Source organism: Manis pentadactyla, chromosome 3 (assembly GCF_030020395.1).
Source record: "Manis pentadactyla isolate mManPen7 chromosome 3, mManPen7.hap1, whole genome shotgun sequence".
Lineage (NCBI taxonomy): Eukaryota > Metazoa > Chordata > Mammalia > Pholidota > Manidae > Manis > Manis pentadactyla.
In genome coordinates, this window is record NC_080021.1 from 181,022,859 (window position 1) to 181,094,947 (window position 72,089).

A 72,089-nucleotide genomic window follows, 5' to 3' on the forward strand; every position below is an offset into this window, starting at 1 on the left:
ACGCCATCCAATGCTGATGACCTGTGTCCTGCGTGAACTCCAGAGGGCTGCTTTCTATTTGCCTGGTGACAGCAGATCAGCTTGGCTGGGGCAAGTCAGCAAATACCCCTGGCTCTCTGAGATGCTGAGCTATATATACCTTCTGCAACAAGGTTGAATACCAGCCTTGGGCAAGGGGCCTTTTCAAATCTGTCCTTCCTTTGGTACTCTCCCTAAGCCCTTGGGGACAAGATGGAGTTTCTGTATCTTACAGACACTTTTTTAAATCAGAGTTTAATTATTATTTATATTAAACTCCTTCCATAAACAAACCCAGTCACTCTGTCAAAAATTAAATTTTATATATGTGTGGCATCTCAGTCCTGGTAAAGGTTCCATAATTTAGGAACTTTTATCCCAATCCAATATACAATCAAACTGAGTTTCATTAAATTAAGTATGTGCATGGTCATTCACATAACTAGGTGATGAAGCCATGTTTTAATGAAGGTCATCTTTACTCTAAATCCATGCTTTTTCCCCCTCTAGTTAAGCCATGGATAACTCTTCTGGTAAAGATGAACATTTCTGACTAACACAAACATGGTATAAACTTTTAACTCTCTAATTACTAATCACACTAGCTCTAGAGAAGTTATATTTACAAATTCTCCCCAGGAAGTCAGTCCAACTCTCCTTCTTCAGTGTTGCAATATTGCAACAACATATCTATAATAATAATCATTTGAAAGATTTATGATAACGCACTATGTTTTAACTTCATTAAAGTGAATGACCTGCCATGAAATGCATTATTTGGTACTCATACTTTTTGTCAGGATGTCCAAATATTCCTATCTGCCACATTTTTATTTTTAGTCTTGTTCCTGCAAAATGATGATGAGACAAGTATTTTAACGTTTCTAACATATGAGTGCTATTCAATATAAAGAAAGAAATACTTCAAAAATCACAAAAATTTCTAAACCATTATCAATTAATATGATTACTGGAGCATCAAGGTTTTTAATGCAATTACATACCAGTACCTACATTATGTGGGAAAGGAATATAAAAGCTGAAGAGGCCAAGGTATAAATTCAAAAGCTATTGAGTGGGTTAATTTAGCAGCAAAACCAACAGTAAGAAAGAAAGATTACTGAAACTATATTTAATAGATTTGCTCAAGATCAGTTCATTTAAGAGGAAAATAGGTATTTTTATAAAAGGGCACCTTAGGCAGCAATATTAACACTAAGATAAGAGATAGAAATCAAAAGTATATGCATAATTTGTCATAGAGTGAATTATACTATTAAACTCCCTGGAAAATTACATTTTAATTTTTTAGATTTTGATGGTTATATTTGTATGTATCAATAGAATATCTGCAGGTTGATTACTGAAAAATGGATTATGATTTTTAGAAAAAAACATGATCTTATGGCAGCCATAAATTCTAGTATACAATTTGTGGCTGTTAGGAAAAAAATAAAATAAAATAAACTACCAATTTATTACATGTAGTTAGATATACTTAATTCAAATTATCTAACATATTTTTCTAATGCAAATACACTACAAAGAAAGGACTTAATCACTAAAACTATTCTTCAAATGAATTTAGAGTCATCATATAGTTCCACTTAGGGTAACTATCTTAATTTCTCTGAGTCTGAAGTCCTTTAACTCTAAAAGTGGGAATTTTTGTTTAAAAAAAAAACCATGCAACTACATACCGTGTTACATGCTAATGGAAAAACAACAACAAAAATTAAACTGAAATAGAAAGATACCATAGCTTCTGCATTAAGCACTTTTCGGTTAAGTTACTAGATAGGTCATTAAGAACATTCTATACCAATATTGTTCATATTATATGAAACAAAAAAGAAAAGTCTCACTCCTACAGATAGTCCTCAAAAACTATTACCAAAGAACAGAAAATAATGACAACCTACAGCAGTTTTAAGGCCTTATCAATATGCATTCCAATAAAAAGCTCAAATAATATTGGTGTTGATAAAGAAAATACTGCAAATCGTACATATATTGAGAGACTACATAATGTCTAAAATTCTTTTTCAGTAAGATTGTAAAATTGTATAATAAAACCCTGAAAAGAAAAACTTTGCATAGCATAATCATACAGGCTTAAAATTGATAGAGATATATGAAGCACAAACTTGAGAAGTTATGATAGACTTACAGAAAAACATTACAGGGTTTATGTATTTGTTAGTATAATGAAGACTGATGACAACTCATTCTCCTTGTCCTGGAAATACCTTAATTTTATAGTAAAACTTGAAAAATTTATCCAATTTGTCTGTTAGATTTTCTTTCTCTATGTATTTTTATCTGTAAGATAGTTTCTCTTCAATGCCCACACTCAAAATGAACCCTTTACTGGAAGCTATAATCTTCTTCATTGAATGATCTAACACTATGTAGTAAGTCCTCATAGATACTCATTTTCTTCTTTTAGCAGGTGAAATATGATGGAGCATGATTTACTTAAGTGAATTCATTGACTTTGTTTCATTCTATACTGTAAATCATGGGGCAGCTAGATAAATTCAAAATTAACTACTGAGAAGACACAAAATTTCAATAAAACAGAGGGAAAGTAAAAATATAACCACTCTAAGGGAGAGTTCCTCCATACAGGAGATGGGCCAACGAAGCCTCTATCCAGTCTTCATGGGATACTCTACATGGTAACAGATTATCTTCGTTCACCATCTGTGAGAGATTGGCTGCCTGTCTGTATTCCTGGGTCAGTGCCAGGATGTTGATTCCAAATGTTAGGTGTTTTTATTTCTCCACTACCCCCTCATTTGGAACCTTCTTCTTACATAACATTCAAAAGGTAATTTGCTAGAGATTTTATGAAGAGTAACAAGAGTTAACGCATTCATTTAGTATGACTTTAAACAGAATATGAAATAAACCAATATATAATTAACATAAATACAGATATGCTAGAACTCTCTGTGAATTTGTAGAACTGTATAGTGGTATTAGCAATTAACTTCTTGTTCTTAGCACACAAAGTATGTCATCACATGGAAACATAGAAAATGAGCACAGTTGAGTGTGTGATATCAAAGAAGTGTAAAAACATCCAACCAATAATACAGCAAGTCCATGCAGAACCAGGTGCATCTAAACTATAGCTTGCAAATATGAGACACCTTTGCTACTGTAGCCCTTTCCCTGCATCTGCTATGGACATTGTTAATAAGTCTTTATCTCTGAGCCTAGAGGGAGTTTAGAAGACTTCTTAGGGCAATAAACAATGTGGCTGCTACCAATCAATTATAACATATACTATGAAATCTATTTTCCCTTCCTATTAAAAAAAAATCACCTGAGATGAAACATAAGAAATTAGATAAAGTACAGTGCAATGAAGATTACTGGGATGAGATGGGAAGACCAGGTCAGCTATCCAGTGCTATGTATATTTATGTGTATATGTATCCTAAGCAGGTAAAGTAGATGTAGAAAATATCCTGATCCTGATATCAATTTCAAGAATGATCTCATCTAAAGGCTTAAGCTAAAAATATTTCTAAACTTAAACCGATATTAAAAAGGGATTTTTGCCACACTAGATTCCAATTAAAATTGAAATTGGTAAATGGGTGAATTTCATGGGAAACAAAGATGAGGCTAAATTTTGGCAAAAAGTAACTAGAAAGATGATATTAAACTAGCATGGCCAAGGAAAATGCCACAATCTGGTTGGACAAACCAGCCTTAATGACATGATTTAAAATATCAAAGGTTCCTTCACTGGTGATTCACCTTTGTAGTGGATGTCTATCCCTGAAAAATACCTTCATCTTTAGTCACTTGATGAACATCTATGTAAGCATCAAACTCAAGCTCCAGAGTCACGTCTCCCATTAAGCCTTTCCAATTTTTCACTTGATGTCAGGTGGCACTCTCTTCTGTTAAGACACATTGTACTGAATTATTTGTTTATTTAAACACATACATTAATCACATAAACTAGTCATGGGGATGAAAGTACAGCATAGAGAATATACTCAATAATTCTGTACCATAATCCTATATTGACAGTAATTACTACACTAATTGGGGTGAGCATTTAATCATGTAGTTAACTGTCAAAACATAATGCTGTATACCTGAAACCAATATAATGTTATATAAAGAAACACATGCATTAGATTTTAAACACATTGAGACAATGGACTTTGTCCTTTTTATTTATGTTTTCCATGCCTGAGAGCTGTTATACAAGTTAGGTGTTTATTTGTGTGTATAAATGAATGAGCAACAGAATACATAATTAGGTATGTGTTTAACAGATTACTTCTACAAAATGATTATGAATATTAGTTTATGAGTTATATCTGGTATTAATTTTAGGTAACTTTAGAAAATCTATCTATAATGGCCAACTATTGCCTGTGGTCCAAATCTGCCTTGCTGCCTGTTTTGGTAAATGAAGTTTTATTGGCCACACCCATTCACTTACAAATTGTTTATTGTTGCTTTTATGCTACAACAGCAGAGCTGAGTCATTGCAACAAAGACCTAGAGCCCACAAAGCTGAAAATATTTACTATCTGGCCCCCTAGAGAAAAAAGAATTGCTGACCCCTCTTCAATATAAACATGTCATAAGGCATAAAAGTATTTGGATATGAGTGGAATAAGGCATTTGTCAAGAAGATATGTTTGCAGAGTAAACTCACTGCTTTTTTTCCATCTTAGATTCTTTTTTATTTGGGATGTCTTGTGGGGTGTTTTACAGTTTTCTTGGCCTTTGTCCCAAGCTACCTCTTTATGATCCACTGCCTCAAAATTCTACAATTTGCAGTTACAAAGACCCCTGTATTTCTAGGTTCTAGATCTCTCTGTGAGCCATGCCATCAGAGTGATCATTAGTAATCCAATTACCTTTGGATCTCATTTGCCTCACCTACAAAGTGAGAGGTTTAGATGGTGTAAGTGTACCCTGTTCCAAGCAAGGGTTACTTGGTGGGTGTGTGACATGTGCAGTCACACAGTTTCACTAACATGTTCACCTATGGAATTCATTAACATTGTCTCCTATACATTTTGTTCTATATCTGGGCTCCCAGAGGCATCAGAGCATTTAAATGAAAGAAAAAGAAAAGCTAAAGTGTTTCTTTTAGACTGTCTTTCCACCACTTAACTTCTTTCCCATCGTCAATGTTTCTTCTCCAGAATATCCCTTCCCTTGGTGCCCAGTGCTTCTATATTATCTGCCATCCCTCCAGCCATGGACAAGAGGTGGCCTGATGTTCTCTACATCACAGGAATATTTGTATTAAAATAATCTTGGAATTTAAAGAAAAAATTAAGCCAAAGATATATGACATTTTATAGAGACCTAGTTTTCTCATTTTACAGATGAAAAAACTGAGGACCAGTGAAGTTCTGAGACTGATCCAAGTTAAAATCAAAGCCCATACAGGAGCATGTAATCTCTCTCTTATCTGCTTATTTCAGCACATCCTGTGAAGGGCAAACCATTTCCAAATTTTCCTATAAAATACTGCAAATATCACAGGAATATCCTCTGGTTGCTTCAATAATTCAAGTGAGGTACAAGGTTTTTCCAACTTTTTCAGCAAAGCCCTCTTAACCGCAGCCTGATGCACACAAGCAATTTACTTGAAACTTTCAATTTATGCAATGATAATCACAGTGATAGTCTTGGTAATGACTTCTTACTGTGTAACTAATATGTGCAAGCATTGTGCTGAGTACTTTCCATACATTCCCCATTTGCTCCTGTACCAGCCGAGCTGTTAAGATTGTGTAAGGAACTGAACTTCTTTGTGTCTCAGTTTTTGCATATGTGAACTGGTAAGTACAGGAGGTATATAATCAATGAGGAAACAAATGTTATATCTAAAATATGGTGGGAAGTTATGGATTTTCGTTTTGCTGCATACAAATGTTACCCCAAAATATGAAGGTATGAAATAACAACTATTGGGGTTACAATTTTGTAGGTCAAGAATTCGGGAAGGGTGCAGATCACTTGGGATCTCTCCTGTGGTGGCATTCAGAAGTCGGCTGGAGTTACAGTCATCTGGAGGCTTGTCTGGACTGGATGTTCAAGATGAGTTCCTCACAGGGCTGGGCTATTGCTTAAGAGTTTACCTGAAGTTGACAAAAGGGATAACACTTAGTTAGATTTTCAATGTTTCTCTTTCAGAGCAATCAAACTTCCTAAACAGCAGCTGTGTTTAAGAGAACCAGAGAGGTGCTGCATGAACTTGTACCTCAGAAGTGTAACTTCCACCATACTCCATTGTTCAAAGCGGTCACAAGCCCAATCAGTGTCAAGGGTGTGGGTATAGACCACACTTTCCGATAGCAGGAGTATCATAACTTAAAACCACCACATGATCCATTTGGGAAAAACATATTGATAATACAGGGACAAAAAGTTGGTGACATGCAAGCAGCAGGCTATGGCATCCTCCCCAAAGCTAGGCTATCTTCTTCACTGCGTCTTTCAATCTTTAACTTAAAAATTTTCTTTTTTTTTTTAAATTTAGAATCTTAAAAGAGTATATGATTCAATTCTCATCTTTGTAAGAACTGACATAATGTTGGAGTTCTGCAATGCTTACCAGTGTCTAACCCAACTTGTGACCTATTTAGAAACTGCCAAAATGGGCTGCAGAGTCAGAAATTCCTGTAAGTTGCTTTTTTACCAAAAGGAAAGATCATATTGAGTATTTCATATGATCCTGACTTTTAGCTTAATTATCTTAATGACAAAAAGATGCTAGTTTATGGAGGAAATATTATTTTACAAATTTACAACAAACATGTAATCTGTAATTTGTAGTATTTTACTGTAGGAGCATAACCATCACAAAGACAACCTTTAGAAAATTTATGGCTTGATTCATGTATACAGATTTAGGCTATCTTTTGCTATTTTTTCAATATTTGCATATAAAAGTATGCTTAATATGCATATATGGCTCTTGGTGTGTTGTCCCATGGGTGTAAGTAGACACCTAAGTCATACTGAGGCAGGTCCAGAATATGTAGGCATTAAAACACAAGTACACAACAATCAATCAGTCATTTATCAATTATTAACCTGCTTTGAACAGAAAACTACTGTTCAGAGCTAACAGGGCTATGAAAAATCACAAAGGAGTCTCTTCCCTTGAGTAGCTTTTATACTACTTTTGTGGAAAGAAATATACAGGAGGTATAAAGCAAGGGACATAGACAATAATCTCTCAAGCTGATGAGTAAAGAGAAAGGATCTTGTTGGTCAAATACGTGAGAAGGGCTTATTTAAATCCCTGCAATTACATGCTGCAAATGTGCAGAAAAATTTTCATAGAACTACATAGACTCAGCCTCTTTAGTTTTGTGCAGAGAGGCCATGCATTAGCTTGTGATCCAGGGTAGGTGTTAAAATAGAGACACCTCTTCTATGATGTAGTGAAGGCTTATAAACTTCTGGTCAGTTTATGTGACCTTTGCAAGTAACATATTAAGCACAGCCCTAGCTTTTGCTTAAGCAGTTGTTGGAGATACATTGAAATCAAAGGCTAATTTGACTAGCTGAATTTTCAGTGTTCCATTTGCTCTGTGACACAAGTTTGCATCAAATCCAGCACAGAGAAATAACAATATTATAATTTCTTCAGTTTTATAAAATCCCAATCTCTACACCTAATAAACTTCAAAGATATAATAGCCAGTTTTGACAATCAGCAACCTATTTCAATGCACTATTAGCATAATATTTTCACATAATAATAACTATGGATTTCCTATTTACATAAGCCTATGACTATTTATATTGCTACCATGATCTTTGGATATATATTAGGTGCTGTACTGTTCTGAGTCCTGGAATTTTTCGGACACATTTTGCTGTTATCAGTTTTTACCTTACTCTTCTCCATTAGTCCAAATAACTTCTATATCCTCTGTCAATCATGCAGTCTCACTTTATTTTACTTCACATTAAAAAAAATTATTTCATTTTATTTTTACTTAGATAGGGTCCTAAAATGAGAAGACATGAAGACTGGCCTGGAGAAGGAACACAGCAATCAACTGGCTACATATGGCAAAAGAGAGAAATATTTGATGAAGAAATCTACTCAGATTTCTTTTATTTCTGCAGTCAAGATGACTTAATAACCTCACTGAGCTACTTGCTACATGACCTTAATTTGAACAGAGAACTGGTAAATAAAATCATGAGAGTTTGTCCTTCTTTACTGTCCTAATGGTGACAGGGGATTGGGTACACCTTTACTTCATTTTCTCAGGTACCTACATTATTATTTCCATTAGAAAGTTTTAGAATATGCTCATCAAGTCAATAAACTGACTATGACCATGTGAACTACCTTTACAGTTACAGGAAGGAACAACATGCTTTGTGTCCTTTGATGGATCTGGGACTTATATGTATTATAACTTAGCTAATATTTCAGATATTATGGTTCTCCATTCTAGAATTTCATTTTTTAAGTTTTGCATTGCTTTGTTGACATTTCCTATGTCTTATTACCAGCATATTTACCTTTATATGTAATATATAGTCATAGTAGCTGCTTTAATATCCTTATCAACTTATTCTAACATCTAGATTATTGAAGAGTTGGTCTCTGTTCATTGTCTTTTCTCTCGAGAATGGGTGATGCTTTCCTGATGTTTTTTCTCCTGAAGGTTGACTAGCTTTGTATGGTATCTTGGGCATTGTGAATGATGAATTGTAGAAAATCTGGATTCTGTTATGGTCTTACAAGAATATTTGTGTTTCAGGCAGGCTGAAATAAGACTAAAAACTCATCTCCCTTGTGATATTTTCAAATTCAATTTTCAGCTCAAATTTCAATCGAGTTGTTTTTTTCTGGGCTGCTTGATAAGAGCCTTGCTCACGCATGGCCCAGGGCTAAGCCAGACTTCTCAATGATTGTGCACAGGACTTGTTGGCTCTCACTCTCAGCCTTCACATTTCTGGCATTTCCCCTTTATTTTCCTATAGTTGTAGTTGCTCTAAACTCCATCTGCTGGTTCTTCAAGGCAGCATGACTACAGGCTGTCTATTAAGAGTTTAAGTGCCTGAAATGGTGCAAACTTGAACTTGCTTTCAGGCTAAAAGCCATAAAAAATAAAAGACTTAACCCAGTGCCATCCTCTTCCTCAACAGTTAAAGTTAATTTCTTTCTAGTTTCTTTTTTTATTCTCTATTGCCTTCACATAGGCCCCTTCCCCCAATTTTTAGTTATTTTCTCCAGAAAGGTTGTTTTGATAGGAGCTACTCAGCCAAACCAGAAGCAACTTCTCAGATAATATTTGAAATTCAGATGGAGGTTTGTTATCTACAATTAATATCCATAATTAAATTAAAAGCTTATTTTTAATTATATTGAATATATTATTACACAAATTACAATCCTCCCATACTCTATTGACAGACTTTAAGAGATTATTTTTTAACAAAATACTCTTTATAAACTAATTTCTAGAACATTAATTAAAAGATAATGTTCATAATTGTAATTTAAACAATTTACTATCTGCTTCATTTGTAATCTACTCAGTATACCAAAATTTAAAACCCTTCAAAGTATTATTTTAATTTAAATAGGAGTGGGATTTGAATTCCTTTGTGGCACCTCTTAATATGGCCCATCCTTACAAGGAATTAAATTTCTAAATCATTTTTTAAAAATATCAATGAATAGATGGGAGAGGAAGGCAAGGTGGTAACCTCCTCCCGCACACACATCAAGGAAGAAACTACAGCAAATACAACTAAAACTTGAAAACAACCTGAAGACTACAGAACAGATCACCTACACCTGGTGAAAAAAAAAACCCCACAGAGACAGTCCACAATCAGTCCAGAACCCAGCTCTTCTCTGATCCCAACCCACAAGCAGGAGGAATAGGAATAGAGTGGGGAGGGGATTGGTGCTCAGGAATTCTGCACACCTGGCCCAGGAGATCTCCTCTGGGAACATGACTCCACATTGCGCTGGGCTTTGGTGATTAACAAGGCTAGACACCAGGCGGAGTTGGAGCACTCTGGGAGGCTGAGATTCCTGATGCTTTTGGAGACAGACACGTTCCACAGGTCCTGCTGAGACCCAAAACAGAGGCAGAAGTTTGAAAGATATACCAGCAGCAAAAAGGGTTCCAGAGGAGCATGGGTGAAAGGAGCTTTCTCTGAAGGAGAAAGGACAGGTGGACAACACTACCCCACCCTCCTTCAGCCCAACAGGTGAGGCCAAATGCATCATTCCCCTTGCTGGCTGCTCAGCCCCAATGTGCTTCCCAGCACACTGCCTGGCCAACTTGGTCTAGAAGCATCAGACTCTGCTGCCTGGAAAGCAGAGGAAGACTTGTCTGCTTGGCAGGCAAAGGGAGGCTTTCCCAGTGTTCTCAGCACTATCTCAGCCCAAATGGGAGGAGCCTGCAGGAGCCAGCTCTGAGCTCTCCTTCCTCCTTGTGGGGGCCAAGCCCGGTGCTGCATGCCCCTGAGCCACATGCCATCCCCAGAACCTAGCGACCACCCCACACATCTTAGTAGCCCAGCAACTCTGCCACCCTGCAGGAGAGGCAGAGAGCAGATCTGCCCACAACTATCCCATAGGAAGCACTGCTGCTTAGCTGACAAAGGGCTTCCTAAGGTTAACTGCCGTCCAAGGTAGAATGAGATATGCACTGCTGTCAGAAAGACAGAAAGGTGGCCTAACCCATAGCCCACCCACAGCAACTGGGGCTCTACTGCAAAGGAGAACTAGGCACTGGACAATAAAGGGTCTTGAGCTTCTGGGTACCACAGGACACCTTCTTTATAAAGCCATTACTCTTTAGACCAGGTATTAAAGCAGATTCATCTAATACAAAGGAAGAAACACAGAAACCCTGACAAAAATGAGGAAGCAGATGAATGTTCCAAACAAAACTAGAGGATAAGACACCAGAAAAAGGACTAAATGAAACTGAATCAACAATCTTGTTCATAAGGATTTCAAAGTAACAGCCATAAATAAGCTCACTGAGCTGTATAAAAGTATGGATGATCTCAGGGAGGATTTCAAAAAAGAGATATAAGAGCTGAAAAACAGCTATTCAGAGTTGAAGAATACAGTAACTGAAATGAAATATACAAGGGATGGAATGAATAATAGACTGCAGCAAGTAGAGTAGACAATCAATGAGATGGAAATTCGAGAAGAGGAGAAAAATGAAGCTGAGGAACAGAGAGAAAAAAGAATCTCTTGAAACAAGAGGATGCTACAAGAGCAGTGTGACAACTCCAAATGAAACAATGTTCATATAATAGGGTTACCAGAAGCAGAAGAGAGAGACAAAAGGGTAGAAAGTCCCTTCAAAAAATAATTGCTGAAAATCACCCCAATTAGGGAAAGGAAATAGATGCTTAGTTCATGGAAGCACAGACAAGTCCTAACAAAAGGAAGACAAAACCAAGACATATAATAATTAAAATGACAAAGATTAAGGATAAGAAGAGGGTATTGAAAGAAGCCAAAGAGAGAAAAAATATTATTTACAAGGGAAACACCATCAGGCTATCAGCAGACTTTTCATCAGAAATTTCACAGGCCAGAAGAGAATGGCATGAAATATTTAATGTATTAAAACAGAAGGACCTTCAACCAAGAATCTTCTACCCAGCAAGACTATCATTCAAATTTGAAGAGAGATTAAACATTTCACAACCAAATGAAGGCTGAAGGAATTTAAAACCCCAAACTTTACAGGGCATGTTAAAAGGACTTCTGTAGATGGTAATGTTCTTAAGCCTAAATAGTTTTTACCCATGAAAGGAACCCTACAATAAAATAGCAGACCAATTGCTGACTAAGCAAGTACTAACTTAAAACAAAAGTAGCAAAAACAACTATATACATAATCAGTAAAGGGATACACAATAAATACAGATTATGACATTGAAAATACAAATATTGTGGAGGAGAAAGAATAAAAAAGAGGTCCTTGTAGATTGTGTTAGAAACAGCAATTATCAACTTAATATAGACTGTTATATAGTTAGAAAGCTACCCATGAACCTTATAATAACAACAAACTGAAAGCCCATAATAAATATACAAAAAATTGAAAATGAGAAATTAAATCACAACACTAAAGAAAACCACCAAATAACAAGAGAAGAGTATAAGAGAGGAAGACAGGAATGGAGAAGAACTACAAAAACAATGAGAAAACATTTAATAAAATGGCAATAAGTACATACCTATCAAAAATTACCTTAAATGTAAATGGACTAAATGCACCAATCAAAAGACACAGGCTGACATAATGGATGAATAAACAAGCTCCACCTATATGCTAATACAAAAGACTCATTTTAGACCTAAAGACATATACAGACTGAAAGTGAAGGGATGGAAAAAGATATTTCATGCAAATAACAGGGGAAAAAAGGAGTAGCAGTACTTATGTCAGACAAAATAGACTTCAAAACAAAGAAATAACAAGAGACAAAGAAAGTAATAAGAGACAAAGAAAGACATCACGTAATGATAAAAGGATTAGTTCAACAAGAGGATATAACCATTGCATCTTTGCACTCAACATAGGAGGTATTTATATGTGTAAAACAGATACAGAATTAAAGGATAAATAGACAGCATCTCATTTATATTGGACACATGAACACATCACTTACATCAATTTACAATACAATTTACAATTTAGAATTTAGCAACTTACAGATAATGCAATCTCTATCAAAATGCCAATGGTATTTTTCAATTAACCCTAAATAGAACAAATAACCCTAAAATGTATATGGAACCACACACAAAAAAAATCCAAAGCAATCTTGAAAAGAACAAAGCTGGGGGTATTTTGCTCCTGACTTCTAACTATACTATAAAGCTATAGTAATCAAAACAGTATGGTATTGGCACAAGATGAGACCCATAGATCAATGGAACAGAATAGGGAACCCAAATATAAGCCAGTGCATATAAAAGGTCAATTAATATATGATAAAGGGGCCATGAATATACAATGTGGAAAAGACAGTCTCTTTAATAACCGGTGTTGGGAAAACTGGATAGTTACATGCAAGGGAGTGAAACTGTATTATTGTCTAACTCCATACTCAAAAGTAAACTCAAAATGGATTAAAAATGTAAATATAAGACATGAAAACATAAAGCTCTCATAAGAACACAGGCAAAAATGCCTTGATCATAAGCATGAGCAATTTTTTCCTGGACACATCTTCCTGGGCAAGAAACAAAATAAAAAATGGACAAATGGGACTATATCAAACTAAAAAGCTTCTGAACACCAAATGACACCATCAGCCCACCAAAAAGGCAAACTACAGTATGGCAGAATATATTGGAAAATGATTCATTGGTAAGGGGTTAACATCCAAAATATATAAAGGACTCACATGCCTCAACACCAAAAAACTCAAATAAACCAGTTGAAAATTGTGTAGATGACCTGAACAGACATTTCTCTGAAGAAGAAATATAGATGGCCAGCAGGCACGTGAAAATATGCTCCAGATCATTAAAAATCAGGGAAATGCAGATCAAAACCACAGTAAGATATCACCTCACACCAGTTAGAATGGTCACTATCCAAAAGACAAGAAATAACAAGTGTTGGTGAGGATGTGGAAAAATGGGAACCCTAATACATTCTTGGTAGGAATGTAAATTGATACATCTGCTCTGGAAAGCAGTATGGGGGTTCCTCAAAAAACTAAAAATAGAAATATCATTTGGTCTAGTAATTCCACTTCTAGGATTTGCTGTAAGAAAACAAAATCTCTGATTTGTAAAGATATATGCATTCCTATTTATATTGTTGCACTATTTACAATAGCCAAGATATGGAAGCAAAAAAGTGTCTATCAATAGATAAGTGGGTAAAGAAGAGGTGGTAGATATACTCAAAGGAATATTATTCAGCCATAAAAAAAGAAACAATCCTGCCATTTGTGACAATATGGATGAACCCAGAGGGTATTATGCTATGTGAAATAAGCAAGGTGGAGAAAACAAATACCATATGATTTCACTTATTTGTGAAATCCAAATACAAAACAAAACAAACAAACCAAATTGCAGTAGACTCATAGACACCGAGAAGGGACTGGTGGTTACCATGGGGGAAATGCTGGATGGGTGGATGGGGAGGGTAAGGGGGATAAAGGGGCATAAAAATTCTCAATCATAATAGAAGTTGGTTACAGGGATGGTAGTATAGCATGAAGAATACAGCCAATGATTCTGTAACACCTTCCTATATTGATGGACAGTAAGTACACTCATGGGGGTGAGGATTTAATAATATGAGCAACTGTTGAATCACTACATTGTATACCTGAAACCAATGTCAGATTGTATATCCTTCAATTAAAAAACAACAACAAAAACTAAAAGGGTTAGTGATAAGTAAATAAAATTTAATTTGTTCAGAAAAAAATATTAATGAATAAGGCCACATGTACCAGAAGAAAGCTATTGATTAGCATATGTTATATATTTCATATATGAGTCCACTGCCATCTTTCACAAAATAAATTCTTATTTTATATTCACATATTTCTATGTTCTTCATTCTTGATTAAAGAAAGTTTAATATCACAATAAAAAAGATATTAATTTTAAACTTACATTCTGATAACAGAGTGCTGTGCTTCTCTTCTAGGCCAGTAAAGTCTTTGTATAAACCAAGGCATATTCTAGTGAGTCAATATGACAAATAAATTGAATTCATGCCCCAAACTGGATACATTTACCAACAGTGTATGTATTGTTTCATTTACCTTGATACATAATCACTATAAATACAGGCTATTTGCAATACAAAGCTTAAGTTAGCAGAAAACTATTACTTATTCACACTGATATCATTTATATGAAAAATATTCTGTATAGTTTGAATAGACCAGTTTATTCTTACATACAGAAAAACTACTAATAAATCCTATCTGCTTTTGCTTTCATGTTGAATCTTATATTTCTTGTACTCCCTAATTTAAATCAAGTTTCATTCAGAAAAATCATTTTGTGGCATATATCATTATCTTATTTACTATTGTGGTAATATGAAATAAAACATTATTATGTCCTTGAATCAGCAAACATCAATAAACCAAAGTCAAAAACAATAAAAAACAATGTCTTTCCTATTTTGAAATTTTTACTATCTCATTGAAGTATATTTATATTCATATGTAAACTTACATTAAAATTATGGTGTACATAGTTTATCTGTGTATTTCTTAAATACATAGAGGTTTGAAGTCAAACAGGAGAAAGCCATGGTTAGTTTTCCTGAAGTAAGCAAATTTTATTCCTAATATATTTTGTCTTACAGTTTTTTAAGCATTTGTACTCATATTAATGCACAGTTGTTGACCCATGTAAACTGTTACAGTATCACATATTTTTATTTTGTAAGTATTCATAAGCTAAAGACATGTTGAGAGTGAAAGGACCAAACCTAGCCATTCATTTATTTACTGTATAATAGCTAATTTTGTTAGAAATGTATCTAATATAACTACAAAGACTCACAAATTTAAATAATGACTTAAGAATTTTATAGGAGTTATCAACAAGCTAGGAGTATTTCACAACCTCAGAAATCAAAGAACATTCTTCTGATTTCTTACATGATACATGTAGTAACGAAGTGCACACGTTTCCACCTTTCAATCTAATCAGCTTTATCCCCTTGGGTTTAACAAGAATTTCAGGCTGCATTTTCAAGCAGAGATATAGTTAACGGTAATTAATTTATATATTTATACATTTTTGGAAACACATTTTTTTTAATTTGTAAGAGAAAAGACAATATGAAATACATTTTAGTCTCACATAATTACCTTTTAAAGAATTATTCTGGATACTGTAGTTTAATTGTTAAATGCTGTGGTTGCCATTTTCTACTTTTATCTTAGCTAAAAAGACTTGTGTTTGTTGTATTTGTCCAAACTAAAGAAAGGTAAGTTTCTACCACCCTCTTCCCAAATTCAGGGTGTAGGCACATGTCCCAAATTTGATAAATAATACATAACTATAAGTCTTATAATAAGGTATTTCTTGACTTTAAAATAGGAAGTCTTATAAGAAACTTCTTAGTAAGATTTTATTCTTTCAAATGATAATCACCCATAGAGAACAGATCTGCCTGGTTTCTGCTTTATTTAGATAAGCTGCTGGTAGATTCTATTATTTCTAACTAATATATTAAACATGTATGTGAAAAAAATGCTTTTTAGGTATTATTAAAGAGGTATTAATAGGACTGTGATCCCAAATATTCAGTATCAACCACAATAAAACAAAAATACAATTGGGGTGGTATGAATCCTACAGTAAGCAGAGTTTTACTGGTTAAAGGCAGTTTTCAGACCATAACAAAAGGAGGAGTAAAAAGATAAGCCAGAGGTCTCACTGAGTTGAAAATCAAGACAGAATTTGTGGAGGCCAAAATGGCTAGAACTGGTGTGTGGAATATTAGACCATGAGGGGTCCACAGCCATATATATCGCTTCCTAGCCTCCCTTGTAATTTTCATTCCATGGGAATGGCACTAAACAGCAGTATTAGAGAGTTTAAGGGCTATGTGGGTTCCATCAGCAGATACTATGAAGGGACAGGTATAGAATGTCTTCTGTTTTTAAGAAACACTCTAGAGAACAAACCTCACTGCAACTTTTCACCATCTCCTTAAGGGCTGAAACTGAATTTCCAGCAAGCTAAGAGCTAATGATGAACACTAGGGGCTTTATTTAACTGAAAACAAATAAAGGAAATGTATATTCCTCACAAATTCTTCTTTTCAAGAAAGGAATCACCTGCTCTTTATTTGGGCAATTGTGGATAGAACACAATGAAAGTTATTTGTGATAGCAGTGAACAGAGAAATTAAGGAAATTTGGGAGCATGGTAGAGAAAAATGAGTTGAGGTGTGGAGGAAATACTTGACAAAAAATTAAAAAGTAGTAAGTAGATAGATTAAAACACATGGATTAGGAAGTTAAGACTGCAAAAAAAAGCAGATAATAACTTCAAAAATTAGTGTAAGTCTGTGTTATGAGGATTAAGGAATATGCTCTATCTTGAGCAGGCAGTGGGGACCCAGTGAAGCTTTCAAATCTAGAAAGTGAACCATCATGACAACAAAATTTTAGAAAGATTTGCCTTTTGTGGGAACATGATGAGAATTATCGTGGGGAGAAATTAGAGATGAAGTGTTAGGAGATACTCTCTATCTGTGATTACCAGAGCCCAAGTTAACATGAATATATTCTGGACTAAGAACACCTGACCATGTTATTATCCATACCTTCACATCTAAGAGATATTCTGAAAAAATAATTTCCAGAATTTAGTGAATGGACAATGTGAAGGTATGAAATTGGGAGCAAAATATTTAAAACATCACATAGAATTTTTTTTTTGTGTGTGTGTGTGTGTCTGTGTGTCTGTGTGTAAAATATACCATAAATATATAAGCAAAGCAATTTTCTTTGTTCCATTAAGGCTAGAAGGTGTCTGGACATGTAATGTATATTTTGATAAAAGGAAGAACTCTAGATGATTCTAATGCATAGCAATGGTGCAAGCACTATTTCCTAAATGATCTTACTGAAATCAGAGAAAAAATATAAATAGTAATATTTGCCACTTGCCTAGAATTTTCTTCAAAATATATATTCTTTGATAATAAAGATGAATATCAGCTTCTATGTAGAAAGAATCATGAGCAGATCCCTTGCAAATTTTCAAATTGATCCCTCTCCTGAATAGAAGTGAAGCAGTCTATATGTGGCCTTACAAGCCAGTTCCAAACTGTATATAACACATTTCATTGTGATTTTACTTATTTTTATTTTTGAAAAAGTGACCCCCTGCAGGTAGGTTCAGTTTGAGACTTGAGAACAGATTTTGTGAATGTGGGTAAAATTGTTACATTTCCAGAATCTCTTGCCTGGCCTTAGTGCATCTCCATATCAACAGGTGTTTCCAAGGGGTGGAGAAAGGTAGTTCTTCTCCATATCAAGAGGTAATTAAAAGGGAGAGTGAGGGCATATCTGGACTGGAGAGGTTGGGTGGGGTCCATTTTTGCAGCCAGGTCGCGAGAGACATGGACAAGCAGCAGTGGATGACTGCTTGTAATCAATAAATGGGTTTCTCCCACTTTATTTCTTCCTTTGACTGATTTCAGTTTCAAAGGTATTTTGCCCCGGGATATTTCCCCAGGAGTTACATCTGGAAGTAGTCGGCATGACCTCTGAACCAGAAATCTGTCTTCATGGGTGCAACCTTGGGCGGGCTGCCCCTAGAGATGGTGGGGAGATGCCCAGAACCCCACCTGTGGCTGATGGGCAGGCCCCCAGTGGCTGCAGTAATGGAGGATACAGCTTCACAAGGGAGCCCACTGTCTGTGGAGCTTCCAGTTGGAAAGCCCCTAGTGGGGAATTAGGGTAAAACACCTCCTAGGTGGGTGAGCCCTTCTCCAGAACTGGGGAAGGGTGGAGACACCAGAAGCTATGGAATTAGACCTCTGTGAGATAGAAGACACCTTAGAGGCCTTGAGTAGCCATGTAGCAGCTGGGATTGTAGGATTATTGAGATAGTGGAAAGGGTTATTGAGGTGAGAGACGCGCTTTGGCATTGCGTGGAGGAGCTGGGCGAACCCTATGGGATGCCCTTAAGAAAGAGAGACAGTTATTGAGAAGACAGGTTGCACTCCTGGAAGATACATTAGCAATGAGTGAGGAGGCAGCAGGAGATTCCACGTTGCAGGAGGCTGTGGGGGAGGGGGAGGAAAGAGCCGTGCCTTTAGCCCCAGATATGGTAGAGGAGATGTTGGGAGAGTGTGAGGGGGTAGGGCTGAGGGCAGATCTGTTGCAGAGACCACTACCGGAGGCACCAGCCTCTCCTGTATTAAAAGTTGTAATTAAAATAAAAATGCAACAACTGGGGGCTCCCCATGGGGAGGAGCCACCCCCCCACCTCCCCAGGTTGTGGAGCACTCCATGCTCTGCTCCTATAACCAGGGTCATCTGGTGCACATGAGCACCTCGTTTCAGCAGAAGCCATCAGAACCTCTGCCTACACAGCTTTTGCATCTCTGGGATATGGTGGAGAAAAAAATTGTTATCCTGGATCCTGAAATGGATAAATTGGCTTCCTTGAAAACTCACCCTTCCCTCTGACAGTGGTTGCAAAGTGCCCATCACACCTGAGGGAATCAGGTGCTTCTGGATTGGCTGACAGCAGCCATCAGGGCCTTTTGGCCTAATTAGGGTGATTTACCATACTTACCCACTAGCTGGAAAACACATGCAAAGTTCTAGTAGGTGTTACTGGAGTACAGCATGAAAAATATTATCAATAATATGGACCCCCAGGGCCTCAATGAGGAGTTGTTCACAACTGGAATGAAAAATCTGGTGCTGCATACAGCTCCCCCATCTCTCTTTGGGCCTCTAGTGACTACTCTTGCTTCCAACATAGAGAAACCATAAGTGAGGCTACTGGTACTTTAGCAGATCTGGGGGAAGTTGAAACACCAAGAGCATGGAAGGAAGTATGGGCTGCAACTGAAAGGAGAGGTGCAAAGGGCTCCGTGAAGGTCTCAAGGACCCAGATGTGGGTTGATTTGATAAAGGCCCAGGCAGTGAAAGAAAAACTTGATGGGCAGCCCAATAGGACCTTCTTAGAACTGTGGTACCAATTAAAGCCACAGTAGCAGTTCCAACCACTAAGGTACAGGACACAGAAGCCAGAGTGAAAGCCCCATGTCAGGCCTGTGTCCCAGCAAGACGTCCTGGAGGACAGTACTCAGGCTCTACCTGGGCCCTCACCCCCACAGGATGATGATTGGGCATCATGGTTCAATTGGGAGGCAGTCAAAGTCCCCACCCTGGTGGACATGGTGGGGACTGGAGGCCACATGTAGAATTAGCAATTCATTGGTCCCCTGTGAAGGTACAATGTGTCCTGGTGCTGGTGGACACAGGAGCTGAATGTTCTTTGACTTATGGCAACCCTGAGCATTTTCCTGGGATACCTGCTGTGATTGATGGCTATGGGGGTAAGGCAATTAGAGTGAAGAAAGACACATCCCACTGGGGATAGGGCGTTTACCCCCAAAGGAGTTTACTGTGTACATTTGTCCTATCCCGGAATATATTTTCGGGTAGATATCCTGCAGGGCCTGTGGTTACAGACCACTGCAGGTAGATATCCTGCAGGGCCTGTGGTTACAGACCACTGCAGGTGAGTTAAGACTGAGGGTACACGTGGTAAAGGCAGTTCTGAGGGGACATGCTAAGCACCCACCTGTAGCTCTGCCTGTACCTTGGTGGGCGACAAATACTAAGCAGTACAAATTGCCTGGCAGGCACAAGGAAATTGGAGAAACTCTACAGGAGCTTTAGGAGGTGGGCATCATAAAGCCCACTCATAGTCCTTTTAATTCCCCAGTGTGTCCAGTGAAAAAGCCAAACAGTTCCTGGCGCATGACCTTGGACTACAGGGAAATGAATAAAAGTTACACCCCTACTGCATGCCGCTGTGCCCTCTATAGCACCCTTTATGGACACCCTCAGTCATGAACTAGAGATGTATCATTATGTTGTGGATCTTGTTATGCTTCTCTATTGACATAGCACAGGAAAGCCAGGAACAGTTTGCCTTCACATGGAAGGCCAGCAGTGGACATTCACTGTCCTTCCACAGGGATACCTCTGCAGTCCCATCATCTGTCACAGACTTGTAGTCCGGGACTTGGCCACATGGGAGAAACTGCAAATGGTGTGGCTGCATCACTACATTGATGATATCATGCTCACATCTGATTCTCTTGCAAATTTAGAAGGCGAGGTTCCTAGCTGCTGCAACGTTTACAGGAGAAAGGTGGGCTGTGAATAGCACCAAGGTTCAGGGACCTGGTTCATCTGTGAAATTCTTGGGGCTTGTCTGGTCGAGTAAAACTAAAGTTTTTCCTGAAGCAGTCGTAGACAAGGTCCAGGATTTCCCTACCCTACCACTGTGGCAGTATTACAAGAGTTTTGGGGTCTTTTGGGCCACTGCAGAGTGTTTTTCATGTACTTGGCACAAATTCAGAAGCCCTTATACCAGTTGGTACAAAAGGGCATCAGGTGGGACTGGGATGAAACATGTGCAGCTGCTTTCACTGCTGCTAAGTGAGCAGTCAAGGCTATACAGGCCTTGAGTGTAATGGACTCATCAAGGCCCTGTGAGCTAGATGTACATGTAACTGAAGATGGTTAAGGATGGGGACTTTGGCAGTGGCTTGAAAGGACACGCTAACATATTGGATTCTGGTCACAACTATGGAAAGGAGCAGAGGTCTGGTATACCTTGATAGAGAAGCAACTGGCTGCTGTGTACCACGCTATCCTGGCTATGGAGCCCATCACTGGAACAGCTCCAACCAAGGAATAATCATATATCCCATTGCGGGGTGGGTGAGAGACTAGAGCCAAAGGCCAAGGAGTAGCATGGCACAGATGCCTACACAGGCCAGTTGGGGTGCATATTTACAGCAGTGCAGCATTCTCTCTACTAGCTCCTTAAGTGGAGAACTCCAATGCTTACTCCAATATGTTACTGGGACCAGTAGAGTATACCAGTGTAAAGCAGGAAGAACATGCTTTTGAGCCATTGGGAGCCGAGAGTCCTTATTAGGAGGGAAATGCCCTTGTACCTCAAGATGCTTGGTGTACAGATGGCTCCAGCCATGGCAGCCCCTGAAGTTTAGGGCTTTCCATCCTAAGACTGAAATAATATGAATGGAGGACAGAGAAGGGAAGAGAGCAGTCAGTGGGCTGAGCTGCAGATAGTATGGCTTGTGATCACCCAGGAGCCTTCCCTCATTGTTGTCTGCACTGACAGCTGGGCCGTCTATCAGAGTTTGACGTAGTGGCTACCAACATGGTAATATGCCATCTGGATGGTTAGTCACTGGCCCCTTTCTGGGCAAGAGTTGTGGCAAGACCTATGGGCCTCTGGTCAGACTAAGACAGTTACTGTGTATCATGTGACTGGCCATTTGCCTCTGGCATCCCCAGGGAATGATGAAACAGACACATTGGCCCAGTGCACTGGCTAGAAGGAAAGCCTGCCTCTGATGTGGCCCAATGGTTACATCAGCATTTGTTGCACATGGGGCAAAAGACAATGTGGGCTGTAGTCTGTCGGCGGGGCTTGCCATTGACTTTTGAAGAAGTCAGCAGAGCCCAGAAGGAGTGCCTTGTATGCTCTAAGAGGGACTTATACTGAGTCCCTCAGCAACAGGGGATAATAGTAAAGGGGCTAATACCCCTTGTCAGGTGGCAGATAGACTATATTGGGCCTCTGCCCATATCAGAAGGATATCGGTATGCCATGTTTTGTGCAGACATGACTACTGGCCTACTGGTTGCTTTTCCTGCATGTCGTGAAGATCAGAAAGACACCAAAAAGGTCCTAAAGTGTCTCTTTGCAGCCTGTAGCCAGCCACAGGTGATTGAGAGTGATCAAGGCACCCACTTTAATAAGCACGTGTTCCAAAATTGGTGCAGCAATTAGGAATAAAGTGGAAGCTTCATGTACCATATAACCCAACTGCAGCAGGCATGATAGAGAGGTACAATGGTTGGTTGAAATCTGGTCTAAATTGGGGCACCAATAGTCTGTGGGGCTGGTCAGTCACTTATGGATAGTGCTACAACATTTGAATGAGAAGCCCTGAAAAGGAGCCTTGAGCCCTGTGGATACGCTAACACACATTGCTGCCTCTCCTATATAACTGTATATACAAACCAAAGAGGAGTTACTGAAGCCAGGATGTGGCCAGCAGAGCAACATCCTGCTGCCAGCCCCTACTGCACTAAACCCTGGAGACTCTGCTGAGTGGATGTGGCCCTGGACATTTTGACACATGGACCAATGATGGCTGGCCCTTCTGGCACCTTGGGGAAAAGGCCTGGAAGCAGGCCTCCCATGTATTCTAGAGTAACAGCAAAGTGGCCCCCAATGTAGTATACCTAAAACATGCAGGAGGTAAAAGTATCTTGCGGGGAAGTTTTGTTTCATCTTTATGGGCAGTGCATGTACCACCCATAGCCCTATATATTGACATATCTGTAACTCCCACAGGGATGAGGGTGAAAGTCTGGTATACAAGACCAGGATGAGATCCCATTCCTGCCACTGTCCTATCACAGGACCACTCTCTTGCATGTATCCTACCTGATGGACAAGTTTTGCCTATGCTGGTGTCATGTATCTTACCACCCTTAAGGTTTTCTTCTACAGTCCCTGTGGCCTGGACCTGCTCCCTGGCTGCAGCTGCTGCATGATGATTACTCTAAACTCCCTTCCTGTTCAGCTACTAACTGCCTGTGGAATGGGCGAGCTATGGACTAAATCTGCATAGGACTTTGAACTTAGCTGAATCCTCTGGCTTGAGGATTATAATGATTTTATAGCTGATGTTATTGTATGTTATTAGTCTGGTTACAGTGCTCCCATTTTCTCATACAGGGGACATTGTGGAAGATGGGGAGTGAGTAGATTATGAGGCAAGATTTCTGGAGGGGTGGGCTGTGTGTAAAATTGCAACATTTCCAGAATCCTTCACCTGGTTTAGTGCTTCTCCATATCAATAGGTGTTTCCAAGGGGTGGAGAGAAGTAGTCCATCTCCATATCAATAGGTAATTACAAGGGGGAGCGAGGGCATCTGGACTGGAGAGGTTGAGTGGGGCACCTTTTTTCTGCAGCTAGGTCATGAGAGACACAGGCGAGCAGCAATGGACGACTGCTTGGAAGTAATAATGAGTTTCTCCCATTTTATTTCTTTCTTTGACTGATTTTGGGTTCAAATGTATTTTGCCCCAGGATTTTCCCCACAGAATTACAGTGAGACACTTATTTATAATAATTAATAGAACTCTGTTATTTCTAATAATTAAGATATCTTAATTCCATACTATGTAATAATACAACAAATGATTCAACTGAATCCAGCTCCTGAATATTGCTAAGATACAATTAACTGTGGAAAATGGAAGATTGGCACATGTGAATTTTAAAAAGAAAACAAAAGGACCTGTGATGTTACAAATTACTGGTGAGAACTGCAATTTTCTCAGATCAAAAGAAGTTGTTTTTAAATTAACTATGACAGAAGGTGGGACAATTGGCAGGAAATAAACACGGTAATTTCCAAGTACTGAAGAGGAATAGGGAAAGAGAAGGACATATCTCAGAGTTCTGGTAATAAAAAAAAGAGAAGTTTGACTTTACCAAAGTAACTGAAATAAAACAAGGTAAGTGTTGCCAGTTTTTTCATTTAAATGCCAATTGTATATCCTTCTATCACCTAAATAAAGGACAAACACCACCAAACTTTCAGTTATAAAAGTATCTCCAAAGAGACAAATATTCCTTTATCTCATGAATTGGAGGTTTTATTACTTACAGTTTTCATGATTTGCTTACTTTTAAAAGTTTCCTTATTCATTAAATATTTTACAGAAGTTCCCATGTGAAAGCATGGATGATGCTCACAGATGTGTAAAATACCTGCTCAAGTATTTACACACTCTTGGCAAGAAACATATACGCAAGCAGATATGTAAGTGCGTATGGTAAATCCTAGGAATATGCATCTACAGTGAGCAAATCTACAGTGAGTAAAGAGGTGGTTTTGCATTGTTACATTAGCAACACTTTTCACAATGGATATACTCAAGACATAATAGGCAATAAGTCAATATTAGGTGAAATAATGACTGAGGCGGAAAGGGGAGGTGGGATGGATAGGGAAATATTGTTACTTTAATCTAGACCTTTAAAAAAGTATTAGAAATAAAAGATTAACAAAGATATATATATATATAGGAAGAGGGTATTTGCTCTCTCCGCTTACACTTGTACTGTATTTCCAGATCTAGCTAGTGCAATAAGGATAGATAAGAAAGTAAATGGCATAAATACTAGAAAGGAAGAAACAAAGGTCTTATTTGAAGATGAAATGCTTCTGTAGAAAATCATAAGTAATCTGTATAAAAATGCTACTAGATTGAGTTTCTCAAGTTGGTAAAATAAAAATTCATTATCCTGAAATCAGATAGATTGAATAATGATATTTAAACAGTACCCCTATAACCGCTTTATGAAATATTTAGGGAATATTCAAAGAAAAATGTGCAAGAGTTCTATTCTGAAAACTTCAAATCATTAGAGAGAAAACTTTTTAAATACCAAAATATGTGTAGCTATATTATACTACTGTCATGATTTGAAGCCCCAATATTAAGATGCTAATTGACTCCTTTACTGACCTATATATTGAAAAAAATCCAATTAAAATCCTATAATACAAGATTATTTTAAAATGTACATAGATAAGCAAGTGACCTAGAATAACCAAGGCAATATTATAAAAAGAACACATTGAGAGGACTTATATTATCTGATTGCAAGACTACAAAGCAACTAAAATTAAGACAATATAGAAGTGGTAAAATGACAAACATCTATATCAACGGAACAGAATAGAAAGTTCAGAAGTAGATCTAAACATATGGTCAATCAATTTTCAGTAAGGCCGCCCAGGTTTCTTAATGAAGAAAGAACTATCTTTCAAGAAACAGAGAAATAACAAATGGGTATTTGACTGAAACAATGATGGATCTATTAGAATTCCTGCTTTCAATTTTTGGAGGTGTTCACCTAGAAGTGGAATTGGTAGGCCTATGGTAATTATATATTTTACTCTTTAAGGAATCACCTAATTTTCACAGCACCTGCACTATCTTACCTTCCCACTATCAATGTTCAAGGGCTCAAATTCCTCACATACTCTCTAACACTTATTTTCCATTTAAAAATAAAGGCTATCTCAGTAGGGGCAAAGCAGTACCTAAGTCTGATGTGACATGTATTTCTTTAATGACAAATTATTTTAGCATATTTTCATGTGATTATATGCCATTTGTATAACTTCTTTGGAGAAATTAAATGAGATTTTTAATTTACGTAGGAGTAAAAGATTTAATTGCAACAGCTCAAAGGATGAGGGGCAGATAACTGGAATTACACTGTTTTGAGTTTATAACGTGTGAAGTAAGAAATGGGTAGAGAAGTGGTGAATGTTAGTTGTGAAGTTGAAAAAAAGATTAACTTTAATCTAGTAAGTTAAGGATGTATATTTTTAGTGTAAGAGCACTACCCACAAAATAATGAAAATAGGTATTGCTAAAAAGAATTTAGAGGAAACAAAAAACAAAAAAAGTATTATACTAACCAAAAATGAATCCCAGTCTGCATCAAACCATACCAAAACATTTTGTTTAGATGAATCACTGACCTTAATGTGAAAGCTAAAGTAATAACTTCAGAGGAAAACATGTGAGAATGTCTTCATGATCTTGGTGTAGTCAAGGGCTTCTTAAACACACAGCCAAGTACTTGCAAGAAAAAAAAAAAGAACTGAAATTCATCAAAATCTAAAATTTCTGCTATGCAAAGACACAATTAAAAAAGTAAGGCAAGCTGAAAAAAATTATTAAATATACATATGTATGTATATACACATGTACATGACAAAGGATTCATATTTAGAATATATAAATAACTACTGTATTCAACAATTAAAATATTTTTGAAAGTTTAAAATATGCACATAAACTGAGCAGAAACTTTACAAGAGAAGCTATACAAATGACCAACAAGCACATAAAAATGATCTTTTAATATATTTAGTGATCAGGGAAATAAAATTATAATCATAGGATATTAAATCAGAAGGATATCTTTAAAAAATAAATAACAACACAAAGTGATTGTGACAGTGAGATTGTTAGTGGGGAATGAAAAAGGCAACACCACTCTGAGAAACAGTTTTGCAATTTCTTATACACTTAAGCATAAATCTACAGTATGATAATTCTCTCTCAGGTATTTACCTAAGAGAAATGCAAACATATGCTTAGAAAAAAAAAAGTGTATGTAAATGTTTATATCAGCTTTCTTCTTAATAGCCCCCAAACAGGAACCTATCCAAATGTTCATCACTTTGGGATAGTTGTTAAAAAAAATGATTATTCATTCAGTGAAATATTGCTGATCTATAAAAGAAACGAACCGCTGACACACAGGCAACAATACCATGGATGAATCTCAAAACCAAATATTTTAAATGAAATAACCCTTGCACAAAAGGGTACATATTTTATGATTCCATTAAGAGGAAGTTCTAAACATGTAAAGCTTTGCTATAGTGATAGAAATCTGATCAGTGATTACTTTAATGTGTGTGCATATGTGGATTTCCTGGGAAGGGATACAAAGAACTTTCTAGTATAACAGACATATTCAATACCATGTTTTGTATTGCAATTACATGGGCATATATATACCTAAGTAGCCAAATTTACTTCCAAACTAATGGGGGGCTTAAGGAATCTTAAATTCTCTGCTTAATATAAAAATGGGGTCATATTAAGGGCCTGGGTGTACATACAGCTCTTGCACGTAAGTATTCGGCTGCTAAAATACCTAGAGGATGACAAAGTAGCAACTGAGTTGAGTTTCCCACTATAATTTCTGAAAACCTGATAGCCAAATTTGAACTGGATATAACTACAACAGAGAATCATTTTGTTCTTTTTGTGACATGGGGAAGCAAGGCAAGGATGGCTCTTAAAACTTGATTCACAATGAAATAATACATAAATATGTAGTGAAAGTAATGCTCTACGAGATACAAAAATGCTCCTGAATTTTTCACCAAAGTTTGCCTTGCATACCATTTTATTTGCCAATCATGTTAATACCATAATCATAAGCTTCTCTCATGAATATTAAATCAATGTCTAGAACTGGAAGAACCTTGTTGTATTCATAGTCAAATGTACTTTTTATGCATCTATTTTCATTAAGTTGATGCTTTTTTCTGGTATATCAAAAGTATGCAAGATAAATGTTAGTTGTTCTACATGACTTCTCTACAAGTATAATTTGTCTGAAATTAGCAAAATTTATTTCTAAACTGTTACATTTGCTCCACAAATTGTTTATTGATTATTAAGTTTATAATCACATTTTGAATTTTCCATGCTATATAGTAATCATTTCTTCCTATTAACTACTCAGGTTTATAATTGTCTTATGTGTTTGGCTATTCTAGAATCACATTTCAAATTAGTTTTACTTAGCTTAGAAATATCACTATTGCTAAAAACTAAACAAAATATTATTTTATGAACATCATGCCAATTTCTATGTTGGAATTATCTTGGCCTTGTTTAACTATTAGTTGTTTGCTATTTATGCAGTATTTCTTACTCTCCATCTTTAGGAATTTTGTGTATATGTTTATGAATTTTGCCACTTGTTCCCCATTATGTTTTTGGACATACATTCATAAATATTTTATGAATATATGAACATATGCTTTGAACCTATTATGTTGAAAAATGTAAGTGGACCACCTCTTGGGTTTCTATTTACTTTAAAATTTCAGATTTTGTTTTCCTTAGTTCTATTTTTGTATTTACTATTTGTTTTATTCTCTAACCTATTGGATCTATTGCTGAGACATTTTTCATGATCTGAAGCAGTGTCTGTCTGACGCAGTGGAACAATCACAAAACTAAAGGCCATTCAAATGCAGACACCTTGAGTTTTGAGGCTATAGGGTCAGAGATACAGAGAAATGGTTCCATGATACCTGAACTGTGCTAGTGAGAACAAATGTCTAGGCCTACAGTTTGCTCTGTGTATGTATTAAGTGTCATATTCCAAGTGACAAGGGCACAGAGATGTACCTTAATATATGAGGTGTGCATGTCTGTGAGTTGTATGTAATTTAGAGGGGCCATTTGAAGTGAAGGGCTATGGAAAGGGTCCTTATTCCTCAGAACTAGGTGTGATAATGTTTTCTTGATAGAAACATCTGGTGACAATCTGCATTTTGTTCACTTTAAAATATTCTTGATCTCCTATTTCTAATATGGATATATTAACTATCTTAGGAAATTCAGTATTTATAAAGTAATTATAATAATTAGACAGTAGAGAGAGTAGTTATGAATCTAACTGATATTCTTTTAAAGAGTATGTAGGGACTTTTGGGATACTTCCGGTATATTCTTAGTGAATTAATCAATCCCATATATTTCAAATGTATAATATTTTACAAATGAGTAGGATCACTGGAGGGGATCTTGAGGTTGAACAGTGTAGCAATTGTAGATTTCTCCCCCTCTTAATAACCTCACAATCTATTATGGGTTAGGACAATTAAACTGAGAAAAAAAACTAATCACTTTTGAGATTAAAATTAAAAACTTTAGCTAATATTATTTTCATTATTATTATTTATCAAGCCATTTCATTTTCTTTAAAATACAAGATGGAAGTGAAAATATGCAGCAATATAACTATGACAATGTGATCAAGAGAAGGTAGATAGAGAAAATGCTCTGCATAAAGGCAATCCTTTTTCTTATTGGCAGGGTCACAATGCATAATTTTAAAAAATTATTAAAGACTGATTATGTATATATGTATATGTGTGTATATATATATATATATATATATACACACATACATATACAGTTCATTCATCCTGAATCATTTAGATTCCAAGAACAGCAAAACAGAGTTGACATTTTTAAATAATATATTGTAGCAGAGATGAAGGGACTTTCTAACATGCCCCACTGTATGCCAGAGCTTCCTGCTAAAGAATGATTCAAAAGAAGCTCACAAGTAAATCAATGTGAGTTCTCTGTGTTCCGGTTAGAAATATCATTCAAAATTGATGACAAGATTTCTGACCAAGATCTATTTTGGGCTAGCTTTTGTCATAGCACTCTCTGACCTCACACATAATGGCTCTTTGACCTATGTTACAGACATCTGAAATCACAGATGAAATGTTAATGACCACGTTACACTTACAGGCTGTCTCTTCACTCAGTGGCAGTGAACCTAGAAGTAACACCAGGAAAAGGATAGTTTTCTTTTTGAAAAGCAACCCAGCAAAACATAGCTTCAGTGAGCATAATCCATTATTAAAGTATGATTTATTTTGTCTAGTCCTCTGCTTCCTACATTCCTGATAACAATCAGAAAGATATCAATTATAGTAAAAAGACACTCATGATTGAGATCAGCTCATCATATTTGATAGAGTGAAAAGCTGGCCTTAACATTTAAATACAACTTACTACTCAGAAAGTAAAGTTTGTATTATCTTGTTTTAATTGGAGAAAGACCTTACTTTTTATTGATTTTTGTTTTTACTGAAGTATGGTTGATATTCAATATTATACTGGTTTCAGGTACACAACATAGTGATTTGACAGTTGTTCACATTTTTAAATCCTCACCCCAACTAGTGTAGTTACTATAGATTATACAAAACTATTGACTATATTCTCTATGCTGTACTTTCATCCCCATGACTAATTAATATGATCGAGATTTTGTGTCTCTTAATCCCCTTTAACTAGTTCACCCATCCACCCCAACTCCTCTCCCATGGTAACCACCTTCTCAGTGTCTATGCGTCTACTACAATTCGGTTCATTTTGTTTTGTTTTGTTTTGTTTTTAGATTCCACCAATAAGCAAAATCATGTGGTATTTGTCTTTCTCAGCCTGGCTTATTTCACATAGCATGACACCATCTAGGTGCATCCATGTTGTCACAGATGGCAGGATTTCTTTCTTTTTTATGGCTGAATAATATTCCATTGAGTATATGTACTACCTCTTCTTTACCCATTCATGGACACTTTGTTTGCTTCCATATCTTGGCTATCATAAATAATGAAGCAATAAACATAGGGGTGCATATATCTTTTCCAATCAGAGATCTTGTTTTCTTTGGGTAAATTCCTAGAAGTGAAATTCATTCACCTGATTTTAGTCTTATTTTCATTAAGCACTTCTATATGAATCTCTTCATGTAAGATCAGGGTGCTAACACAGTCTATTATAACCAGAGATTCTCCTCCTGATTTAGTTTGGCTCAGTTTCTTTCCAGATCTTCAGTGTCCTGACATTTGAGTATTTCCTGAAGCTTTATTTTCTTTCTCTTCTTCTGCTCTTATGCCTATAACTCGTTATGCTCCCTGGCCAATTCCATTCCTTCCATTGTTTCACTTCCTTTATATTCCTTGAGTCATAAATCCAGAATTGCAATGTCTAAGGCATTCCAAACAATGCTTCTCCAATGTTCCCTCTAGTTTTATAATACCACCAGTCATAGTTACTCAATCCATAAACATGTACCTATTTGTTATTTCCTTTCAGTGAATTTCTGCATCTAGTAAATTAGTTATTAATTAGAAAAAATTATCACTTTATGGTGTCAGAGAATTATTTTCTATCTGAATTCATTAGAATCCCAATTCATAAGAAAATGCTAAAATCTATTTCAATGTAGTTACTTAAAATGGTGTTTGAAGACTAATCCACTATTTGTTATAAAAAGATAACTGAAGGAAAGCCAGAAAACACATACTGAAATATGGTAATTTGTAACATATGGATTGATTTAAAGAAAGTACTTGCAAACAGCAATGGGAAATAATCTTTTCTAAATTGCTTTTTCATCACACATTTCCATTGATTGTTGATATCCCAGTTTTGGGGAATTCTGTGTTATCAGAGGGAATTGGAATCAGTTGTTCTACTTGCTTGGTGACTCTAGCTTACATGTCTATTGACAGAACAATGGTTTCAAAGTGTGAAGCAGTTTTGAAATGATTATGTCTAAATGGCAAGGAATATACCTTGTTCAGTCCCTTTGTTCTGAGGCTGCTCTCTGGGGCCATTGATACAACTTTTAGTTAAGCCTCCCACCCCATTTTTCTATCTGGATATATATTTACATACATTCTTCCTGTAAGACACAAAAGCCCTTTGCGAAAGAGAAGAGTGTCTGGATATTTCCATACTGTCTTAGTAAGTACCTTCATGTGATTGTTTAATAGTAAGTAAATTATTATGCCATAAGGGAAGAATGATTATAAAGAAACTTCAGAAAGAATTAGACAGACATTGACCAAGTGTCTACAACTGCCCATTTCTTACTTTCTGTTTTGTCTTGAGTAAACCTCTGTCAGGCTTTACTGCTTACTACAATTGCCTGGACTCTGCTCGCACCCAGCACTAAAAACTAAAAAAGCAGAATGTGTCCCCGTATTAGCTTGTCCTGTGTCCTGGGACCTAACCGCAGTGAGACACTTTTCCTCTCAGGCCCCAGTGGCCACTCTCCCTCGCATACCCAACTTCCCTTTTAAAGTTTCTGCTAAAGCATTGCCTACAACCTCTTAATTAAAAAAGAAAAGCTTTTCCTGTTTGATTTTGAGACAAACACATATTTTTGATAGATAGAGCATTCTCCCATGTGCAATAGTTTTACTCTTAAGTAAGGTCTCTCCTTGTATAAGTTCATATTTGTTTTTATTCAACATACTTATTTAAAAAAAAATGGAGTAGAAAGAAAAGTATAAAGTGTATTTAAAATCTAAACAATGTGATAAAGCTAGATTTGGGACTTTGGCTACAAGTAATGGGATGCTTAGATAATTCAGACCTATCCTCTAGATGAAAACATTTATAAGAGCTTGAAAAAAATGTTTAAAGTCTAAACACCTCAAATTTCCACTGGATAATGAGAAATATTTCACATTATGAAAAGAGATATCCCATTTTATATATCCCATTTAATATATCCCATTAATATATCCCATTTATATATCCCATTTAATAATGCAAAGCTATCAATTTTCCCTCCAATTCCTAAAGATTTCAAAAATGTTTTATGTGTGCATACATGTGTGTGTGAATGTTGATATGCTGATTATAAAATTGGAATGTAAGAGGTCAAGCATGCCCAAGACAATCTTCAAAATATAGAAGGTAGGATAATTTCCCCTCCTATGAATATTTAGCATAAAGTTACAGTAAGAGATACTGTATTGGCCTAAGAGCTGATGAAATGATCAGTGGAACAGAAAATGGTACCCAGAAAGAAACCCAGACATATAAGGCACACATAAATGACAACAATAGGTGCTTCATGAATGTGATAAAAATAGGGGCTTTCTAATGAATGACTAAATTGGTAATTGTTTTTTTCCATATTAAAAATATCATGACCATATCTCTAACCATATGAAATTATTTCCATATGAATTACTGTTCTAATGTGAAAAGTAAAACAAAAAGTTTCCAGATAAAAATATAAGGGAATATCTTCATGAGTGAAGAGTAGGGACATATATCTTCAAATCAGTCACAGAAAGCACAAAAGGAAAAATAAGTAAATTTGACTGTATTGAAATTAGAACTTCTGTTCACCTAAAGACAGACATATATTTAACATTCAGAACTGGAAAATCTATTTGGAACACATAAAGCTTACAGTTTACATCCAGAATAAATAAATCTTACAATATGTAAAAAATATATAAGGACTAAAATCAATAAAAAAGAATTATAGAAATCCTAGAAGAAATAGGGACAAAAGAGTTGAGCAGTGTTTTCACAAAAGATGAGTCATTAAATGTATGAAAAGGTGTAAAACTTCATTAGTAAATAGAAAAATATAAATTAAAACTACAATTGATACCTCTATGAGTGAACCAAAATAGAAATTTAAAATAGAAAAGAGAAGAACAAAATAATAACAAGTTTTGTTTTGTGAAGGGATAGGGGCTTATAAAAAGCTTGTAGGAGGGTGATTTGGTTAACCACTTTCAAAAACAGTCTGATATTATTTACAAAATTTAAAGGTTAGTGTTGAATAATGAAGAATTTTTTTGGTTTTTGTACCATGTTCCTGGCATGGAGTTTCTAAAATCCTGGGAATTCTCCAGGCGAAAGCAGTGTCTATTATTCATGGACCCCTTGTATCATGCCTGAGTTTATACTAACCAGACAATTTAGGGTAGGGCTGGTTACTAGAAAAACCAACCATATGATTAGAGGGTTGGGGCTTCAAGCCAGCCCAGGATCAAGAAAGTGAGGAGGCTGGAGATCAAGTTCAATCATCTGGCCAATGATTCTAAACTATGCCTATGTAACAAAACCTCAAATAAAAACTAAGAACACTGAATTTTAGGGGAAATTCTTGCTTGGTGAACGCACCAGTGTGCTAGGGGTGTGATGCACTCTGGTCCCTCCAGGAGAGAGCAGGAAAGCAGTATGCTGGGAACCTCTCATATCTTGTCCTTTTTTGTCTCTTTATTTGGTGGATGTTGATTTGTATCCATTACTATAAAACTGTGATTGAAAGTACAGAGCTTTCTTGAGTTCTATGGCTTGTTTTAGTAAATGCTCAAACCTGAGTGAAGTCGTGGAAATCCCTCTGGACTTGTCACCAGCGGATCGGAAATGTGGGAAGCCTTGGGAACCTTGAGCTTGCACCTGGCGTCTGATGTGGTGGCGCTCTTACTGGGGACCATGCCCTTAAAGTTAACATCCAAGCTTTGCACTAATTTCAGGTGGCTAGAATAAAAACTGTATTGCAATACAAAGGGCAGGTACTGTGGTCCCACAAATTACAATCCTAGGGGTACTCCGTAGAGAAATGTGACCCTGTGTGCACTGGAAACCTGTACAAATTTGCTGATAGCAGCATTATTCATAAAGTCATAATCTGCATAAGCCATAAACCCAACTGTCTATTAGCAGTACAAGAGATAAAATGCTTTACACTCAAAAAAAGGTATACCAGGCAGTGAAAATCACAGAACTACAGCTTTATGTAAAAACATGGCTGAGTCTTAAAAACAAAACTTTGAATTACAGAAACTCATCATAAATAAAACATGCGGTATTATTATCTTATTATCTTTATGTATCATACATTCTTATACATAAATTATCTTCATGTATAACATGAATACAGACAAAAAGTCATTCCATTTATGAAAACATGTATAGGTTATTCAAACATATAGAAAAACAAGGAGTTGGTTACCATAAATTTCAGAATAGTGATTATCTTCAAAGAGGGAATGTTATTACTGGGATGGGGCATTTGGAGAACGTCTGTGTAGGAATATAGTAATTTATCCTCCATTTGCCCCATGGTCCCAAGCACGTAAGCTGGTGAGAATTATGCCTGGGCTTGCCCGGGCTTACCCCTCCTTATCTCTAAACATCCCGACCCTCCCCCAAGGCAACAGGCCGAGTGGATCCACCACAATAAAAGGCACAATGTTCTGTACCGCTGCTGCCCTCTCTCTCTTTGTCTCTGTCTCTCTGTCCCCCTGCTCTCCCTGCTCTCTCTCCCTCTCTTTCTCCTTCTCTCTCTCCCTCTCCCTCTCCCTTTCCCTCTCCCTGCTCCCTCTCTCTCTGTCTCTGCTCTCGGTGCTCCCTCTCTCTCTCTCTCTCTCCCCCCCCTCCCTCTGGGGCAGTCACTCTCTCTTTCAGATAATAAAGTCTCTTGCATGGGCCCATGTCTCCTGAGTCATTCTGGGTAAGGAGGGTCGTGGTGAGATACCCTTTCATTGGTGCCGTGACTCGGATGAGGCTCTTCCATTGACTTTGCTCTTCCTCCGGGAACCTGAGCTGCTTTGGGAACCCTCACTACCCGAACCTCCTCCACGGGCTCACCGTCCATTTCCCTGGCCGCTCGTCTTCTCGTCCAACACCAGCCTTTGATTTGGTGAGTCTCCCCTTCATGGTCAACTTAAATGTCCCTTTGGAACCTGGGAAGTGACTGTTGAGTGTCCAGCACCCCCAAGGGCTCCTCTGGGATAGGGGTACCCCCAACCATGACTTTCAGAGTCACGGTTGATCCCCATAGTCAACCCCTCTCTGCCTCCCCATGGTGAGAATCCTCATCCACTGAGGCCCAGTATCCCTTTATCTATGTATCTACTCGTAAACTCCTGGTACCAGGTACCGAGCCTGCTCAGTGTTTTCACCTCGACCCTGCAGTTAGAGGTGGTGACGACCCCCTAACTGTGCCTGATCTTCTCCATGACCTTCTCAATCATTCAGGGATGCCTCGGCGACTTCTGAACGGTTTTGTTCTCACCATGGGATCTGGCCCCTCTGTTCCTGCAGATTCACTGCTAGGGTGCTTACTCAATAATCTAAAGCCCCTCCACCTCACTCCAGACCTCAAATCTGTTCGCTACTGTAATGATATCTGGCCTCAATATCCCTTGGACAATCAGTCTAAGTGGCCCCCAATGGCTCTTTAGATCCTAAAATTCTCTGCGACTTATACAACTTCTGTGAGCACATGGGCAAATGGAAAGAGATCCCATATATCCAGGCATTTTCCTACCTCTGAACCAAGCTCTCTGTCTCCTCTGCAATCCTAAACACCTACTACTTGCCTTAAAGTCCTCACCCCTAAGCTTTTTCCACATTCCCAGATATCCTCAACTGCCTATAAAACTCCTAGACAATGCACCACCACAGGCTCTCTTGTCCCCTCCTGGCTCATGCCAGGAGCTCTGTCTGTCCTCTCACTGTATCATTACATCTCAATCTGTATGTTTGTGTCTAAGTGTGTAAATGAAAAATATTTTTCTACCTCCAGATGGTATTAATAAAAACTGATTTAGAGACAGGCGCTTGAATTGGGCATTCTAATATTTCCAGAAAATTCTAATAGAAGATATTAAACATTAATGCTAATTTAAGTTGCAGTGAATAGACATGTCCTTATGGTTATCAGCTGCCTAAGTTTACCTAAAGTCATTTAAATTGATGGTATCTGTTAAATCTTTCAAAGAAAAATGCTTAAAGTGAAGTGAGCTTTGTTTAATGTGAGTAACTATTTAAGCAAGTGCCTTAAAACTTTTAACAGCTTCCCAAAATCAAATTCAAAAAAGTGCTTTTTACTTCTAGTTTACTCTGATATTTTCAGAGGGTCCCTGGAACATGTCAGAGGAATTTTTTCTCATTGGAGAAAATATTTGGCTAATTTGGCTTATTTACCTGCTTAATTACCTAGAAGGCACTGTCACAGGGAATGATGCTAAACTTTGTTACTGAATGTTTTGTGTTACAGAAAGATCCAAATTTCCTTATGACAACTGTCTTATAGTAAGCTCTCATCAGATCTTTAACCATTGTCATTTGTAAGTCTTTTGTTATCTATACTCACTGTTTAATTACTCCTAAACTAGTAAAAAACTAGATTTCAGCAGAACAGGTATTAGTTACATAGGATTAAGTAAACTAAGAAGATGATTTGGTGGCTTTTTGTTTCAAATGTTGTTGATAAAGCGTTTTAAGCTTTTTCTCTTAAGCTGACAACAGTTTAGTAAATGACTGCCTTTATAAGCAGAATTGAAACTTTATCTTTCTCTCTACCTGATCCCTCCAGAATTTAAAAACTCTCAGTGACTATTTTTATATTTCATGGCAGTATGTTTATTTGCATAAGTTCAATAAGAATCTGCTTTCCTTGTAAGAGGACCAATTAAAATCACTGGTTATATTACCAAGGCTTTGACTGGAACGTCATACCTGAGAGACACGTGTGTAAACTCAGATATGAACAGACAGCTTTAAGGAACTAAGATTGACTTTATAAAGCCAACAAAGCCCCTTAGAAGAACTGGCCTGGTACCTTGCTTACAGAGTTCCCAGAAGCCTTACCAGGTGAGTAAGGAAGGTCACTTCCTGGCAGGTGCAGGAACATCAGGAATGTCTTGGGAACCTCAAGAAGAGAGGAATTCACCCAAATCTACAGGTACTGAAGGCACAAGCTCATGGCAAGTCTGGCTTGGCTTTCTGGCCTCAAGAAGCCCTTAAAAGTTCAATCTGAAATTCCTTACAAAAAGTTCCAGCAAAGCACATTTAAAAGATCCCATGTAATCAATTACTCTTCTTGCTGCACTTATGCAAATAATGAAGCCAACTGTTAATTATTTTCTTAATCTGGCTACTTTTAATAAAAATAAGGGTGATTTTAGAGAAAAGTATTGTTTCAATAATGCAGTCTTATCTATACTAAATCCTAATACTAGTCATTGAGATGTAAACTCGATCCAGAATTCTAGTTTCCCCATGATACCTGGCTATGATTTTCAATTAGACTCTTCATATTTCTACTTCTCATATTCAGCCATGCATTCTTAATCTCGTCAAGTTTGTCCTTCCAGAATGGAAAATCCAACTCCAGATGTTGCTACTTAACCTCATAACAATTTGTTCTATCTTGCCTAGAAGCCACAAAACTGCAAATAGTAATAGAAATGAAACCCAGAATAGAAGCGCCAACCTTCTGAGGCCCTCTCAACTGACCAGTGACAGAGACCTAGCTGCACCCTTTACTGCACCCCCTCTCAGCATGAAGCAGCCAGAGCAGTCATCGCCCCTTTTTCCTAGCAGCAGCTAGAGTCTCTATCTGTAGAGGGGAGGATGAGACAGGGACCATAGGCTGAGAATAAGGTGAGAGCCTCTGGAGAAAGCAAGGCAGGATATTTGCAGTCAGAGCAATGTAAAACTACATGCTAGGAAACCCCCCCACTACAAAAACTATGCTGAACATTAAGCTCTAGAATCATTCTTCAGTGTGATCAGTTAATGTTCCCCAGATAAAGAAGAGTAGCACATGTTTTATTATGCTAATCATCTGTAATCATGTATAAGATTCATTTTAGCATACTAAAAGGCCCAAGCCTATGTGCTGTCTTTCCTCCTTCAGATCTGACGAGGTAATTTTGCAAACTGAGCAACTAACTTAGCATGCAAACCCAGCTATAGACGGCATAGTAAAAGGCAGGATTATTTAGCAAATAGACAATACCTCAGCCCACCTTGGGAGCTGAGCAGGCAGCCCATTGATATGCCCCCAGACCAAAATGCCAGTATCCCAGAGAAAAATCAAGGCAGGAAATTTCTTATGTTAAGGTAATTTTTAATATTCAGCGAACACTTAAGTCTTTCCCCAAGGCTTTAGAGATAGTCCCCACCTTTTTGGACAGGCTCTAGCACAAGACCTCAAATCCCTTACTTTCTGGAGCTCCACGCTCCTTCAATATGTAGATGACCTCCTCTCGTGCAGTCCCTCCCTACAAACCTCTCAACAGGATACTATTCTCCTTTTAAACTTTCTCTCAGAACATGGCTATCGAGTTTCACCCTCCAAAGTTCAGCTGCCTGCCGCTCAGGTCACACACCTGGGAGTTCAGCTCTCCCCGCGCTACAAGGCCATTAACATAGAAAGGAAAAAACTTCTCCAAACCATGCCCATTCCAAACAAAGGCACCATCCCTAACTCCCAAATGGCAAGGACCATACACAGTAATCCTTTCCACGCCAACTGCAGTTAAACTCCAGGGTCTTCCCCATTAGATACACAACTCCCACCTTAAGCCGTTTGTCTCAGCTTATTCCCCTCCCACCAAATCTCCACAAGTTCCTACTCCACCATGACAGGACTTCTCACATTTCGCGCTGCTCATCTCCGCTTTCACTCATCACTGAAGAAGTTTTTGCCAGCACGGAGTCCTAAGACCTCCCTTACAACCACCATGCGTCATGCTTCAGGATTATTAACCCTGGTCTCAACACTTACTCTCTCACCAGACCTATCTTCCCAATGCCAGCCCTTTCTTCTCTTTCAGACTGTCCAAAAGATTGCACCATCAAGGATTCCCTTTGCCCTACAGGTTGCTTTGCTGCCTACACATATGTCCCCCAAAATGCTATTAATTCAGCCACCCTATGCAAACATAGCAATCAGCTCAAATGCAAAAATTTTCTAACCAAACCTTTAACCAGTTTATATTACAGGATTACCAACCCCTCTCCAAAGACGATGATCCTTATTGAACTGAGAAAATGCCATCACCACTGCAGACCAAGGGCTCATCTGAGGACCACCCCCCATCAATACAAAAATGAACTTCATCGCCCCTAATCAGCAGGAAGCAGTTACTGAAGACTAACCTTCACCCATTCCCAAATCATCTACCACTTATAAAACAGAAAAGGGAGGAATATAAGAATATAGTAATTTATCCTCCATTTGCCCCATGGTCCCAAGCACATAAACCAGTGAGAATTATGCCAGGGCTTGCCTGGGCTTACCCCACCTTATCTCCAAACATCCCGACCCTCCCCCAAGGCAATAGGCCAAGCGGATCCGCCACAATAAAAGGCACCACGCTGTTGCCCTTGCTCTCTTTGTCTCTGTTTCTCTGTCCCTGTGTCCTCTCTCTCTTTGTCTCTGTCTCTCTGTCCCTCTGCCCTCTCTCTCTCTCTTTGTCTCTGCTTCTCTGTCCCTCTGCCCTCTCTCTCTTTGTCTCTGTATCTCTGTCCCCCTGCTCTCCCTGCTCCCTCCCTCCCTCTCTCTCTCTCTCTCCCCCCCCTTCCTCTGGGGCAGCCACTCTCTCTTTCAGATAATAGTCTCTTGCATGGGCCCGTGTCTCCTGAGTCGTTCCGGGTAAGGAGGGTTGCAGCGAGATACCCTTTCAGCCTGACCACACAGCTAATCCTGTTCCTCCCCACCTTTCTGCTTTCTGTGGTGTTAGAGCCTTTTGTAACCATGTACTCATGGTCTTAGCAGTAATGAAAAGCACAAATTTCAAGTCAGACAAGCCCACACTCAAATTTACACTTGAGCCTCATTTTTCTCACCCTTAAATAAGAATAATTGTGTCTGCTATGTGGAAAGTAGTGACCACAGGAGAAATCTATTGTGTAAGAGGAAAGGAAAGGCCATAAGAGCAGCTAGAAGGAGATTATGTTAACAAAATAAATCCAGGAGAGACTGAAAGAACATCAAGATCTGGGGAGGGAAAAACTGATTTTGAGAAGAGAATTTTTTCGAGAGACCAAAAACACTTAGGAAGAACCATAGAATGGTTTCCCTTTCACTAGCCAAAATAATAAAGGAAGACAAGATCATAGCAGGAATCTAACCAGTGATATTCTAAGATCACTGTCAAAAATCAGATACCAGGTACCAGGACACATCCATCATGGTAAGAACAGCACATTTAGAGAAAATATTTAATTAGAGTAAACAATTTTTAGAAATTGGGGAACAAATGTCTACCTCCATCCTGGACAACCATCGGGGAGGATTTTGACTAATGTCTAGGACACGAAGAATACCACCTACCTGTGATATGCGATATTCACTGAACGTTTAATGTCAGGTACTGTTCTAAACTATTTGATGTGTGGACTCATTTATTCACATGATAAACTATGATTATAATCCCATTTTTGCAGATGAATCTGAGACAAAGAGAGTTTAAGTAAACTGTTTAAGGTCAAGCAGCCTGAATGCAGATTCATAAAGTACTATTGGTGATGAGAGAAAACAAAACACATTTTTTGTGTGTGCTCTAAGTTTTTCTATGTTTGAAGTCATTTTTCTTTTGCTTCCTTTAAAAAAAAAACAAAATCACTAAAGATGATCTCTAAGTAAAACTGGATCTATCTTTTACAGAAAATTCATCTTTGACTATTGAATTTGGTAATACTTGTAAAGATAAATGCCTCATACATTGAAAAAATATAGGTTTTTCAATTAACTTGATAAAAATAACAAAAATTGGCAGAAAAAAAAATTTTTTTTAACTAATAGTCAACATCATTTTACCATCTAAATAAACTCAATCTTTGCAAATGATTTTTTTCCCCAGGTAGGAAATACTTTGAACTTTTGACTGTAACTACTTGGGCGTTTCTGGCTTTTCCTCCCTTTTCCTTACCTTTATTTAAATTCCAACTATGCAAACTATTCTGTGATAGGAATCATGGTAAATACATTGATATTGCTACCAGAAAAGACCATAGACTGTGAGGTGAAGAGACACTCATTTCCTTTTCCCAATCTGCTAAGATTTTTAAGATTTTCAACTAATTCAAATGTGTAGAGAGGGGAACTATTTTACAGAGCTTTCTATTTATAGATTTTATATATCAGCACATTACTGAACATCCCTACACAAATACAGACACCCTGCAGATGGGTTCCATCTGTTTAGCCGGATTTTGCTACATTTTTATGAACAAAAACCAGGCATCTACCTTTTGAATTGCTGCTGTCTTAAACACTCACTGCGTTTCTATACTATAGACTCTGAATATTTTCCTGCCTTGAATATTATTTTCTTTTCCCAGCAAGAGTTGTTTTGCTGGGAGATTTGCCTCCACATACAATATATTGCTGAGGGTAGGTATTGCCAGTTACAACTTTTATATAAATTCTAAATGTAAATTTATTCATTAAAATGCCTCTTGTTTGCACTAAAATTCTGAAAAATAGAATGTTTTAAATCAACAGAATGAATGCACAAATGCAGTCTTAATAATTCTTTTGTTACTTTAATTAAAACTATCTTTTTTACTACAGCCTCTTAGCACAGACCAAATTGACAAGGCATTACATTAAAAATACAATGGCAAAAGAGTAGCTTAAATCTGCAGGACACTGAGCACAAACCTAGGTGAGGCACACTGTGCCATGCTCTACTGCCCTGAGAAACAGAACCTAAAGTCAGGATGGATGATTTCTAGGCTCCCTCTTCAATCTCTCCATCTTCTTTCTCAAGTGAATTCGATCAACGACAAACACAAAATAAAACAAGAATGGCAGGGGACTGCAATCAAGAAATCCCTGTTATCTTTACATCTACTGGAAGACCTACAGTTTTAAGGAAAACTCATGACTTCAGAAATGAAGGCTCCCAATCACCCCTGCCTCCCGTCAGTAGTAAAATGTACAGCAACACAGTGGCGGTTTGTTGGGCAATAAAATGCCCTCCGCTGAGGACAGAGCATGTACGAGCACATGCTATATGGGCAGGCAGCTGCTTTACAAAGAATAACCACTATTCAACTTTTTTAGATCAAACTTTTCTTGCTTTGTGATTGATAGTGCTACAGATTCATTCCCTCATCTGAGAAGAGTCTGTCCCAAAGTACTCTTTTCCCTGAGTGGATGAGAATTGAAATCTCTTTCAAAGTTTTCCTCCCTGTTTCTGCCTCAGTGTCTTTTAACCAGACTGTTTCTCCTGGGAGTTTATCTAGAGATTCCTTTGAGCCCTTTTAGAAAGAAGAAACATAATTAAAAATATATATATTTCTGATTGTGGAAAGTGTATCACCTCCCATCTCTCACACACACACACAATTCTTTTTGGGCTTTTTGAGCTGCCACCTGGCAGGAATTCCAATTTGATTGAATTCCCTTCCTTTTTCTCCTGTCAGGTATACTTAGCAGTGGAACCTGAAGGGCCCCAGTCAGGAGAGACTTGATTTTGAGATCACTGAATCTCTGTGGAGAGAGCAGCCACCTGCCAAGAGGCTGTGAAGAAACATTACAAGCCATGATCTTCATACCTCAGAACTTGTAAGTGGACTTGGTCACTGTCCTCAACAGGAACAAATCTTTCTAAGAGCATGCCACTCCACAGTATCAGTCAAAAAGTACAGGGTAATGGAGACAGAATGAGGTTTGAAGGCACAGAATTATGTTTTGAATCCTGAGTTTGACAAGTATTTGCTGTTTTCTTAGCTTTCTTCTTATTCATGCAAACGCGATTTTTTGCTCATGTGAGACTGGTTTCCTGAACTTCTGTAACAAGCTTCCTAGTGTCTTTGCATTTTTATTTTTTGCCCAATAACTCTTATTCTCAATGTATTAGTATGATCTTAGTGCATACACAAGCACATGAGATTTAAACAAATACAAAATTAGATCTTATCATAGTTAGTGGATTTTGCAGTGTGTTCTCTTCCTTTTTTTCCCATTTTGCTTCTATGCTATGCTCCCACATTCAGGATTCTGTTTTTTTTTTTTTAATACTTCACATTTTCTTAAAGAATCAAATGAAAAAGTTTGTGATATATAAATTTCTGATACAAGTTGGTACTATTTCTAAAGTCTCTATTATGTTCTGCTGATATACGCTATTCTTTTAACAATAAAAATGGTATATTTTGTAGCACCTCACAATTTAATGGGGAATAACAAATACATATGATATATATTTAACTCCTCAGAAAATATTTATTTTAATAATAGAGGTATGTATTTTATTATTATATAATCATATCAAATATATAAAGAAAATCACTGGTAAAAATTAAGGAGAATGAAAGAAATTACTATGCAAAAGCTAACATGCCTAAGGCTTTGACAGACAAAAATGGACACATACAAATAAGGATGCTTCTGCTTCTGCTTTGAATGTAGTAAGTTGCAAAAGAATATTTCTTCCATCCTAACAAGAACAAGGCAGATAACCCATAAAATTATAGTTTTATTTAAATCTATAAATATGCTAAGAATCTAAGCAAACTTAAATGAATTAAAGTCTAAAAAATGATCCCTTACTTGTAGAGATGAGTCTCACTGCTTCTTACTCCCTTGGCAGAACAGTGAGAAAAAAGGAAGCTGCCATTATTAGGAATCAGGAGAAACCTGCTGAATATTTTTTTTTACAACTTTTTATAGTCGAGAGTAGACTAGCATGAGTATTTATAGATTCTAGAAAAGGAATCTGCACCCACTCATCATTATTTCTCACAGATCTTCCTTAAATGCTCACCCAGAAAAATGCTCATCTGGGTAAGCAAGAAAGACTCATTCAGACTCCTGAGGTCCTTGAATGGTAGAAAAAGCCCACCTAAGAGAAATCCTTCATTATAATTTATATAAACATATATAGAGATATATAGATACAGACCTCTGTGTGTGTGTGTGCATGTGTGTGTACAGGTGGAAAATGAAAAAGTAAACTGCTTCTAATCACAATTCAATTGTCTACTGTAAAGTCCTAAGGTATCTACAAAAAGTATTTTAATTTTAGTAGTACTAATTAGTAGTAGTATTCTAGTAGCATAATTAATTAGGAATTAAGCAAAGCAGCAAGATACAAAATCAATTGCTAAAGTCCAGTGCTTTTCTATATACTGGTAACAAACAAATGGAGAATAAAATTTTTAGAATCCACATTAGAGGTAGCATAAATAATTTGACACAAATAAATTTAACACAAGAAATATGCAATTTCTGCCCTTTGAAGATTACTATACATGCTGAAAAAGAATTAAAAATTCCTAATAGCCGAAATATATGTTGGTGGAACAAAAGCCTCAACATTAAGTTGCCAATTTCCCCAAATTTGTTTATTAATTGCATGAAATCTCAATCAAAACAGAAGCAGACTTTCTTGAAGAAAAAAAAAAACCCTAAAATATATTTGGACATGTAAATGCCAGAGCAGTATTGAAAATGAATACATTTTAAAGTAGGAAATATGTCCTTGCTACACTGATTCACCAAGATATTTCACAATGTTTAGTAGTCAAACTGGCACAAGATGGTAGCATACTATAGTCCCCTTTATTAAAAAATTCACAATGCACACTAACATTGTCTACAGGAATAAGGCAATAAATTAAGATGTAGTGTTTAATCAATGTTTCCCAAACTTTTTTAACTTTAGAACCTCTTTCTTATTGACTTAACTTCTATTAACACCTTCACAAAGTAGGGGTTAATGGAATATCCTTTGAGGAATTCTGCTATGTATGTCTGTGACAGGAAAATAGCATAATTATTAGGGGAAGGTGCATGCTAAAATATTTCATAAAGCTGAAATAAACTACCAAATCTACACTGTTTTTTTCAATGCTGTAAATACAATATTTTGACCCCTGCAACATTACATTAAATTTGATAAGACCATGATTGGCTAAATATTCACTTTTGACTTACTGGTGACAAAGCTAGACTGCAAATAGAGCTGAGCCACAATTCTTGACCCTCAAGAATTATCTTCGTGAAAGAAGTAATTCTGAAACCTCTGGAAATAAATACCTTTAAAAAATGATGATCACCATGTTTTTTGCTGTCCATGGAGTGATCTTAATAAAGCAGAAGCCTTTAAATTACATATAAAGGCCTTTGTGGTGGTGAATTTTATGTGCTAATTTGACTAGGTCTGGTCTGGATGTTGCCCTGAAGGTATTGTTTAGACAAGATTAACATTTAGATGAGATTAACATTTAAATCAGTAGATTTGGAGTAAAGCAGCTCGCCACCCATAATGTGGGTGGGCCTTATCCTTTCTTTTGAAGGCCTTAAAAAGAAGACTGACCTTCCCTGAGGAAGAGGGAATTCTGCCCCAGACTGCATTTGGTCTCCAGCCTGCAAGGGCACAGGTTTTGGACTTTCCAACTTCCACTAGCACACGAGCCAGTTCCTTAATATTTCTTTAGTATTTATTTTTGTATTTATCTCATATCCTTCTTTTTCTCTAGAGAACCCTGACCACTACAGCAACATATTCCTATTTCACACAACTATCCTTGCTTTATGAAGTCATAAGATGTAAAATCCTTTTCAGTGTATTATGTAAAGAAATGCTCTTCATCTCTCCATTGCAGTCACTTTGATGCATTTGCTCTGACACCTAAGATGACATACTTCTAGTCACTAATGTAGATATGAGAGTGTGGGTAAAATTGTAACATTCCAGAATATCTCGCCTGGCTTTGGTTCATTTGCATATCCTCAGGGGTGGAGAGAAATTCATCTCCATGTCAATGGGTAATTACCTGGGCAACTGAGGGCGTGTCTGACCCTGAGAGGTTAAGGGGAGGGGGCGATTTGCTTCCTTGCTGGGTTCGTCCAGAGCAGAGGAGAAAGACGGCCCTGGGCCTGCAGTTTGTGAGCAATAAACGGTTTTTAAACTTTATTTCTCCCTTTGACTGATGGAGGTTTTTAGAGGTATTTTGCCCTGGGATTTTCTCTCCCCGGACTTACAGGAAGGCATGTGTTAAATAATGTTCCAAATGAGACCTTTCATAAAAACCATTGCCATTCTGATACTAAACAATGGATATTTCAGCAAGCAAATATATTTTGAAGTTCATCTCATGTGGACAATTTCTCTTTCACCATGAAAAGAGAAAGGAGCACCACAGTGTAAAGGCTTTTCTCAAAGTGGCTCTGCATTCTTTGAGTAAATATCTTTAATAAATGAGCTCTAGGTATTGGATATCATATTGTTCTCTCTAAACTTCTGGTCAATACCTTTATGATGCAGTTTGACTCATTAGATTCCACCAGGCATCCAAACCTTGGTAACCATTCATTTGGGTACTTGTTCTGACTCAGGAAAAGTTTAGAAGAATGAATGACAATATTTGGTTGGTATTCTTTATGCCCCTAACCCTCTGAGTTTCAAATTCAACTAATTTTTTTCCTTAGATAAGAATGAATTCTTTTTAGCAGAGTTTAAAATCCTGTTAATTTTGTGACCAGAATACTGAGTCTTGATTTACATACTTATAAGAGAAGGACCTCTCCTTTTTTCTATTGCCTGAGTTTGCCTTATTTCTTGTGTAGTAATTCAGAAAGAATGCTATGGTACTATTGCAGAATAAAACTAGAAAAGTAAACTGCCGGAAGATGACAGAATTCATGCTTTTTAAAAGTAATTCACATCTAGAGGAGTACTCCAAACTTCAATTTTGGTAAAAACACAGTAACAATGAGAAATAATACTTTACTGGTCCTCTCCATGGAGTTAGAATAACTTCACCTTCTCATACCCTTCCTGACTAGTGCAGAAAGTCATGGGAGGGGATCTTTTAAATGCACTACTGAGTGGGTCTCCCCCTCTGTCTTCCAGCCCTGTGTATGTTAACCTTCACAATTCCCTTCAGCATGCTCTTCAGTGTTATTTTTTTCTATTCCCAATAATGGATAAACCTCCCAAGCTGGTGTCCTGATTTTTCTCATTAATCCAGTGTAGGCTACATTATTCAAGTCCTGAATTAATCTTCTGCACCCTATACTGATGATATGAGTATACGCTGCTACTTCCCATGTACAAAGGTCACATATATTCTCATATCCAACATTTCTTATGTATTCCTATATCCTCATTTAATTCTCAGTTCCCGTGGCCTCACACTGGCATGTCACAATAAAGGAAGAATCTCCTCCTGCTTTTGAAATTATTATTTATATGTAATAGGGTTCCTTAAATTCCTGAAAGGAGAAAGGTAAGAATATTTGAATCATATACCATGATGCAGTCAAAATAATTCCTTCATAGTTTCTGATACACTGATTCTCCTTTACTCTAGGAAGATTTCTTTCTCCTATAGAAATACAAAGGAGTCAAACAAAACAAAACAAAATGATCAAATATGAATCCTCCATGTAGAGATTTTTCCTGCCAAGCCAACACGCTGAGATAAGTCTGTATTTAGAATAAGCACACAGCGCTACAGCCTTATTGGTTCAATTGTGTCCTGTGTTCTCACTAAGTAAATGAGTGGGAAAAGATTGGTCTGTCGGAAGCTAATGTCCAAAATTAAGAAATATAAGGGACACTATTTAGTTTTCCAATATGGGAAGAGTAGATCTTGAGGAGAGAAGGCAAGGAGTTAATTAATTTCACCATGAAACACCCTGCTAAATATTACAATGGTGTTTAAGTGATAATACCACATGATAACACTCATATCATCTCAGTATCTGGGATGGAGATAGAGTTTTATAAAATTGAGTTGTTAACTACTCCAAGGACAGAAACTCAGGGTAGCCCTATACTGTATTCCAATAAAATAGTTGTAATGTAGGTGGTAGAGAGTCCATTCCCAAATCAGAAATGCATAATAAATTATTTTAATACATTATTATAAATAATTTAATAAACTATTATAATAAATAAATTTCTTTATTGGTCATTTTTTACGATGCTAGACTTACAGTATGCACATTATCCTTATAAAACTAGAAATCCAAAGACGTAGACTTTGTATTTACTTTGTGTCAGGTCCTAGGATAGGTAATATTATTATTTCCAGTGTACAGATGAAGAAAGTAAAGTACAGAGAGGCAAAGTAATTTCCTAGCTAATCTCCTGGCTAGTTGCAAACGCATAAGTTAAAACAGAATTCTTGGCCCCCATGCTTTCTAAAATATTTTAAAGCAAAACATAAGCTCAATAAATATTGAACTACACTGAACTGAATTTCACTACATTTTCAGTTTTAAAATGTGCTTTTGACCAAGTTACATAAAGTTTAGTGTGACACAGAGAAAAATTAAATGGCAATGTGAAATTCCATTATCCAACAAAGTCTTTCAAACTTAAATCTCTAAGAACCACAATATAATATAATTCCCTTATGAAAATTTAGTCATATACACACATGATCATACACATACAATTATTTAAACAGACATTACAGAAAGAGCTATTTTCATTTTATTTCTTTTTTAGAAAATAACTTCCCACATATCTAGTATTTTATAATAGTTTTCATACATGATATTTTAGACTACATAAAATACAGAAGCACATGGTTTCTTTCAATTAAATTCTAACACTTAAGTAATTCATAATGTTTGGTTCAAATGTTGAGACTGATGATATCTCACATATAACCAGGAGCTATGAAAAGGATCTTGATTTCATCTGTCATTTCCAATTTGTATTTTTCTTTTGTTTTTTTCTATTGGAATTTGTTTCCCATTTTCAATTCATTCATATGACTTCTTTATAGATATAGATAATTAAAATTTTGTGTTATCTGTGAAAATATTTTTCTCAGTCTGTTATGTCTTTGGATTAACCATAGGGAAATGACTGATGTTTCTGTAATATCAGCTTTTTGACTTATGGGCTTTTGGATTTATTGATCCAGTGCTATCTGCCCAGGTTCATGTGTCTTACTGCCTATTTAGTATCTACAATTCACTACTGCATAGATGCCTCTAATATGTCATTTTACATAATTTCATCCTTACCTGTACCCAGGGCCCTTGGCCACATGTTCCTCCACTTTCACCTTGGTTACAAAATCCTTTTGATCTTAATCCAGCTAATGGTTGAGGCAACAGGATGCACATGGTAAAAACCCCACAGTGCTTTAGCACTTGCCTTTAGTGATGTGCTCTGTTTCCCACTCCAGAATTTCCCTACTGTCACCCAGCCTTAAGCCACCATGGTCTTATGCACAGAAACACACTTGCACCTGATACTTGCACTTACTCCCTTTTCCCTCACACTGGCTTCTCAGTCACTGCACTCCCTAAGAACACACCAACACTGAAACTTCTGCTTCTCACTCTGACTTCTGGGCACCCCATACTAAGATGTCTAATAAAGAAATAATTACTATGTGTATATATATAAAAAAAGAGTTCTTAACACATGCTCTGCACATTATTTTCCCCACCTTAGTAAATGACATCTCTATTTTTCAATATTTTTCAACTGAGTTTTTCAATTCAAATTCCACAAATTTGAAGTAATCATTGTATTCTCTCTTCTTCTCATACTCCACATCTAATCCATTAGCAAATTCTGTTGTAAGTACCTTCAAAATTCATTGATAAAATGATCATCTCTCTCCACTTACATCATAATAACTTATGTCCAATGTACCATCAATGAGAATAAGGGATTTTTTAAGTATCCTAACTGGTCTCCTTGTTTCCATGCCTGGCACCTGCAATCTGTTTTCCATGTAGCATAGGGAACATTCTTTTCTAAATATACACCATATCATGTCACCACTCTTCAAAACCCTTCAAAGACTACCCTTCTCAGACTGAAGAAAACACCTTCCAATGGCCTATGTGGCTCTACTTGTTTTAAACCCTTATTATATTTCTAACCTCGCTTCTCTGCTACACATTCCATCTTCTCTCGTAGTCACAGACTTCCTTTCTGGAAGTGAAATATGTCAAATACACTCCTCTATTATACTCTACTCACTCACCACATTTCATTAGGCTGCCATAGAATTTAAATAATAATCCACTAAACTTTTGAATGCAGTGCCTGTCATATAGTAGGGTAATAGTGATCACTTGTTATAATATTTTAGAATAGAAATTGCTATTATTCTCAATGCCTCAGTCTTGTCATCAGTAAAATGAGTACAATGACTACAACACCAATGACAAAAACAATAATATATCTACCTGGGTTTATGTGAAGAAATATGAGGGATTAGAATGAGACAGTCATCCAATAATCTAGATGATTGTTTAAGTCTTTAATGTATTCACTACACTAAAAATCACCTTTTTCTATTTCTAAATAGATATCGTGTCATGGAGTTCTTGAAACAAAGGAAATTTCAAGATAGTTTCTTTGGTTATAGAATTTAAGACGTATGTTAACATGTTACCACCCTCTTCCCTTCCTATCTTCCATTCCCTTCCCTTCCCCTTTACAAATTGTTACACACGTCTGGTCCTGTTTCCACTTTCCTTCTAGCAATTATTCCATTGATTTTTTTTTTAAGTCTCTATTATCATTCTTTTCCTGGTTCAATTTTCCCTTTCCAAGGTTCTCTTCCATTTTCTATTTTCTTTCTCTAATATAATTTTGGGGTTTCTCAGCCAGTGTTTGATGTCAAGGTTTGGAATTGTCTGTTGCCATGGTTACTGTTTCAGCTACTTGCCCACAGGAGGGAGCCCTCTACCTGTTAAAAGGTAGGCTGGCATTAGCAATGTTTTTGTTGCGAAAGAAGACAGTGGGAAGGGATCAATTAGCAAAAGACGTAAGATGGTTTATTTTCTCAAGTGTGGATCTATTACTGGTGCAAGTATGATGTTGGACATACTCTCCAGACTTAAATAAGGAGCACACTAGATAGATATAACACAAAATGAAAGACATTTAAAGACTCACTAAACAAATGTTTCTTCTCATTTTCTTTTACCAGCATCATTTTTATTTTGTGTTGAAATCTTGACATAAAACACCTAACCAGAATCTAATGAAACTAGATGTCAGCCAGGACAGTTCTCATGAGAGGAAAAAAATCAAAATGACTGGTTCTGAAAGAAGGTAAGGTCAAAATGGAACAAAGCAATGGAGTTCCCTAAATAATCGTGGGATTTTATTAGATCTGCTAAGAAGAATGGAGTTCTAGAAACAAAGGAAATTTCAAGACAGTTTCTCTACATTCAGAAATTTCTTTTCGGAAAATTATGCCAAGGTAAAAATACTTTCATTCAGGGTTCACGTGATTTTTAATCCAAATATGAAAATACCTTCTTTTTTTTTTAAATTTAGTGTCCCAAATCATCAACTCCACAGATAGACCATACTTGCTCAGAAACTCTGAGATTCCCAAAGATAGAGTGGGTACTATGGTGTTCTCAGGCAGTAATTCCTACTCACCCACCCTGAGGAGCATGACTGGGCTCACTGTGGGCTTTCAGCCTACAATTCTTCCCCCTGGCTACATACCTTCAGTTACTGGCTGATTACAATTAATGCTAGTAGGAAACACCCAGTTATGGTTATACCTAAAATAGCCACCATGCATATAGCTTCTATAGGCAAAAAATCAAAGAAAGGTGCTAAAAATCCTAAAGAAAACGCTTTAGGTCCAATACAAAGAAGAGAGCATTGGGTAGTCAAACTTGATGTACCAAGGAGCACAGTTCTCTTAAAAAATACAAAGCCTAATCTCTCTATTTCTTAAAGAACAAGACAGATATGTGTCTGTCCAAATTAATTTGGAATGAAGTTGTCATGAAAATAGAACAGCAATTGAAACTTCACTTCATGTTATGTTTTCATAGCTCCAAAAACAAATGCTAATTTGTCATAAAGTATATTAATTAAAATCAAATGATTATACTCACATAAATAAAATCTAAGTTTCATTATTGGAAAAGATACTATATATTTTTGGAGGACACAGAATTAAGATGACAGACCATTTTATCAGTCTTATACTGGGTACCAAATTTAATCATAGAACATATAATATGTGTAAGAAAAAGGACCCTAATGTATAATTTCAAATATAGATGAAGCAAAATAAATTTGATGGACTGTCTTCTTTGTTCATTTTAATTTTATTCATTTTCCTTTCGGCAAGGTTCTCGGCTTTCACAGTCCATGTCTGGAAATTTCAGTTTCAAAATACCATATTTTTGTCTATGTTGATGGTAGAAATCTTTTTTATTTGACTGCTGAAAATAATTTAAAAGCCAGAAACTAACAATGGAGGCCAAACTCCTTGAAGAGGATTTAAAAGAGAAGAGACTCTTATTACAAAAAGAAAAAGAAAGAAAGTCACTTATTTTCTATTACCCTATCAGGGACTAAGCAAAGAATTCCTTTACAAAAACAGGATTATTGTGGCTTTTGCTACTTCTCAGATTTAAAGCTTGCTTGCATCTGTTCTTTAACTCAATGAAGGATTTATGCACTGATTCTTTTTTCACCTTACTTGGTGCTGACAGTCAGAGAAAAGCAGAAATTAAGTAACAGTAGTAATTACTATTTGAAAATGCACTTGAAAACCAAAACTGATTTGTCTGCAGTAACGCAACAAAAGAACTCTGTAGCTAAGATCTGCATCAAGTTACTGAAGGGAGGAATGTGTGCTCTGTGTCATAGCTAAGTTTGTTTTGGGAGGGGAAGGAGAAGGCAAAGGGAGGTTTGTTAAAACCTCTGAATAATTTCCAAAACCATGCTAATCACAGACAGTGGACTGATCCTAAAACACTTCATTTTAAATGCTGTACATGAGCCATCAGAAAAAGGAAACAAAAACAAGAAAATCAAATTACCTCCAGGGAAACAGCTACTACATAACTCTTCTAAGTCTCTGCATAAAAGAACAAAAATACCATCATCACCATGACAATAAAATCTAACATTTGGAGGTTTAATGAAGAAACTGTTTCAAAATTCTTGCTAAAATGTCACAGTTTTACCTATGTGAACTATCATTCCACTACCAAGAGCTGATTCAACTGACTCCATCTCCATACGCAATACCTGTAAACCAGTCTTGTTTTGGGAAAAAAAACCCAATGTGTGTATTTGTATATGTAAACATACACACATATACAAATACATGCACACATAATATATATTATATGCATAATATATATACATATTACATATTTGTATATATACATACATACATATACCCATCCTTTGTTTAATCTGTAAGTAATCTTATTTTTATTAGAAGCTATTTATTTTTGCTGGATAAAAATAAACAATAATATAAACTACTTAAAACTGACTTTGACCTAATTTAATATTAGAGTAAAAGATAATTTTTCAATAAATTTTTTATGTGATAGTTGATCCAAATTGCCAAAAATATTTTTTTTAAGAAAGAAAAAAATTAAACATTTATGTCTAAAGTCTGGACATTTGACAATGAATTACTGGCTTGATCTTTTTGTCCTTTCCTATGCAAATCATCAATTACACATTTGGCTTAAAAAAACTAAGGTGGGAATCTAAATTACAGCAGGTTTCCTCACTTGACCTCTTACTTTGCTTTCAGGCTTTAGAAAGATAATTACTCACTTACATTAAACTCCTCTTGCTAGGTCATTCTTAAAACACATCTGTTTCCTTCTCTTTACAAGGTGAAATGATCCATATTTGTTGGACTAATACATAAAAATGCCAAATGAATTAAGTCCCTGCCATCTCTGTATTATTCGCAACACACCTGCTATGACTCAAAAGACTGGCCTAAGTGAAGGAGTTTAACATAAAAAATAATGACATTGCGTTATAAGACAGTCTAGATTCCATTTATGAAGTAAAGTACCTTGACTCTTTTTCCTCAGAGGCTTATGAGGAAAATAGCTGCACACCTATTTCATGGGAGATTTATGTTGAGAATAATTTTCCATACCTACATATTTGCTGACCTTAAGACAGGCATACTTCAAAGATATTGTGGGTTTGGTTCCAGACCAACACAACAATGTGAATATCACAATAATTTTTTGGCGTCCCAGTGCATATAAAAGTTGTTTACATATGCTTTAATCCATTAAGTGAGCACTAGCATTATATTTTTTAAAAGTACATATCTTAATTAAAAAATATGTTATTGCTAAAAATTGCTAACCATTATCTGAGCTTTCAGCAAGATCTTTTTGCTGGTGGAGGGTCTTACCTCAATCTTGACGGCTGCTGACTGATCAGGGTGGTGGCTGCAGAAAGCTGGGGTACCTGTAGCAATTTTCTTCAAATGAGACAACAATGAAGTTGCCACATCAATTGACTCTTCCTTTAACAGAGGATTTCTCTGTAGCATGTGATACTGTTTGACAGCATTTTGCCCACAGAATTTCTTTCAAAACTGCAGGTAGTCCTGTCAAACCCTGCTACTTCTTTATCTATGAAGTTTATGTAATATTCTAAATCCTCTGTTGTCGCTCTGACAATCTTCGTAGCATCTTTGCCAGTAGAATCCATTGCAAGGAACTGCTTTCTTTGCTCATCCTTAAGAAGCAACTCCTTCCCCATTCAAGTTTTATCATGAGATTGGAGCAATTCAGTCAGATCTTCAGACTCCAGCTCTAATTCTAGTTCTCTTGCTATTTCTACCACATCTGCAGATACTTATTCCACTGAAGTTTTGAAACCTTTCAAGTCATCCATGAGGATTAGAATAAAATTCTCTCAAACTTGTAGACTTTTGACCTCTTTCCATGAATCATGCATGTTGTTATTTTTATATATTTATCTTAGTTATTTTTTAATAGCATAAAATGGTGAATCATTTCTAGAAGGTTTTCAATTTGCTTTGTCTAAATTCATCAGAGGAATCACTATCTATGGCAGCTATTGTCTTCTGCATTGTATTTCATATATAATGAGACTTGGAAAATCAAAATGACTCCTTGATCCATGGGTTGCAGAATGGATATTGTATTAGCAAGAATGAAAACAGCATTAATCTCATCATCTATCTCCATCAGAGCTCTTGGGTCACCAGGTACACTGCCAATGAACAGTGATGTTTTGAAAGGATCTTTTTTTTCTGAGTAGTGGGTCTCAGTAAGCCATGTTGTAAGCAGATATGCTACCATCATGCTTTTTTGTTCCATTTATAGAGCATAGGCAGAGTAGATTAAGTATAATTCTTAAGGGCCCTAGGATTTTTGGAATGGTCAGTCAGCACTGGCTTCAACTTAAAACTCTGCAGTTGCATTAGCTCATAAGAAGGGCAGCCAGTTCTTTGAAGTTTTGAAGCCAGGCACTGACTTCTTCTCTCTAGCTGTGTAACTCCTAGATGGCACCCTATTCCAAGATAACGCTGTTCTGTCTACATTGAAAAATCTGTTCTTTAGTGTAGCCATCTTCATTAGTTATCTTAGCTAGATCTTCTGGTTAACTTGCTGTGGCTTCTACATCGGCACTTGCTGCTTCACCTAAGCTTTTATAATATGGAGACGACTTCTTTCTTTAAACTTTGTGAACCGACCTGTTAGCTTCAAAGTTTTCTTCTGCAGTTTCCTTACCCTTCTCCACCTTCATAAAATTGAAAAGTGTTACGACTTTGCTCTGGATTAGGTTTTGGCTTAAGGAAATGTTGTGGCTGGATTGATCGAACCAGACCACTAAAACTTCCTCCATAACAGCAATAAAGCTGTTTCACTTTCTGAACATTTGTGTGTTCACCAGAGTTACACTTGAATTTCCTTCAAGAATGTTTCATTTGCATTCACAGTTTGTCTGTTTGGCAAAAGAAGCCTACCTTTTGGCCTCTGACAGCTTTCAACATGTCTTCCCTCACTAAGCTCATTTCTAGCTTTTGATTTAAAGTTAGAGGCATGAGCCTTTTCCTCTCACTTGAACACTTAGAGACCATTGTAGGGTTATTATCTGGCCTAATTTCAATATGTTGTGTCAGGGACTAGAGGGGCCCAAGGAAAGGGAGAGAGATGAGGGAATGGCCTGTCAGTGGAGCAGTCAGGACACACACAGTGTTGATGAAATTTCCTGTGTTATACGGGCGATGTTCATGGTACCCCAAAATGCTTACAATGGTGACATCACAGATCACTGATCACAGATTACTGTAACAAATACAATAACAATGAAAAAGTTTAAAATATTGCAAGAAAATACAAAGCAAAACAGAATGAACAAAACAGCAGTAGACTCATAGACACTGAGAAGGGACTGGTGGTTACCATGGGGGAGGGGTTGGGGTGGGTGGGTGGGGAAGGAGAGGGGGATAAAGGGTCACAAAAATTCTCAATCATAATGTAGGCTGGTTATGGGGACAGTAGTACTGCATGGAGAATATAGCCAACGAATCTGTAACATCTTCCTATGTTGACAGATAGTAGCTGCACTAGTTTGGATGAGGATTTAATAATATGGGTAACTGTTGAACCACTGTGTTGTGTACTTGAAACTAATGTAAATCTGTATCAACTTTTTTTTAAAAGGAGGGTTATTTACACCATTTGAAAAATAAATTTGTGCCTTCAAAGAACCACAAAAAATTGCAAGAATTACCAAAATGTGAGACAGAAACATGAAGTGATCAAATGCTGTTGGAAAAATGACACAGACTTGCTCAAGACAGGGTGGCCACAACCCTTCAATTTGTAACAAACTTCCTACCTGTGAAGTACAATAAAGTGAAGCACAACAAAACAAGGTGTGCCTGTACTTTCTTTCCACTTAGTAATATTATAAAGGGTATGTGTGTGGGACCAGGGAGGGGGAGAGTTACATACTCCTAAACTCCTTACTTGCTTTTGGCTGCCAGCCCATCACTTGCATACTCCCTTTTCTCACACTAGCTTTGCTGGGAATATGATACATTTCTGCAGCCCTGTTTGCTCTAGGACAGTCCTCACATAAATCCTGGCATTAAGTCCCCTTAACTGCATGCCCCGCCCAACACCATGCTCCATCCTTACTTCTGATACTATAATCTGAACATGACTCCAACTCCATCCCCTCGGCAAATGCTGAAGTTACACAATAAGAACACCAACTGACGTTGACAAATACAACTAGAATTCAGCAGGTTTCTAATTGTAGCCCATTTACTCTTTGGTAGAAGATATGTCATTTTTTGCCAAAAAACTGTTTTAGAAATAATCAACCTTCCTTTATGGTTTCAATGAACCCATCACTTAAAGTTGCTATGACATGTTAACACATGGAATTATTTACATGTGTCTTTCTTGCTATTCTAGACTGTAAGCTCTTTGAAACTACCTTTATTGTTTTTATATGACTGTTAGCTAGAACTACACTAGACATATAAAAGACCCTTGAGAAATATTTACTGAATGAATAAATGCTCACAACAGCCTGGTAATATAGGTATCTTTAACACATTTTAAATTAAGAAACTCATGGACATGTTATGTAACTGTTTCCAATTCTCCTTATAGATAAATAGTAAAACACAAATTGAAATCTCAGCTAAGTGACCCTAACACTTGTTCTTTGTAGCATCTTGCTATACCTCATATGACCTCAGGTTTTGTTTTCATTATTCACAGAATTAGGTCTATATTGTCAGTGTTTTCATAGTTACAATCATTTTCATTCCACATGTAAATTCAAAATAGAAAATATGATTTTTAATTAAGTAAGAAAAATTTATCTGAATGGTAATGATTTGCTTTGGATTTTCTGAATGAGGAGGGTTACTATTTGGATAAGATCAAATCAGACAGGTGATAGTAAATACCGAGAATGGCAAATTAGAAATGAGATGGGCAACACAGTATTTAAAATCAGAGTTCATGATCCTAATCACTCTACTATTGAAAAGAAGAGGAGCTGTTGAAAGTAGCCTAGTAGCCAGGATTATTTTTCCTCGGAGAAATATCCCTAAGGCATTCAGAGGAACTGTGAATCTGTTGTTTTGCTTTGTTTTTATTGCTGCTCCTTCTCCCAACTCTTGGAAATGTGGCTATCGGGAAATGTTATTACAACTTACTCAGTTTAGCTGGTCTTCATTAAAGGCTAATCAGCCCATGTAATCTATTTTATATGTTTCTGTACCATTTGCTGAATTGTATGTTCTCAAAATAACATTTTTAATATCTTTATCAATAATAACCACAAGTAAACTTGTGAACTTAATAAAAAACATTCAATGTTCATGTCCCTGTGCATTCATGAAAATAAGGGAAAGTAACTTCCCAGGGAATACCATATAGAGAGGAATTTTTGTCTGTACTTTATGGATGGTGGTAAGGGATGCAAGCTAGTCTGAAACAAACTGAATAGGCTGCTAACATACGGCATTATATTTTGGGGAATGTTTTTCAGTTTAAGCCTTCTTTTTATAAGCACATAAAGCTTCTTTCCTAGGATATTTACTACCATAACTCTGCCTTCTGTGGACCTAGTACTTTAGAGAATATTGCTATTGTAGAAGCAACACCCCAAAATGCTTAGTGTTAAAGATGCTGAGAGCAAAATGAATATTTGACCCCAGTCATAGAAAGTTGTGTAGAAATAAAGACTTTTTCGTGTCATGATATAATCAGAGTTTTAATAAAATGAATCTCTCCCATTCCCTCCCCCTTTTCTTTCTCTCCCTCTTCCCTACTTCTCCATAGGCAATAGTTAATAGATAAGATAAAATTCACTAACGGCATACATAACTTAATATGTTTTTGAAATCACTAAGCTAATAATAAAAAATGTGATCATTGAATGTGTATATATAAAATAAGTGGATGGAAGAAGAAAGTGAAAGAGTAGAAGGGATAGGAAGTTCCATTTATATGAAATAAGTGGCAGACAGATTTAAAATGCTAATTTCCTTAAACATCAATTTTAAAGCAAATCATTAGTTACAAATATTTCTTTCATAATATATAGAAAACTGATGTTGTATACTTTTTACATTAAAAGTGCTTTTAAGATGTATTAAGCTTTTTTTCTCTATTTTTTAATATTGTGATGGTCTTTCACTTTAGTATATTTCTTCTGCTTAGCAGCCTATCTTCTAACTTTCAATTGTTGAGGAACAAATTCTGTTCACAAAAAAAAGGCTATAGGTGCAAATAAAAGATAATTTTGGAGTTTTTTCACCCTTAGGGTGATGTTTCCTTTAATGAAAAATTTATAGAGACTGTCAATAGATTCTTTATCATTTTTCTGCTTTCTATGCAGTTCATCAGGCATGGAATTCTGGTATATCTACTAAAAAAGAAAAGAGTTACTTGAAATATATGATCCATTTATTTCACTTTTCAGTGTTTTAAATAGCATTACAAGGAACACATTTAAATCTCTATTTGAATCTAAATCAGATGTCTCTATGATGGAAAACAGATGTGGACTATACTATATATGTTCAGCCACATTAGTGGAAACCAGCATTGTGCCATGTACTACGGATGCAGCTGCTCCTCTTTGACATTAGCACGTACAGTGTCTGAATGCTAATAAAAGCATGAGTGAAGGCCTTAAAATAAACTCAAAGATAAAATGAAATTAAAGTAGTGATTTCTAATATATCTGGCTCAAAAACTCTACTTACCAGGTTAAAATGATTTAAATTTATTTACTTTCAAAAGTAGTAACATTTTAAGTAATTTGTCTTTTCTCCCTTAAGTTCAGAGTGTCTGTAGGTTTCACTTGACAGTGAATCAAATTTTTCTCAGGATTGTTAAGTCAGTCTCACATTTTAGTTTGAAGGTAGCTTAGCCTATTTGAGTAAGTTTTTTGTTTTTTTTTTTAATTTATGGAGTCTACTTTTTGCAGCAGCTTTATGTTTATGGAAAAATTGAGCAGAAAGTATAGAGTTCCCTTAGTCCTCTTCCTCCTACAATTTCCCCATTATTAAAATCTGATATTAGTGTGATGCATTTATTATAATGTAATTCAAATTGATAAGCCAATATCAATACATCATCATTGACTAACTGCAACTATGTTGGGGCACTTATTGGTGTCCCACATTTCTCTCAGATTCTATTCATTTTTCTTCATTCTTTTTCTCTGTTCTTCAGATTGCATAATCTCTAACAATCAGTCTTCATATAGTTAAACTCTTTCTTCCATCAGTTCAAAAGTATTCTTGAGTTCCTCTAGTGAATTTTTCATTTCAGTTATTGTACTTTTCAACTCCAGAATTTCCATTTGGGTCTATTTCATAATTTCTGTCTCTTGATGGTCTTAAAGATGAGACATCATCATACCTTCCTTTACCTCCTTGAGGGTGGTTTCCTCTAGTTCTTTGTTCTATTTATAGTGGCTCCTTTGGAGTCTTTGTCAAATCTGGCATCTGCACCCAGTCTTAGGTAGCTTGTGGGGCCTACTGTTTTTCTTCTGTATGTAATACACTTCCCTTTCATACTTTCTGTTAACACTTGGCATTTTAGTCCATGTAGAACTTGCTGTTGTTCTGTACCTTTTTCTATTTGACTGGCTGGACTATATTGCTGAAGTCTGAGCATGATCACCCCTAGTAGCGCAAAGCTCTGATGATTTTCCTTTGTGGGTACAGCCTTTGGTGTGACAGTCACCTGGGATGATGGTGGTTTTAGCAAAACTTCCTTCTGAGTGTCTTATTTCCTGATCACTCTCAATGTTAGGTTCCACTAACTGCCAGCTGATTGTTTTACTGTTTTTGACAATACTCTGGACATAAATTGCTCCACAATGTGATCCAATTAAAGTTGGTCTTCTTTGCAGCGTAGTTTTTGAGCACAGTGTTTAAAGTATGCTTGAACCCAAGAGGGCTCTTCTTAGCTATTTATTTCCCTAGGTTTCTCTTTTAAACTAGTGGGTTTATAGTTTATCTTATTTGCTCTCATGAATCTCTTCATAATAAACAAGCTAAGGCAAGGGTGACTGTCTCTGGTGCTCTCGGCATGATACGCCACAGTCCTTGACGAAGGAGTGATGGACCCTGTGTTCCTGGCTCTTTCTACCTGGAGTGGGGTTCCTGCCACACTGTGAGTGTAAGGGGAGAGATGGAGAGGGCTGTGATTCAAATGCCATTGTTTCTTGCTATTCTTACTGAGTTGTAGTGGACTTAAAATCTTAAGTAAATGTTTCTTCATTTGCTATATGCCCTTAGGAAAATTTCCAGAGAAATTTTAGTTTTTTATACTTTTCACCAGTTATACTTGTTTTCCTGGAGAAGGGTCCACAGAACTCCTCATGCCCAACTCCAGCAGTGGAAATGTGCTTTTTAACTGTTAAAAATGAAAGGTTTCTTATAAATTCATTAATCATGGCATGTTACTTAGTAGCGAGGCCCAAGGACGCTTAACAATTGTCTAAATTTAAAATTAGTGAAAGGGCAAGAACTATGATCCAAGTCATTAATCCACCAATGTGGGTTTTTCCCACTACATGTTGTTCTAAACTTGAAATTATACAAAACAGAAAAACATTTCACTTAAGAATACACATTTTAAGGGAAGATTTTACTGTTATTAACTACAATAGTCTTCATTTAGAGACTGATGGGCAGATTCTAATATATAGACTATTTAAAAGATTAGCAGGGACATAATCTGATTATTTACTAATCCTCTACATAAAATTCTATCTTGGTTACATTACTATTTTATAATTGCTATTGTTTTGTTACAGTTTTTAATAAGAGAACAACTCTAGTTCTGTTATTTCTATGAGAAGTCCAATGAGCAATTTCTGAAATACAGTAATTAATGAACTGGAATGTCATACAGGAAAGCTATCTTACTTGTTTATATCAAGGATCTCCAAGAAGTCTCCAAATTGAACAAAGGTTATTGAAAGATGATAAATTTATAGTGATGACTGAAAAGTAACACCAATACCAGCCACCATCATAACAGTTGTGAACTCTTGGCTATGACTGTACATGTGGTAGATAAATAGAGACGCTGATGCAAATTTATGCAAAGGTTGGTGCTTCTCAACTAAGGGTGACTATGTCTCCTAGGAGATAAGGAGTGCTTCTATATACCCTACAATATGCAGAACATCCTCTCACAACAACAAAATCATCTAGCCCCAATGTCAGGAACAACATGGTTGAGAAATCCTGTTATGAGTACATGCAGAGGCCCCATTATAATATTGCCATACATTTATTCATTCATATTTCTTCTGTATAGACCATAGATCAAGCACTGTGCTAGACTTTTGGTAATTCAGTGACAAATAAGATACTGTCAGTTCCCTCATGGAATTTACAATTGCATAGAGAAAATTTTGCAGAAAAGCACCTCTGGGGAATCTGATTAAGAATCTGAGAGAGATGAACAAGGACTTTAAAGCACACAAATAACTTCTTTCTCCCAGAACCTCTATTTGGTTTTATGATCAACTAGCTCATGGAGTATGAACTGAACATTCAGTATCGCCATCATGAATCCTGTCACAATGCACTCATTTTCGGGGCCTTCTGTATGGTAGGGATCTAAGCATAGGACCACTGGATGAAAGAGAGTGGGGCAGGTCATGTTGCTTAAGATTTTATATTTTCCCTGAAAATCTGATAAAATATATATATATAAGATGAATAAAAGAAATTACTAAATGGTTAGAAAAATAATCACACCACTAGATCTTCACCATCTTTCAGTTGATTTAAATAAAGGACTTTAAAAGACTCTAACATTTAGACTTGAAATCCCTCCTAATTCCCTATTTTTATTACAGTAATGTGCAAAATGAAGTGCAGTACAGGAATAAACCTGATTTTAAAAAAATGGATTTCAACTGGGGAGACCCAAATTCAAAATATCCTTTAGAGAACAATTGTTTTGAGAAAACAAAGAAGTATTCTTCAGATCTTATGTTTTGCTAATAAGGTGGAGGAATAAAATTGAACATATTTTTGTTCTTATCCTGACTACATATGAGTCCAATAATTGTTTAACTTGACATTAAAAAAGCATCATTGAAATAAATAAAACAGTTCTGCATCATGAGTAGAATGCATTTAAATTAAACATTTAATCTAAAAAAAATCACTAAGGATAAATTTTACTTCTACATTGCTTGGCAGGAAATACAAAAAGAGAAGAAGAAGGTATATTGAATTCCCATTCATGAAGGAAAACATACCAATCAGTTCATTAAAACAGTTCATCAAATTTTTACCTACACTAGAGTCTTAGCTAATTTATCTTAAAGATGTTCATATAAGGACTAATGGAAAACATGAAGGATATCTTTCATAGCAATTTTATAAAAAATGAAGACATGGTTTTCATGTAGTCATTTATTTTCCAATTTCTTTGACAAATCCCAAGGATAAAGTTAGTCATGCCAACTCATGGTTTATAGAAGCTATTTCTAAGATATACAAAAATGTACTTGAAGCAAGTACCTTCTGGTCCTCTATTCCCAGGGTAAACAGAGAATGAATTCAGGGTAAATAATGAATCTCACATTAGAAATTTTGGATAAGTAAGACTGTAAAAAATTAGCATGTCTTTCAGTACTTAATATTCCTCATATCAGTTGCTTCAGTTAGTTATTTTTAGGGTTAAGTTATAAAAAAATTTTGAGACCAGTATGTCAGTAAATGGCCTGATGCAGAGATTCCTTATTAACTGACGGAAAGTAGATATACATGTTTTAGGTGCAAATGTTATCATTGGTATTTTGCTTAGTGAATTTAAATGTTTGGCTCCTAGTTTTTCAGGAAGAACCAAGACTTTTCTACATGAGCATCTCCGTTATGTATTCAGTTGAACTAAATTGCAAAGTACATAGCAGGGATTAGATTAATTTGTTTGGAAATACTTCAAAATACATAATCTCCCACTGATTGCTTAGAATTGCCATTTAATGATTAAATTTTCAGGAGGACTATACTGTATTGCACCACTGGAGTAAATATCTTAGTTTGGATTCCCTTAAAAATAGATCCTGAAACCAGGATTTAGGTGTAAGAGTGAGAAAATATGTGAGAAGAGAAAGGGGAAAAATAAACACCTTCTATGCTAGAGTGCATTATCAAGGTTGTTGCTGTGGGCTTTGACTCCAAATTCCTCTGGACCTTGTAAGTCAGGATACCTCTCAAAATGGTCTAAAAAATAAAAGATGCTGGAGTCTTTATCCAGGAGCCTCTGTTCCTCATGATTTCAGGATTGCCAAGGGCATTAGAACCCCTGTACTTTTCAGCTGTTCCTATAGTCAAAACAAGTCACTTTTTTGCTGGGCTAGAATACTGAAAAATGCAATGAGCTTACACTTAAATAACAGCCCCAAATGAGTCTGACTTACACAAAATATTCCACAATGATGCTGATATCAGAGATGAGCCAAAAGAATGTGATACAAGCAACAGAGGCACATTCTGTAGGGAGTTTTGAGAAGACATATATATACATAAGCTGACATTTTTAATCAACCCATCTGAATGCCGATCACTGCTAAAAATGACTGTGGGTGTTATTAACACAGTACTTTTCCTTCCAACAGTTGCAATTGTTTTTGAAGGCAATCCTGGAATATGACACTAAAATGATGTCACCAATAAATATTTTCATCTTATTGGATATATATCCATTATATCTGAAAGAACTGGCAAATATTGATTTATAATTAAAAGGAAATTGTTGAGTCACTGCCCACTTCACAGCATTTAGGATGACAATATGCTCCAACAGTCTCAGGGGCTTATGTACAGCTAACTCCAGAACACACAGTTCTGAGGAGGCTGTTTCTGCATTAAATACAATATTACACAAAACTTAGCTAAACCATACAGATCAGTTACTAAAGATACTATATTGGGATACCAAAATCCATAGCTTTGCAATTAAAAAAAAACACATGAAGTTTTAAGGAGATAGCTAGCAAAGTACTGGATCTATAATTCTGGAACAGAATAATATATATATATAATCATTACCAAACAATCACATTGACACTTTTTATTATGAGAAATAATTACAAATATGCATTAATCTTTACTCTGGGGCAACTACCAATTATTTTGTGCAGTACATTACAAAGTGAATTATTTTAAATTAAAAATCAGCAAAAAGAGGATTTTAGAAGCTTAAGAATAAATAACCAAAGACATGCCTGTGCTTCCCAAATCATCTTATTTAGTTAAGTCCTTCCTTTGGTATAGTCCTCTTAACTTTATAGTTTACCTTTATATTTTACAGTGAGAAAAGATTGCCTACAGCTTGATTAGAAACATATGCAAGGAAGAGACTACAACTGTAACATAAAAGAATAATATATTTAGTTGTTAGATAGTTTATCACCCTTTAAAGACAAAAAAAAGGTCTCTGCTCTTGGGGACATCACAGTTAAGTAGGGCAGGTGGGCAAATAAAAATTACTGCAATCAAATATGCTAAGTGGAATGACAAACACATAAGTTTTTAATGGCAGGAGATTTATGGAACACATTATCCATGCTGGTATTTCAGAAAAACCTTCCTCAAGAAGATCTTTGTGGCCATTTCAGAAAGACAACCAAGAGTAACTCAGGGAAAGAAGAGAGTGAGTGACTGACACAGAGAGAGGAGCAGATGTAAATACATAAGAGCATTAAATATCATGACTCCTTCAGAAAACTCCAAGTACAGTGGATTCTTACATTTGTCCAGGACAGGCTGTTCTTTACAGATTTTCTGGTTTGATTCTGAAGGCCAGAAGTACTTTTTGAACCATACCATAAGAATTTTGGTGGGTGAATAATTGAGTTTAATTACTAGAATCACTAGAATAAAGATGATTCAACAGATTCATCACCCTTTATTAAATGCACCTGCTTTAAAAGAATACTAATACCTGGTCTTCAAATTTACTAAGATACTATTTAGGTCTAGGATTATTGCTAAAGAGATTTTTTGGTAGAGCTGTGGTAGTATTCATTCATTCTTCTTCTGTTCATATTTTCAAAGCATCTATCTTTACTATTTTATAGTATTCATATCACCTTTTTTCATATAATCAGCACCCAAAATTTTCTACATCAAATAGAGCCTATCATGAGCACAGATGTACTTAAAGATTACAATGTCTTCATTCCCTGGCAGATAAAGATACAGATATAAATATATAGAGTATATAATTAACTATTCTCATAATAATATATATATATATGTCATCCTATTACCTAAATATGTGCTTCTAGTATAAAGCTATAAAATTAACTCATGTCCTAGATTTAACAGGTCACAACATCATTTAAGTAGTTCCTCTGGAATAAGCAGAGCAAGCACACCCAGGCCTCTTCCCACATTGCGACTCCCCAATGTATCTTGGCTCTAGGCCCAGCAGTCTACTGAAATACATAATTTAACATTCATACAATCATCTAATGCTGAAATTGAAAGGAAATTTAGAGGCCAGCTAGACTAATCTTTGTGTGATGCATAATTCAACTATTTACTGACTGTTTGTATGGCAGTAGGAATGTTCCTTCTTGGCCTTCCTTCTGGGATGTGAGAATCTGAATGTCATTACAATGTTGTTTGAAAATATACTGATAGCCAGATTTCTGAGATTTAACTCATGGCTCTGACTTGAATTCTATGTGGTTTTGGGCAAGTCAAACCCTCGTGCCTCAGTTTCCATGTCTGTAAAATGAGATGATAATAACATCCAACTCACATATATGTAAATTCTTAAGTATTTCCTAGCACTGAGTAAGGCTCAATGAATGTTAATTACTTTTTTCATGGAACCCTGAGCAACTTATTACTTCCTCTTTCTCATAGCTGTATTTTCTAGCAAAATGTAGTTGTTTTCTTTTACATCATTCCACCCTGAAAAAGGGAATATATTAATAAATATTTTCTCTCCTTTGCCTACTGTTTAGGAAAAAATATAAAGAGTATCTCCTCAGTTAATTTAGCTTATCAAAGCTGTATTAAATCACAGAACAACCTTATCTATGAATCCCAGATATCAACATCTTCTGGTATTGTATATCTCAGAGACGTCCTAGTTATGTTACCATGGTCAGAGATAGTTAGAAATTTTACAATCACTCCAATTTTTACATATTCTGCAATGTTGAAAATGTATGTAAATGTTAATATTCTAACCTAAAAATAATGAATCTGATATTATAAAATTGCATGCCATTTTAAATGAAACTGGAATCTATTGAATTTTGTTTTAGATAAAACAGGATGACAGAGCAGGGACCTTGTATATTTCATTCATTGCTACATTAAGAGTAAAGAACCTGTATTTAGTTGACTCTAAATATTATTAAATGAGTGACCTAATTAGTTATTAAAATACAAAATATAAATTTTATAATAGTTCAATATTAATCAAATTAGTAAATGTGTATTTTATTAAAGGAAGAGTACTGATTTAAGCATAAATTGCTATTGCTATCAGAATACAGACATTACAATAGCCAATGCATTCGTGAAAAGAACTATATTAAAGTTTTAGTGAAAAGTTATTCTTAATATTCTCTACATATTTATTTGCTAAATAATGCAAATATTTTAATTTCCAACTAGCTTTTTTTGCTCACTGAGCAGACATATGCTCTTTCTGTATCCTCTAAGCTATACATTTTTAACGCTGGAGATATGCATGTAAAATATACCTTCAGCTAACAGCAAATGGAATATTTTATTCAATACTCTCATCTTAATGATATATTCCAAGATAAATGCTTATTTGAGGCTTAGTTGAGTAAGAGATTGAATTTGTCTATCCTACAAAAGCTAAGTAAATTCTTTCAACTTTTTAATCATCATAAGTTTCTCTAAAATATCTTAAACTTCAAAATGGCCAGACTGAAAGTTTTTACTATAGTTCCTTATAGAGACATGTTATATGTATCTCCTATAAATAATTAGCTAATACAGTGATTTCTTTATCTATGCTTCTTTTAACACTCTGCCCTTTTATACTTTTATAATTTAGCACAGTATGCTTTTATACTTTAAGATTGCACCATAATAAATCATTGTTAGACACCTTTATGCCGTTTATAAATATATAATTTATAGTTGATTTCACTTTATACATTTATACTTTCATTATTCTACTTGAATATGAAAGATATTTTATTGTGAAAGATAAATTGATACATCTTTAGCATTTACAAATAAAGTACTTGCATGCAAAAAAACACATGCAATTCCCTTCCTATAACCAAAAGCCCAACATTTAAAAAAATTTCAAGTATTTTTTTTTTTAATAAAATAGATTTAAGTTGTTACAGTTTTCTCTTTACTATTTCCTAAATGCATTTTACTACTCTGGCTCATTTTCACCTAATAACTATTTTATGGGTTCCAACAATTTTGCTGTCTCATGTGGTCTTTATCAACAAGGACATGATTATATTTTATTCTGTCCTCTTATATTTTAATTACTCTTCATATTTCTTTGAAATCTGTTTTGTCTGATATAAGTACTGCTACTCCTGCTTTTTTCTCTCTCTTATTTGCATGAAGTGTCTTTTCCATCCCTTCACCTTCAGTCTATATGTGTCTTTGGGTCTGAAATGAGTCTCCTGTAGGCAGCATACATACGGGTCTTGTTTCTTTATCCATCTGCGACCCTGTGTTTTTTGATTGGTTTGTTCAGTCCATTTACATGTAAACTAGTTATTGCTAGGTGTGTATTTACTGCCATTTTATTCACTGTTTTGTGATTGCTTTGTTTTAAGCTCTAATTTGAATACTTAACATCTCATTACTCAGAGACATGAGAAAAATATCCTATTTCCATATTCTTTAATTTATACTGTGAACTCTTCAAGAACAGGATCTTCAACAGCTTTCTCAGTGCCTAGCCTTGAATCTGTCACATCAGAGAAGCTACTTAATTTCAATGCATATGGAACAGAATTTCTGTTTGAGAGAAAACTGGGAGCCCATGTCAATTCCATTGGAATTATTCTTCTAAAAAATAGTTTTTCCTATTCTTTGTTTTTGAATGATGAAAATAACCCATATTATAGTTATAATATATATTACAATTTTCTACAATATAAAACCTATATAAGTAAAAATCACCTATAATCCCATTCAAGCTCCCAGTTTCTACAGACCATTAAGGCTAATAATATTAGCTTGAAGTAAAATTTCTTCAGGGGAACATTTTTTTCCCACCTAAGATAATTTTATTTTTTAAATTTGTTTTTTTATAGTCTGTAAAGCATGAGTTGAGGGGATGTATCCTTGGGTAGTTAGTGTAGCTGTCCTCTACCTTGAGCATTGAGAACTGTATACTCTTGGCTACTATGCCCATTCTACCAGCCTAACCCTATGCCTGGCTGAAGTTTAGGTATAAGAGTCAGCATGGAAAAGGGCTTATTGACTGGCAAATGTTAGACACAGGTAATATTAGATTATCAAAGCCTAAGTAAACACAGGTGATAGGACATTTGCTGTAATAAATTATGCAAAAAGTATTTATATTTCTTTTTAATATTTTAGTTTCTCAAAAAGTAAATGGACACTTACCAGTTGAAAATAGGAGCTTCCCATCATGAAAGAAAATCTAACTCTTCTTATATACATAGGCCATTACAGCATTTTATTTGTTAGAAGCATGTATTTTTTTCATTATCTTCCCCTACCAAGGCCTTTTCAGGAAGGTCTTGTTTTTAGTATAATGAGAGTACATACATTGAATACGATGTAGATTTTTAAATATACTGCCTTGTTTCAAAACCAATTACTGGTTTTATTAAAGTAATTTGAGCTAATTGTACTGCAACTATACCAATCATTTAAAAAGTCACTGTAACTCAAATATTAGCCACCATTAATTACTTTACACACACTAGATGTCCAATTTTATTTAATTTACATGCACATTTAACTCACTAATGTATTTGACATATTGAGGTTGACTTTTTATATAAAATGGAAAAGACATCTGGTAAATTTTTTTTAAAAGCCTATTAATACCTTGAAGAAGTGCTTATATAATATCCTGGCAGCAAATAATTAAAAGAAAGCTATTTACTCTATACCTTTAATTCCCCATAGTAAAGAATCATAAATATGAAATTTATAATCTGAATATAATAATACAGGCCCCAAATATGTGCTGAAATATAATATGTATTTTGTACTTTGGTCTCCCTGAAATCCTATGTATATGGTTCTATCTTTTGCAGACTATTTATATCCTAGTGTACGATAGACATTTGAAAGTAGTCTTTAAAATTGCTTTAACAATAACCTTTATAAATGTATATGTAAAGGAAACACATTTAAATAAATTTTAGAATGAAAAATCCTAATTTTACTGGCACCATTTCCCTTGGATTTCCCCACAAAGACAATTGTGTCTGCTATATAATATTTTTTAACTTAGAAGGAGCTACAATTTAATAAATGTGTAAATTTATATAATGAGAATATACACTTTTACCAAAACATGAGTGAAATGTTGTATTACACAAGACAAAAGAGTTTATCTTGCAACATCTAAGATCCATTATTTCTTGTTTTTTTACCCTCAAAACTTAATCACAGTAGTTCTAGGTTCTAAGAACTAAGTGTAAATGTTTTCTTCTGCAGCCCTTGTATTTTCCAGCCTTTCTTCTAATCCCTGCCTAAACCTGTCTCATAAGACAGCAACAAGCTCCTGCACCATTTAGCCATGCTGAGATCTGTTTCATTCAGGAAGTCCTGTTGACTTGAAGAGAACACATAGCCTAACTCATGGAATACTTAGCTTTACTGAATTCCTACAAAGGACTCTCTTTTGAAATAAACATCAGGAATCATTATTACCAGTATTTATTTCAAAAGAATAAAAGAAGTAAAATAATTGTAAAAAAACCTTGATGTGTATTGTCTCATCCTTACCATGACTATGTGGGTAAGTATTAACTTTATTTTTATAGAAGGAAAAATAAAAACCTTGAATCCAAGAGGTGTAAAATGACTGGTCAAAATCATATGACTACTTTGAAGCAGAGAATAAATTTAAATCCTAAGTCTACCTGATTCCAAAGCTCGTGTTATTTTTGAAATGCTACTTTTCAAAACTGAAGCTAATTATTTAGCTGTAAGACAATATATCATATATATTTTATGTGATGAGCATATTTTTTTATATTTGGCAATTGACTTTTTTTTAATCCTTAAACTTTCTTTCCCCTTTGGCCCCACTCTGGAGAGGCTGATAAAAGCATCTGCACAGGCCTTCTCCTCTGGAGTGAGTGGAAATTTTAAACTTCACAAATCTCTAGCCTGTGAATGAGAACGTTCTCTAGTTACACAATCCAGCAACTATAAAGCCACCCCTTTGCCCAGGCCCAACCCTACCTGCTCACATAATCTGATCTCCTCAGGGATCCCGTGT